The 72,089-nt window shown below is 39.1% G+C and overlaps 1 protein-coding gene across 1 annotated transcript; it reads left to right on the top strand.

The window, feature by feature from the left end:
- The first annotated feature begins 27,026 nt into the window (after nucleotides 1-27,026).
- LOC147631488 (uncharacterized) lies at nucleotides 27,027-29,193 on the top strand. The gene has a single exon (XM_086809877.1). It carries the CDS (start codon nucleotides 27,309-27,311, stop codon nucleotides 27,996-27,998), a length of 690 nt encoding a protein of 229 aa, XP_086666003.1. The 5' UTR covers nucleotides 27,027-27,308; the 3' UTR covers nucleotides 27,999-29,193.
- Nucleotides 29,194-72,089: the final 42,896 nt, after the last annotated feature.

Raw genomic sequence — 72,089 nt, 5'->3', positions numbered from 1 at the left:
AGCATTGAAATTAGTATTAATCTATTTCTTTATTTTAAAGATGTTGATTATAATCCATTTCTACACACCCTAATCAACTTAGATGAAAATCTCAAGTGCTTTTCTAGGAGATTAGGTTAGCATATTTAAGATTCCCTTTGGAAAGCCCAAATACACCACACTCACTAGCACAAGACTAACCAAGTGGAGTGCCCTCACCTTTCTCATGTCATTCAAAACTTGGATGCTTACCTGCCATCTTGGAGAAGAGGCAACCACATTTAACAAGTGGAGTGCCCTGACCTTTCTCACGTCATTTGGAACTTGGATGCTTACCTCTGCCATCTTGGAGAAGAGGCAACCACATTTAGCAAGTGGAGTGCCCTCACCTTTCTCATGTCATTTGGAACTTGGATGCTTACCTGCCCATCTTGGAGAAGAGGCAACCGCATTGTAGAAAGCCCGCACTCGAGAAGACCGCCTCCCATTGTCACCACATGAGTTGTCTATGTTGGATTCAAGAGATCTAGGAATATAGCTTCAAGACAATATTCACTTCCTCACACTCTCAGTAGCATCTATGGAAAGGACTATGGGGGAGAGAAGAAGAGACACACACCCTCTCACATACACACACACACAAGTATAGCACCAAGAGGTAAGAGAGCATAAAGCTAGAGAGCAAGAGCACAAGAGGCAAGAGCTTTAGTTCTCAATCCAACCCAAGGGAATTGCAATTCTCATTAGAGAATTGAAATTCCCTTGGGTTGGATTGAGAGCAAGAGCACAAGAGGCAAGAGCTTTAGTTCTCAATCCAACCCAAGGGAATTGCCATTCTCATTACAAGTTCACTTATATACATGTCACTTATTAGTCTTGGGCATCCAAACTTTATAGACTTTTGGGTGCCCAAGTAGATCTTAAACTTATATTTATCTAATGTAGATACAAGAATGTGGCTACATGGGATGCTGGCATTAGGTAAGGCCTAGCCATCCCTCGTGGGTTACAACTTGAAGTGATCTTGTCTTAATCCTATCTTGCTTAGATAAGCATGCATTCATGGGGTATGTCACCTTGAGTCCATAACTAATCCATAGCATGTATGACCTTGATTGCTTAGGCTTGTTTGGCTTCATTTGTTCCTTGTTGCTTGATGATGGATGATGGCTCCTTCTGATCCCATTACTTATTGTCAATGTGGCCCAAGTGTGTGGAAGTGATGTTGGGTGCACAACAGTTAACCTTAGGTTAACCTCTCTCTCTCTCTCTCTCTCTTTGTTTCTTTGAGTTAATTGAGGACTTGAGGTTGAACATTTTTCTAGAGAGAGAGAGAGATATATATGGTGAAATACTCCTATTCTTTTAAGAATATGACCATTGAATATTATATTTAGCCTTAATTAAGATTTAATTCCTCTAGGTATCAAGTTCATAACTGCACTTTGTGCATTGTAGGACCAGACACTCCACTAGGCCTTTCCCACTATATTTAGTGACTCAATGGCCTAAGCAAGAAACACTTCATGCAATATTATATTTAGCCTTAATTAAGATTTCCTCTAGGTATCAAGTTCATAACTGCACTCTGTGCATTGTAGGACCAGACACTCCACTAGGCCTTTCCCACTATATTTAGTGACTCAATGGCCTAAGAAAGAAACACTTCATGCAATATTAGACACACCTTGGCCCATGAAAAAAAAAATCAATAGAGTAAATGAGAAAGGTAGCCAAAATAATAGTAACTCATTAGTTACTACTTAATGGCATGAAGGTGTTTTCATATATGTGGAGCATTGTTACAAAGTCTCGTAGTAGTGAGTGGGAGCTACCTTGTCCCAATAGCTAGTAGATATTGGCTAATAATACTTTACATCAATCCATCCTTTTACATTAGTGGGTTGTTGCAAGATTAGGGTGTCCAGTTTTGTCCAATTTATGCTAGACTGGGACAATGCTTGTTGGAGAGTAAATTTGAGGGGGCATGGTACTTCAAATGAGATCAAACAACTAATAGAAAATACACATACATTCAAATTAACCCCCAATATAACTTAAATTATTATAAATTAGTCTAATCAATTTAAATTAATAAAAATAATGATGAAATGACAAAGAATGATATTTTCATCCTTAGAGCGATTCATTTTTTTTTCCATAGATGCACTATTCTAAGTACACTAGTCCCTATAGGTTTTAGATGATTTACATCAACAATGTAATTTTACTTATTAGATTATTAATATTTGCAGTCCTTCTTTGGAAAAGATATCATTAAAACTCCAACCATTGGATTTGCAAATTTGACTAACCACCACATTCTAATAATTTCTCACTATCTACCACTCTTTTGATCTACAAGATTGAGCATTTAAAGTGGTAGTTATTGTGGGTGCAAAAAGTGGCATATATTATAATACTTTAAAGACCTTGAAATATTTAAAGAAAATAGACAAATAGGTTTAAAGTTTCTCAAAAAATCAATTTAAGCTCTATATTATGTGAAGATCTAAGGTGCAAAGTGGGAATTACATATGAGTTTATACGTAAAAGATATTAGCATTTTATAAAATCTGTCCAAATTTAGGACAGGGTGTATACATTGACTTTGTACCTAAGGAAATGAGGACTTTCGACTATCTAATGGTTAATCAGATTATGTAACTATATTCCCAACTTTTCATGTGATGTTCCAATAAAAGAACTTGAAAGGAAATTCATTCGTTGGCTAGGAGAGATTGGCCGCTAAAGGTAAATAAATGCCTGTTTTTTTACTATTTATAGGATGCCTAAGTGGACAAAACTGGGCACCCTGATCCTGCAACCACCCTAATCTGGCCCAAAATGTGAAGAATTATGGTAGCGAGTGGGAGATACCTTGTCTAATAGCCAACAACTATTAGAGCTAATTGCTACTAGTGCTTTTTATTAGTCCAGCCTAACATTAACAATGCCTTTGAAAAGTTGCCTCACTTTGACAATAGTCCCCCCCCCACACACACACACACGCGCACACACCACACACACACACACACACACACACACACACACACAGACATAGTAAAAGATTTAATTAACATCACTATCTAGAAAAAGGATAAGGGTTTTTACATATCCAACATTATTGTAAATTGAATGGATGATATTACTTGCTAAGAAGAAACATTTGGGATCTTTAAAAGATTTCCTTAAAAAGGAGTTTATTTTTTAAAGAAAATTTAGAAAACTCTTGAATATGGGCACATTACTCATCATCTAAGCTGATGTATAAAGGCATGGCCTACAATGACTTTATTTTTTATTGACATTACTCAAATGATATTTTAAAATGACCCAGAAATAAGACATTTTTAAAAATTTTGAGACTTCTAGCAATCTAAAAAGTGGCCCAAATTTTGGGATAGGGGTACTTATATAACCATATAAAAAATCATATTTTCACAATTTTAACAAAAAATTAATGATTCATTCTTTGAGTTAATCATCATAGTTTTCTAAATATTTTACACTTGAGAAAATAGTCCATATACACAAATCATGGCACCATTGAGGTAGCTACTTTGTGGATTTTCAACTCCACTTTTATATACTATAATACCACTTGTATCCAAGAAGAATCATAGATGAAGTATCCTCTTAAGAGTGATCAATAAAATCATTACCTTATCTAAGTAAAGGCCTAAAATTAGCATGTTTTGAGTTTTTCACTTAGTATGCATCCTGATTACATGAACAAAAACCTATATTTTGTTCACCCTAGGAATTGTCTCCTTTGACTTTTAAACTAGTTGACTTTATTAGATATCCAAATTTTGTTATAGTGAGATTATAATCCCACTATATTAACCTTTTCAAGAACTAGGACTCGTGGTAGAAGTATTCTTTTCTTTTTGTCATTTCCTTGTGTGAAATTCCTCACTTTTGAGTTGTGTTTTCCAACAAAGACATTTAGATAGTTTGGTTTATACCAATGAATTAATAAGGGTTGATGCTTTATCCCCTTTATCTATTTTTGTTGTCCCAATCCAATCCAAAAGGAATGTATAGTGGCATCATCCTCTACCAATGAATCAATAAGGGAGGTTGATGCATTATTTCCTTTATCTTTTTTTTGTTGTTGTTGTTGTTATAATCACTTTGCCAATCAAAAGGAATATATAATGACATCATCCTCTACCATAGTTTTTCCACAAGATTAATAGCATTTACTCCACTATACGCATTGAGTAATTATGGGAGATATTTAGATTTTGAAGGAAAAAATATGAGCTACAACCTTAAAGTGTGGACAAAATATGAGCTACAATCTTAAAGTGTGAAGGACAAGCCATGAGTTACCATCCTTGAAGTGTGATGGACAAACCATGAGCCAAAACTGTGAAGTTAGAAATTTTTTAACATACAGGAGTAGTGTTGGATGAGGGAGAAGATGCTCTACACACTCACATAGACACACACACACACACACACACATAGTCAAATCAAGCTCGAAGAACGAGAGAGAGACCAGAAGCAAACTTGGAAAGTACTCATCTCTCGATGATGATGATAAGGAATGAATGGAGTACAAGAGTACAAATAGCCCTAGCCCTAGGGTCAATATGGCTAACACACAAGAGTGTATTCACACATGGGGAAAAAACCCTTGCCAATACAAGGTAAAAAGTGCCCATGTGTAGGGCTGTTCACACTAAGGACTTTTAGGCTAACAAACCCCCCTGAAGTGAACGTGTATAGAGCGTAGCAGAAACTGGGTAAACCCATCTGCCACATTGGCATGTGCAAGCACATAAATCAAGGCAATCTCTCCTGCATAAACTCCTTCTTGACATTATGAAATGCACCTGAATGTGCTATGTCCGTGCATAAAATTCAAGAACCCCCCGCGATTGTCAGGGAAACGATGGTAGAAGATTGCTGTCTAATACCAAGAGGAGCTACCAGTAGAGCCAACACATGCATGAATAGTTATGAATGCTGCTGTACTCAGATTCACAACCTGAAGTGATTCTATCAAAAATAGTTACCACTATGTGACATCTTAGTGTTAGATCATCATGCCCAGTGTGATTGTGAGGCAGACAAGCGTAAAGAATATTGAGTGCTTCGCTTCTTGCCAATGCCAAGTACTAGGGCAATGCTGAAATTTGCTCAACTGACACTACATGCTAAACAAACAATGGGTATTACATAGAGGAGAAGGCATCCGACAGTGCACTAATAAGGGGAAACATCAAAAGATGATATAGCAAGAGGCCCCTCTTAATTGGTATGAACTCAATACCCAAATAGTGCAAAAGCCCAATGTCTGAAATATCAAATGCATGCTGTAATGTTACGAGCATATGGACTGCTGAATTTGTTGATGGTCAGCACAAGCAATTGAAAAACTAAATGCATAGCTGGAACCCAATTATAAGCTCCCAAAGTAGCAAAAGGAGAAAATTACTCCTAAGGTACTGCAGAAGCAACAAGGGCTATATCAGCCAAACGATATGCATGTCCATAGGCAGCGCATGTTTAATTGCTGTCATCAGTAGAAAATCACAATGGCTACATACTCTTCAAGTAATGCATGACCCATGGTAGTAGAGCAATATGGGAAATTTAGGCTACTGAATTTGACTGACTATTAGCACAGAGGTCTCTTATCAATAGAAGAGGATTGATTCAAAACCAAAACAAGCTCAGTTGAGTCAGTAATAAACAGAGAATGTAGCACTATGAACAACAACAATGTATAAACTGTCAAGGTCCACTGAATGCCAATATATATGAAAAATAACCTGTGTTAATGGACAAGTTGACAAGGTGGAATCGGTAATGGACCTGGGCTGATTTTAGTAAACCTGACCAAAAATGTTGATATAACATTCTGTCGATGGGGGGCAGTAGGGCATACATCTAGCCAGACCATGAGAGTATAAAGCAACCTCTCAGTATGGCAAAATAAAGAAGATGTGTAATCCCAAATAGATTGAGGTAGAGGAACTCTGAATTATGCATAGTGATAAGGCAACCAAGTTGAAGAAAATGTAACAGTGTGAATCCATTAGCAATCATGTCAATGAGTTACAAGGGTGAGGCAACTCAAACAAGGAGCTGGTTCAACATAAGTAATATATCTCACAATAAGTAAAATATCACTACATACATGTATGTCTCCAAGACATAGCACAACTGAGGGGTCAAATGCATAAGTGGCCACATACATCACCATCAGCAATACACAACTTGTGTACCCCCTCAAATGCAATAACTATAAAGCATAGTAAGCTGAGGACTGATCATCATCAGGATCAATGTCAGGCGGCATAGCACCAATTGTTTGACAATCCTGATTCAGACTGAAGGTACCAATCAGCACTTGATAAAGGCAAAGGAGGCAATTCACTGTATGTGACTGTTAAAGCATAGAAATCATGTGCGAAATTGGCTTCCTCTGCATTGTCAACTATGGTGGCAGCAAGACCTTGGTGTGTCTTTTTCTCCTCACGCTTTTTCTGCTCCCAGTGGTCCTCTTAATGACATGACCAAGTTTTTGACAATAGTTGCATCTCTTCTTCTTAGATTTCTCCTCTTTAAAATTAGAAGAATATGAAGGGGCTGGTGCCTTACCCTTAGGTTTAGCATGAGAAGGAGCCCTAGATTTCCCTTTGCCATAGTGGGAGAGGCAGTAAAAGCCTGAGTGAAAGTAAGCATGTTGTTCCAATTCGAATGAGATTGCTCTTCCTATAATAGGAGAACTACCAACTCATCAATGGTATGCAAATATGCATTTCTCTTTGTAAGGAGATGGAGAGTAGTAGTAAATCCCTGATATAATTCAGGCAAGCCAGTGAGAACCGTGAGACAAGCAAACTGTCAGGAATGATTTCATCAATATTAATCAACTTATCTCTAAGGTCCTTGACACAAGTTGAAAATGCATCCGTAGATTCACACTCAGTCAGATTCTCTAAGTGAAGCTTTTTCTGGAGATAGACAATCGAGCTTCATTTTGCAGATATGTTATAGAGAGGCAAGTATATCCCATGCACCCTTAGAGTAAAAAAACATGAACAGATGTGAGGAATGACTTGCCATTTGCAGGAAAGAGCAATCAAGGCATGTGCCTGTGCATATTTAGCATCCCATCTAAGTTGTTTAGTTGTGGTAGACGGAACGGGTACAGGCAGTACAATTCCAATCAGATTCATTGGTTGTGATAGTGGAAACTTCTGATGTGTTAGTAGTAGATGTAGGACCAGTAGGGCTTAAGTCAGCTCTTGACACATACACCCACAAGTTCCTTACCACCAGTACATGCCTCATCATGTATGCCCACATGGGATAGTTAGTGCCATCCAACTTATCACATCAATGGACAACATGCCAAACAAATCACTAGTATTTTTAGACATTTTACATAGAAAAAAATGAGCAAACTGAAGTATATTTGACAACAAGCAATAGCTGCAAGTGACCCAAAGTACCTCAAATGTCTGCTCAATGCATATGTAAACTCACCGAATCAACAATCTGCAGGCTGCAAAGTTGTAAATGGAATTGACAGATATGGTGCAGATCGGTAGGTGTAGAAGGTTAGAATCTGACGTGTTATCAGAGCAAGTCAGTAGGTCAGAAGCTGACATGGAATCAACAAGTCAGAAGCTGAAGATAAAATTGTCAGAATTAGCCGACGGGGACCGACGCTGAACTGACTGACGGATGGGATTTGAATTGGCTGATGAAAGCTAAAATTCAAATGCCAAGTGTAGAGTACCAAAGCAGAAAGCCGATTGCTGAATGGGTAAACTTGGCCAATGCAGTAAACCCAGCCAACCGGCCAATGCTGACACAAATGAAGACTGAAAGCTGACCTTTGAATCGGAAGCTACAATCAAATGCTGAGAACGCTGATGGTGGCTGAAAGCTGAATGCTAAGCAATGAAAGCCGATTGCTGAATGCTCAAGTTAAATGGCTGAAATGCAAAAAGCTTGAAGCCAAATGGCTGAATGACTAAAAGCTTAAATCTGAAGGAGGTTGAAAACGGAATGCTGAAGTCGAATGCTTTAATGCAGAATACCTGAAGTTAAATGGTTAAATGAGGAAAGCCAAACGCTCACCCGACGACTAATCAAGTAAAGTCTACTGAAACAATTGGTGGACAAGGAAGTTTGATGCTGAAAGGTGAAAGCCGAAAGTTTAATTGTTGATGTGATAGGGCCAAAACTAACAAAAGCAACTGAATAGCTGATCAATGATCAAGTACAATTGATGCTGAAGCTAAATGCTGAATGTGCAAGTGCTGATGAATGAGGAAATCCAATGGTTGAACTGCTGACTAGGACAAGCTGACTGACATAGCTGAATTGCTGAACAAGAAGAATTGATAGACATAGAAGTCCAATGCCAAATGGAAAATTGAATTGCGTATTGGATTAAATTGATGGACATAGAAGTCTAATGTCAAAAACTGAATGTTAGTACTCAGACATGAGCAACAATAACAAAAACAATAAAACTCTATGGGTACCAAAATCCAATACCCGAAAGCTTCTGAAAGCTTGAACTAAGTGTAGTGCTAGTGTGTGGGGTTGCCTAGAATGTACGACAGCAGAAAGAAAGTTGACCAATTTATAGAGGAGGCAGGAACCCTAGATCACTGGAAAGTGATAAGTGCAAGAGCTTACCCAAGAGCTATGTGGCGGGGAAGATGAAAGGATGTACGATGGTGAAACTAAAAAAGGCCACCAATGTACACCCGATTCACCTCTTCAGAGACTAATGTGGTGAGGAGATGTAGACTTGCAGCCAAGCTAAAAAATAAGCTCTGAAAAGCACAACAGCTAATGCCAACAACAAGAAAGGCATCAAGGCCAATCAAACAAGAAGTTGGCGCAAGAATAGATGGGAACGTTGATGGTAGGAGATGTCAACCAAATGCAAATGCAAGCACTAAAATTGAGCAATGAACACCGTTCTAAGCTATTGACATTGAAATGAAGGCTTCCCCATCAACATAGGCTCTGATACCAATGTTAAATGAGGGAGAAGATACTCTGCACACACACACACACACACACATGCGCGTGCGCGCGCGCGCGCACACACACACACACACACAATGGAATTGAACTCAAAGAATGAGAGAGAGACCAGAAGTAACGATGAAAAGTACTCGATGATAATGATAACAAATTAATGGAGTACAAGATAGCCCTAGCCCGAGGGATGATGTGGCTAACACACAAGAGTGTGTTCACACAACAGGGAAAAAACCCTTACTAGTATAAGGTAAAAAGTCCTTGTGTGTGTAGGGCTATTCTGTAAGATTCCTCCCTCTAGCTAGCTTTTTAGGTGTAAAGGTATAAGAGCCTCCCCTTCTATTCTTGTAATTATTCCCCTCTCTGAAATAGAAGAAAGATCTTGTTTTACCCTGTTTTGGCCTGGAGAGAGAAAATGTCTAGAGAGATAATCCAAAATTGAGATATCTTTAAATATAAAAATCCTCCTAGTGTCTAAAATGGATTCTCGTGAAACAGAAGTTCAAAATGAACTTTCCAATGTGCATTAGGAATTAATTGAAAATGGTATAAGGGACCTTAGCCTAAGGGTCTACATTTTTAGAAATTTTTGGATTATGGTCCAATTAAGGTTCCAATGGGCCAATTGGATTAATCCAAGTGTTGGGATGAGATAAATCCAAAAGAATAAAATAAAATATCCAAATATGAGTAAATGCTTATATAAGATGAAGAGTTGACTGAGTACAAGGTTTATTAGTTAAAAATTATGAGATATTAGTAAAAAAATTGAGATATTTTAGAATAATGATGCATTTTTGACACCTTGGTAAAGGAAAGGGAGACTCTTTAGGTAGGAGCCTCTTTCACATGTGTGGAAGGGTTTTTAATTCAAAAAAATTATGATATTTTTATCTCTCCTCTCTCTTGGATCAAACCAAATAAAAAAGGGAGCCAAACTGTAGGTCCAAATCTTGTCCAAATTGAGTCAAACTCAACCTGAAAAATTCTAGAACCCAGTTGGGTGGCTTGGTTAGTGGCATCCCTCACGTATAAATAGACCCTGAGTCATTTGTAATTGAATATTGGAGCTATACTATGCCAGTATTATATTAAAATAGTCATATTTTCTATTATCCTTTAAATTTTCCTCTCTCTTGGGAGGTTGGAGCTCTCTCTCTCTACAACAACTCTTAGAGTTTCTCTTCTCCTCTTGGTGGACCAATTGATTGGTTGGGGGCTTCACTGCAATTAGAGGATCAAGCCAAACTTGGAGGTAAAATCAAATTTTATGATTTTTTTCTAATTTTCTCAATAACTTTCTTCTTTTCAACCCCTCTCAAGCTTGAGAAGCTTTCTAAATGATTGTTTTAATTCAAATCAAGCTTTCCCTTAAAGTCTTAATGCTTAATTAAGAGAAAGTTAATCTTTATGCTTATTTGTAATACTTTCTTAAGTAAATCTCTCTCTCTAAAAGAATAGCCATCTTTATGGCTAAATCCCTTGAAAAAGGATGCTTCTCAATGATAGTCTCTTAATTCAAAGCTAAACTCTAGGCGTGATAAGCTAGAGATTAAGAAAATAATATTTTTTATGATTTTGTATTAACAAAATTATGGTTATTTCTTTTAGATAATTTATAAGTAGTTAAAAACTACTTTGATTAATTCTAAATGAGAAATAGATTATCCTATCAATTTGGAAAAAGAGAAATAATGGAATTAGATTAATTTAGTGAGATAATCATAATTAAGTTTATGATTATGGTTAAAATTATAATTTAAATTCATAGTTTGATTTTAAGCATAAAAGAGGAACTACTATCATATTTTCATTACAAGCTTTTATTCTTTAGAAAAAAATTAAGAATTATCAGTAATAGTAGTGAAGCTACGGTAAAGTTTTTTAAAAATAATACATATCTTATTTTTATGCATAATGCTAAAAGAGGACTTCCTACCATATTCTAGGATTGGACATCCTATGCAAAAAGAATGATTTTCATCATATTCATGAGATTTTTTTTTGAAATTATGCATAATTAATTGATTATAAGAAAAGAGTAAATTTTGGTAAATTTATTTTTATACAAAAAGATAAATTTCCATGATATTTGAGATCCAAGTAATCAAATGGTAAAAGAGAAATTTTTGGTAAATTTATTTTTATGCAAAAAGAGAAATTTTTGATAAATTTATTTTTTATGCAAAAAGAGGAATTTCCATTATATTTGAGATCCAAGTAATTAAATGGTAAAAGAGAAATTTATGGCATAATCCAAATTATGAGTATTTATCAAAAGTGAAATTTGAGCATTATTAATTTTATTAAAAAATATGGGTAGAATTGATTTTTATAAATCCCATGAATCTTTTAGTCAAAAGAAGAATATTGAATATATTTCACTTGAGAAATTTGAGAAAGAATGTGAAAATATCCATCGAGAAAAAGTACCTTTAACTAGACCAAGCAATTGGCAGAAACTTAGAAAAGTCATATCGATCGAAAGTGAAAAACGGTACTAAATAAATGTGAATGCGATGTGAGTGGATATGCATGAGATGTGTTGTGATGTAAATGGATGTGGATGTGGATGTTATGAGATGTGATGTGATATAAATGGATGTGGATATGGATGTGATGAGATGCGGATGAGATGTGATGTGATGTAAATGACTGTGGATGTGGATGTGATGTGATGTGAATAAGATTTAATGATATGTGAAAGGATGTGATGTGATGTAAATGGATGAGAATGAGATGTGATGTGATGTAAATGGATGTAGATATGGATGTGAAATGGATGTGATGAGATACGAATAAGATGTAATGATATGTGAAAGGATGTGATGTGATGTAAATGGATGAGAATGAGATGTGAGGATATGTGAAAGGATGTGATGTGATGTAAATGGATGAGAATGAGATGTGATGTGATAGATATGCATGTGAGAGAATGTGGGATGTGAATGGGTATGATAGATGTGAAGATGAGATGTGAGTGGATGTGGTGAGATGTGAATTTGATGTAATGAGATGTGAATGGATGTGATGTGATGTGGATCTGGTTAGATATGAATGGATGAGGTATGATGTGGATAGATGAGATGTGATGTGATGTGGACTTGTGTAGATGTGAATGGATGTGAAGTGATGTAAATAGATGTGATGATATGTGGATGTGATGTGGATCTGAATGAATGTAGATGGATGTGATGTGATATGAATGGATGAGATGCAATGTGGAGAAGTTGTGATGTGATGTGATCAGGATAGATGTGGATAGATGTGATGAGATGTAATATAATGTGATTGGATAAGAATGGATGAAGGATGACGGGAATACATATGACTGGATGCGGAATAAGCAATGTGAATTGATATAGAAGAATGTGGAATGAGGAGAAATGATGTGGAAAGATGAGAGTTTGTTTAGAAACTGTATTTATGAAACCTATTTTTTAAATGATTGTTTTTTGTCAAGAATACTGGGGAATCATTTTGACCATCTTGTGAATGAGATCATGGAGATCTAAGTGATAAAGTTGCAACAACTGATGGAAAGTCAATGGAGGACGTCTTGCGTAGCAAGGTTGGCCGAGGTCTTGACTAGCCTTGGTTTGATTTAAATGGTGAGCTTCTGGTACGGTGGATGAGGGACCAAGGAAGTGGCCTATGAGTGAAGCGCTACGTGACCTACAAAGGAGCCTAGAGGGTGCTGACCATACGGTGCTTGGGCTCTAGGTCGTCGAAGATACACACGCATACATGTAGGGGAAGAAAATGGAATAAGGAGTTAGAGTCGTTTTCTAAACTCGGGTATGGATCTGGTTGATTGGCCTTGCTGGTCGTTAATGAATGAGTCCATGACACTTTTATATGGATCTGTTGGTTGATCTTGCTCATCTTTAATGGAGAGTTGTTTTCTAAACTCGGGTATGGATCTGGTTGATTGGCCTTGCTGGTCGTTAATGAATGAGTCCATGACACTTTTATATGGATCTGTTGGTTGATCTTGCTCATCTTTAATGGAGAGTCCATCTGGATTTTTCTTATATGATTATATTTTTGGGTATTATGAGCTAGGAACTATTGAAAAGGCCCCTGAGTGAACAGGTGGTGTGAGCGTTCTGGTTACCAATGATGCCATAGGTACCCAGATGAAGGAATGATTGCAAATTGGAACTCAAGCTAGATATTTTGGAGGATTATGATCAGTGATATTATGGTTTTATTAAAATATTATTTTGAAGACAACTGAATCTGTGAAACAGGCAATTTCATATTGGGTATGTAAGTGGTGTGACTATCTTGAAGTTTGCTTGAAGCACCGGCTAGGGGACTTAGGAACTCTGTTCCCTGGTACTCGGGGCAAAACATAACCAAATTCCTAAATGGACCCTATCACTACAGTGGTTAGGCGGTTGGCTATCTAACCCATGGGATTGGATAGGGTTAGGCTGGATTGATGGATCCCTAAAATGAGACTCAATTCTATTATGTTACGATAGATGAATTAAATCCCGGATAGTCCTTGTTCTATGGAAAAGAATCAATGGCTATGCCTCTTGACGAGGAAAAAAGCGTTAGTCTCTATGATCCAAGTGCAAGTCTCTTCCTTGATCTAACCATGAGACTTACGAGTTCGGTCAGATCAGTTTGGTTAGTGAAGACCTTGACTATGTTAGAATAAAATATCCTGGAGGAATCACCTATGTCTGCTGGGCGAGGGAAGTTTTTCTGGGTTCGATTTTGGAAGAAGCGAGGGATTAGTCTCTTGTCTAGATATCCATGGGCGAGGCCTCGAGTGAGAGGTTTTGCCCTGTGCAAGAAGTGCTACTTCCGCTGCTAGCACCCCAGAATTTGTTGCGTGGAGGGGGCAAGGATCTTTCATGTTCACACTAGGGACTTCTAGGCTAACAAGTAGAAAATATATGCTTATGAGAAATACACCCTCATTTTGTGGTCCAACAAATATTTATACACCTTTTTTAATTATATTTTTACTCACATACTATCAATCTTTCTATAAGTTAATATTGATTGTGCTTTCTTTGTAAAATCATGTTTTGAATATTAATTATATGAAATATTATTAGGTTTTCAAAAACTTAGTATCAAAAGCACTTAATTTCAATGCAAAGCTTCAAAAAACACTAATAAAAGGGCTCGAGTTTATTACACCAAAGCAAGGAAGAAATTAGATATAAATTATTTAATAGTGAGAAAAAGTTCAAAATAATATTGTGCCTCTAATTTACTTTATAAAGAATGAAATTAAATATAAACTCAATAATATCATGGCTCTAATTTAATTTCAAAAGAAGGAAATTCAATATCAAATTTGAGTTAAACATTTGATTTTAATATTAAACATCGACATGCAAAAATCAAAACCCTTCTTTCAAGTATTCATTGGTGCATGGTTGAAGCCTATCTTTAATATTGAACATTGACATGCAAAATCAAAACCCTCCTTTTCAAGTACTAAAAGTGGTTGATGCATGATTGAATCTTATCTTTATGGTTTTAAAAAAACCTAGCCTATGTGAAAGGAGGTGACATGGTGAAAGTAGTCTTGAATTTGGTGCCAAGTTTAGAAAGGGAAAAGAAAAAAAAATCAATACTAAAATGCATATCAGATGTGAAGAGTTGAAAGATGAATATTTTTTAATATTGAAAAAAAAGATTATTAAAACGGGAATCCGATGCCACATTGTTGATCTATTGGTTGGCATACTGATAGTAAGCATACAATGCAATATAGAGAGCTTAAGCAAGCACATTGTCATGTGCTTGAGGTGCCATGTGCCATACAGTTCAACGTTTTCCTAAAGTTTGGAGATTAAGGTTCATAGTAATGCTAATAAAGGTTATTTACACCTTGTGATCTTTTGGTGTTACACAGAAAGAGAGAGCCAAGTTCTTTATAGCCAAACTAGGTAACCACATTACTAAACATGAGAATACAACATCATGATTTCATGACAACTAATTACATAGGTGTTACTTATAAACCTCTCTGTTCTTCTAAGAGAGCACACCCATTTTTTAAATGATGGATGATTCTACTCGGGTTTGATTTGAAAATATCCTTGCTCAAGATGATTTAATCTTTCTCACTAACCCTACAGCTACTAGCATTATCCTCCTCTTGATCAATTTGACTCCTAGGCTACTAAGCAATGGTTTGTGGAGATCATCGAAAGGAAAATAAGAAGCAAAAAAAAATCTTGTATCTTTATTATAAATATATGTGAACTTCAATTTTTTTAAACTTCAAAATTGTTGAAATTTTTATATTTGATCATATATTCAAGTTGACCTCAATTTATAGACTCTGCTAAGATGCAAATATTGTAACAACACCAAATTTATTAGACGAAAAATTTAGAGATGTAGCCTATTTTATCACTTTTATAAAGTAATTTACTCATCTTGACTCTCAAACACTACAAGAGGCGGGGCCATTATCCATGCTTTTTTTGACGCTTTAGAACTAAGCTTAAAATCCCCTAAACGTCGAAATACTTGTCGAAATAGAAACGTCGAAATAAGTGCCGAAAAAAGCGTCAAAACAAGAGTCGAAAAAAGTAATTTTACCACGTATTTTTTGACGGTGTTTTCAACAACTATCTCGACTGATATTTCGACTACTATTTCAACGGTTATTTCCACCACAATTTTGATTGATATTTGGACACTGATTTTGACTGTTGTTTCGAGGCTATTTTCGACGGATGCAAGAAACTTTCGAGGCTATTTTTGACGGATGCAGGAAACTTTCAACGCTTATTTTGACGCGTGTACTCTGATGTGAAGAACGAAGCGAATTTGTTGAAAAAGTTAGAGAGAGTGCCATAACGTTTTTGACATTACAAAGTAGGTACACAATTCACACAAGTGCAAACAATGGTCAAATTATGTAAGATTTGAAATTTACATATCAATCTCTGTGACGAGAGAAGCCAAAATTTGCATACAATCTATACAAGCTCAAACAAAGATGTGAGCTGACCAAAATATGTATGTACAGGGGAAAGACATGGGCAAGGCCACTCTATGCGGAGCCCTCACTCAAGATCAAGCATTGGTCCCTGCAAAAACCATACAAGACACTTTTTTTGGTATACCAAAACAACGATCTAACATGACAAGGCAAAGCAAGTATACAAATCATAAGGTTAAGGCTTGCCACACTTACCATATCTATACAATGCGCCCCCAACTGAGGTTGGCACCTTCTCGCTCAAGCTTCTCCAAAAGAAAATATGTGTTATAGCGGCGAGCAATGTCCTCCTCTTCTCCCGTGTCGGCCGACCAACCACTTGATTCTAAAAGTACCAAAATAACAAGATAAGCATTGATACTTACAAAGTAGACATAACATCAAATGAAACATACAAGATAAATGTTGATACTTACAAAGTAGACATGGAATGCATCCCAACCGCCGCTTCCAAGATGAGAGCTTCCTACGCTCTCCATTCGGCCGCATCCTCTTGTTGCTTGTAGCGTTGGGGATTTCAAGCATGCTTTTGCCTCTCCTCATTCCAATCCTCAGTGCTCATGTACCAAGGCTTCTCACCCCCTGCCTTCACTCTCCTAGTCACATCTCCCCGCCAATGTTTCATGACATCCACCATGTGGTCCTTTATCCACCTTATGGGGACGACATCACTACCGCCGGCCGGCTTGTACTCATCCTTGATTTGATTTATGACTCTATCTTTCTTTTCTTTATCCAACTTGGCCATAAAGTTATAAAGTCATTTGCAAAGACAATGTGGCAAAGCTCGTGGATGGGGCTCTTTATCTCTTGCCCGACATTATCTGGAACCACATTGCCATTGACAATTGTGTAAATTTTTTCTCCACCGCGGCGACTGTGTGTCGAAACGCCACGAGATGATTGTTTGCGAGCGTGGAGTGCTTCTGGCGCTAGATGGGGAAGGATGCTCACGTGGGGGCGTAGACCCATCCGTGCCCCCACTTGGACAACTGCCTCCACCTCCACTACTCGAGCGTTGTGCTCTGTGAGTGGACAAGCGACCTAAGGGAGGGGTTCTAGCGGCTCTTTGTGGGGTTTCTACAGGTGAACTAGGGTTAGCGGTGGTGGTGCCTGCCGATGGTGCGGTCGAAGTGGCCGCCTCTCTCCCAAAATATTGTTGTGCCATCGCTCTTTGCTTGGGCGTGGCTTGTGCTAAAAAACCCATGAACTGGTCAGGTGACATGGCATATGGAGAGAAGGATGGAGAGTAAGCCGATGTCTCATGTGGAGTGCGAGACATGTTTCTACACACACATAACAAAGCCCACATGGACACTTTAATAAGAGCATACATATGAATCCCTCAACATTCCGATATGCATAAAGCATTATGCATAAAGCTATGCATGAGGCTTATGCATAAAGCATTATGCATAAAGCTTATGCATAAAAAGCACTATGCATAAGCCCTTATGCAACATAAAGCTTATGCTTGAGGCCTTATGCATAAAGCTATGCATGAGGCTTATGCATAAAGCATGAATGAGCATTATGCATAATGCTTATGTGCAAATCTACAAAACAAATCCCCAGTACCCAAGGGTGCAATAATAATAGAGGAAAGATAGAAAAGCACTTACCTCTTTTTTGTGATGTTGAAAGAGAGGATTAGAGGACCTACAAAACCAACAAAAGGGTGAGGAAAGGATTAGTTATGCATACATATACAAAAGCTTATGCATGAGGCCTAATACATAAAGCTTATGCATAAAGCATTATGCATGAGGCTTTTGCATAAAGCACTATGCAAGCCACACTATCCTAAACTAAACCGTATCCCGACACTATGCATTAAGCATGCACGCATAGAGCTTAATGCATGCATAGATTAAGCTCTATGCATAGAGCTTAATGCATGCATAGATAGAGCTGAATGCATGCATAGAGCTATATGCATAGAGCTTAATGCATGCATAGATAGAGCTGAATGCATGCATAGAGCTCTATGCATAGAGCTTAATGCATGCATTAAGCTCTATGCATAGAGCTTAATCTATGCATATATCTCTATGCATATATCTCTATGCATTATGAATGCATGCATAGAGCTTAATCTATGCATTAAGCTATACAAATAGAGCTTAATGCATAGATTAAGCTCTATGATTAGAGCTCTATGCATGTGCATTAAGCTCTATGCATAGAGGACCTATAAAACAAAACCCCTCTTTTTGGTAGATAAAAATAGAGGAAAGAGAGAAAGCAATTTACCTCTTTTTGGTGAAGTTGAAAGAGAGGATTAGAAGACCTACAAAACAAAACAAAAAGTTGAGAAAAGAATTAGTGATACGAAACCCTAAAAGTGTGAATAGCATGGATACACAAGGAGGTGTATCCTTCAACACATACACACCGATTTAACAACCAAGAGGAGAGGAGAGGGGAGGGGAGGGGAGGGGAGGGGAGGGAGGGAAAAGAAGGAGGTGGAGAAGAGCTTGGGAGAGAGAAAGAACCTGAAAAACAAATGAGAAAGCAAAAAAACAAGAAAATTACTCATAATTACACACACAGACATTTTACATCATATGTACATGTAACCAAGAGGAGATGGGAGTGAGGGAAAAGGAGGTATACTTGGTACCTGGTGAGGAAGCAAAACACATGCGCACGAAAAAAATCACAAAAAAAAGAGAGGTTATGTTTTACTGTAAAAACCTGCGCCGTCGATATATGCGTCGAAAGAAGCGTGGGAAAGTGCATCGAAAAGTATGTGGGAAATAGCGTGGAAATAAGAGTCGAAAAAATAAAATTCCCACGTTCTTTTCGACGGTTATTTCGACGATCTTTTTGATGCTTATTTCGACGATCGCTACTTTTCATTCAAACTCAAAATCTTTCCAGATCTTGCGCGCCCCCGACATTTCAAACTACCTATCACCGACTATCACCCTCCACAAATACTTAAGGCAGGATTCCCCTCCAAAAATAAGTATTCGTTCCCATTTTGCAAATCAATATGGAAACCATGGACAACGCCACATCCTTAAATTTTGTTGATTTAGAGGAGAAGACACTTTGCCCATGTACTCGCTGCAAATACCAAGTGGCTCGACGTCGGCGAATTTACAATGATCATACAAAAAATGGAAAATATTTTCAATGGAGCGATTGGAACATCTAATTAGTGGCAATGCATGCTTCAACAATGATGAACTAGTGGATATCCGGCCTGAACGATGGAGACCAACAAGAGTAGCCACAAACGAGGTGATCCAACAACCTGAGAAACTTGAGGCAGATTCGGAGCAAATACTAGAACATGACATGGATGACATGATAAATGCCTTACACGATGGAACAGAAGATCGAGGTTTGGAACACGAAGGGGTAGAAGAAAACACACGACGTGTGGAATACGCTTCCCAAGAAGAGAAACAGCTAAGCAAGCTTGCTCGTCTTCCACTATATCGTGGAGCTGACTATTTTGTGTAACAGCTGATTGAAACATCAAATGTTGCTAGAAGATAATGAGATGCCAGTGGACCGTAGTTGAGCAAAAGCAATGTTGCACTCGATTGGCATGGACTACAACACACACGGTGCTTGTCCAAATGATTGTATTCTTTATCGACAAGAATATAACAACGCAATACAATGTCCGCATTGTGGTACATCGCGATATAGACAAGATGTGCAAGAAGAAAGTGTACCGGCAAAAGTTTTACGACACTTTTCCATCATCCCTCAGATTAAAACAATGTTCAAGTACAAATCCATTGCAGGATTGATGACTTGGCATCGTAACACTAGGTCCACGGATGGTGTTATGTGTGTGCCCGCCACCGCAGATTCCCCTGCATGGAAGCACAAAAGAGAAGTGGGTAGCCTTTCAGGAGGAGGCTCACCATATTCGACTCAGACTAGCGATGGATGGAGTGAATCCATTTGGTCTATGAAGTTCATCATGGAGTACATGGCCTGTTTGTCTAGTTAACTATAATCTTCCACCATGGCTAGCGACGATAAAAAAAGGACATCGTTAATTGTCTTTAATAGTTCCTGGAAAGTAGAAGGTGAAGACATGGATATGTATTTAGCCCCTTTAGTTGAGGAGCTTCGTGTTCTATGGGAGGGCATTGAAGCTCATGATATTTCCAAGAGGTTTGGACAACGTGTGCTAACATTGAGAGGAATACTTATGTGGACTATGCATGATTGGCTTGACTATGGAGAGTGCTCAGGTAATACTATAGCTTGTTAACATATTATGTTAAGTCATGATCGCCATCCAAAATTACCTGCTACAATCTTTTTTGATGTTCTACAGGGCTTTCAGTGTCAGGGTATAATGGATGTCCATTATGTGAGCCGCAACTTGAGGCTTGATACTCAAAGTCTATGAAGAAGATAGTATACGAGGGCCACAAGAAGTATCTCCCAGTGGACCATCCATTGCGTGAGGGATGAGCATGTTTGGATTGGTTGGTATAGGGAAGGCTCGTATTTTCCATGGCCTCTTAAGCACCAAGAGACTTGAATAATTCGCACTGGGTGCTAATTACCAATCCAAACATGCTCCGATTATGACTAAACTTTGCATGCATGTGGGGGTGGCTCCTCCCACATGCTTGCAAAGTTTGGTTCCCATCGAGGCATGTTTGGGTACGATGGTATGGGGAAGGCCCGGATTTTCCATGGCCTCTTAAGCACCAAGAGACTTGAAAAATCCACACTGGGCGCTAATTACCAATCCAAACATACTCCGATTATGACCAAACATACTTTGATTATGACCAAACTTTGCAAGCATGTGGGGGTGGGTCCCCCCTACATGTTTGCAAAGTTTGGTCCCCATCGAAGCATGTTTGGGTATGATGGTATGGGAGAGGCCCGAATTTTCCATGGCCTCCTACGCACCAAGAGACTTGAAAAATCCACACTGGGCGCTAATTACCATTCCAAACATGCTCTGATTGTGACCAAACTTTGCAAGCATGTGGGGGTGGGTCCCCCCCACATGTTTGCAAAGTTTGGTCCCCATCGGGGCATGTTTGGGTACGATGGTATGGGGAAGGCCCGGATTTTCCATGGCCACTTAAGCACCAAGAGACTTGAAAAATCCGCATTGGGCGCTAATTACCAATCCAAACATGCTTTGATTGTGACCAAACTTTGCAAGCATGTGGGGGTGGGTTCCCCCCACATGTTTGCAAAGTTTGGTCCCCACCATCGAAGCATGTTTGGGTACGATGGTATGGGGAAGGCCCGGACTTTCCATGGCCTCTTAAGCACCAAGAGACTTGAAAAATCCGCGCATGCTAATTACCAATCCAAACATGCTCTGATTGTGACCAAACTTTGCATGCATGTGGGGGTGGGCTCCCCCCACATGCTTGCAAAGTTTGGTTCCCATCGGGGCATGTTTGGGTATGATGGTATGGGGAAGGCTCGGATTTTCCATGGCCTCTTAAGCACCAAGAGACTTGAAAAATCTGCATTGGTTGTAATTACCAATCCAAACATACTCCGATTGTGACCAAACTTTGCAAGCATGTGGGGGTGGGCCCTCCCACATGTTTGCAAAGTTTAGTCCCCATCGGAGTATGTTTGGGTATGATGGTATGGGGAAGGCCCGAATTTTCCATGGCCTCCTATGCACCAAGAGACTTGAAAAATCCGCACAGGGTGCTAATTACCAATCCAAACATGCTCTGATTGTGACCAAACTTTGCAAGCATGTGGGGGTGGGTCTCCCCCACATGTTTGCAAAGTTTGGTCCCCATCGGGACATGTTTGGGTACGATGGTATGGGGAAGGTCCGGATTTTCCATGGCCACTTAAGCACCAAGAGACTTGAAAAATCCACACTGGGCGCTAATTACCAATCCAAACATGCTCTGATTGTGACCAAACTTTGCAAGCATATGGGGGTGGGTCCCCCCCACATGTTTGCAAAGTTTGGTCCCCATCGGAGCATGTTTGGGTACGATGGTATGGGGAAGGCCTGGATTTTCCATGGTCTCTTAAGCACCAAGAGACTTGAAAAATCCGCACTGGGCGCTAATCACCAATCCAAACATGCTCCGATTGTGACCAAACTTTGCAAGCATGTGGGGGTGGGCCCCTCCCACATGTTTGCAAAGTTTGGTTCCCATCGGGGCATGTTTGGGTACGATGGTATGGGGAAGGCTCGGATTTTCCATGGCCTCTTAAGCACCAAGAGACTTGAAAAATCCTCACTGGCTGCTAATTACCAATCCAAACATACTCCGATTGTGACCAAACTTTGCAAGCATGTGGGGGTGGGTCTCTTAAACATGTTTGCAAAGTTTGGTCCCCATCGGAGCATGTTTGGATTGGTTGGTATGGGGAAGGCCCGGATTTTCCATGGCCTCTTAAGCACCAAGAGACTTGAAAAATTCGCACTGGTTGTAATTACCAATCCAAACATACTCCAATTGTGACCAAACTTTGCATGCATGTGGGGGTGGGCTCCCCCCACATGCTTGCAAAGTTTGGTTCCCATCGGGGCATGTTTGGGTACGATGGGATGGAGATTTTCAACAAACAATATGATAGCCAAAGTGTTAAAAAATTTTAAAAAAATCGAGAACATCAACTAAAATGTAATGATACTCAAAAACTCATAATGATATAAACATCAAATAAGTACATCAGAATGAAAATGAGCTACCCCAGCTAGTGTGAGGTTAGTCACTGCCCATAAATCTATGTACAATGTAAGTGAGCTAACCTAGCTAGTCTGAGTTTAGTCACTATCAACGGCAACCCAATCAAAATCTAACTGCCGGTCGACGTGCACGTCGAGGCTGCTGTGCACGTCTAGGAGGCTGTGCTGATTGCGGGGGTCGTTGAATGTCTGCAGGGAGGTCTGCCTCAAAGGTAGGATCGTGAGCTGGTGCCGGTGTACTCGGGAGCTCACGAGTCCCAAAAGTTGCTATAGCCCTCTCCCTCTCTCTACGTTGTGCTAATGCAAGACGTCTCTGTCTGTAAACCCAAAATCTATAATCAGCAATGGTACGTGTCTGCCACTCTGCTCGTGTAAGCTCCTCTGCTGTAAGGACACACTGCTCATGAGAAGCAGTACTGCTGCTAGCACCATCACCCGAGGTGCCACTAGGACCAGCACCACCACACGCTCATATGCTGTGATCTAGCTCTCGTGAAGGACTCTCTATGCATCAAACTCATGTGCACTCCACTCAATCTCTGGAGGGACCTTAGGCTCCTGATCTCTATCATCGAAGGCATCGAGTCCCAAGTCAGTAGAGCTGATGTAAAATCAATAGGCCTGCGAGTCCTAGCATCTACTCGAACGAGGCATGGGTGAAGATCATCAATGCCCAAAACTCTGTATGTCGCTAGGTCAACACGTGCACGACAAGAGGGACATGCTGAGAAGCGTACTAGCTCTTGGGTGATGCAAGACAAATGGAAAAAATATCCACATCCCAGTGCATATCCACCAGTAGTGTCAATGTCCTCGATACATAGAGCGCATCAGGCATCACGTAGGAAGGGTGGTGCATCCTGAGGGAGAGGTCGTCAAAAAATCTCTGTAATAACAGGCCGTGGATATAAAGGCAAGTAAGGCACTGTCACGTCTGAGGATCTGTGGAACTCTCGAACATGCAGCATCAACTGCTCTGCCCTATGCTGGGCAATCCGCTCCATAATCTGGTGATGCTGCGCCTTAGCTCTAGAACTCTCTACCTCGGTCTGAGCCTACGCAAAAAAGTAAAGCATAAAAATAATTGATTAGTCTCTCTCATTAGGTATTACTTAAAGAAATTTATAACTTAGGACCTTAATTATAACTCTTTTATGTGCAAGAGAAACCTACCTGCTAGATGTCAGACTCTCTCAGATGCCGTGCCTCTGTAGTAGTTACCTCTGCCGTCTGTAATGCAGCTCTAAGGCGGTCAATCTCTGCTCTCGCCTCTACCAACTCCTGAGTGAGTCTCTCAGTGGTAGGTGTGGGACCCTACATGAAACAATCAACCATGCCGCTCATGTAAAAATATAGAAAAGTACATATAAACGTGTAAATAAATGACTAAAAAAACTTAAGAAGTAATAAATATTTAAATACCTCGATATCTGTCGTTTGGTATCGATCGTGAGAACAGGCGCACCACGTGCTGGTGGATGCTCTCCGTGGTACTCCATACGTCGATGCCAACCTAGGTGCCAAGAGCCTCGACTATCGACATAGGCACAAATGAAGGATCTGTAGGAGCTACACGAAGGGCTGGTGGAGGCCGCCTACCCTGGTCATGAAGACGGCCTCGGCCAGCACCACCACCCGGCCGATGGCTAGTGTAATCCACCTCCTCCCCTAAGACAAACTCCGCATATAATTGCTTTGCGAAGTATATGGAAATCTGGCGGTTGTTCAGCATCCTCCCATATGCGGCAACATATCGACTATAGATATGTGCCGCCATACGAGGATGCGAACACCGCGAAATAGTAAGGGGCTTGCCCGCCCGAGGCCTCATCCCACGACTATCGAGGAAAAGATCTATGTAGGCTCCACAGACCAAGATCACAGACCTGACGATATGTTAGGCCATGTGACACAGGAGCAGTGCGATGGTGGGCTATCCATTCATCTACATAAACAATATCGTAAAGGCTAGACCTATTATCATCATTTCACATTATCATGCCATACCACAATAAGGAGGGATGAATATCAAATTCATGAGCCTTTGGGGTATCATAGATGGGAGAGATAAATTGACAGATGATAAGCAAGGTTTAAAATACATGGAATGAAAAGGAATTATCTTTTTTTGCATTAAGACTTTTAAAGGCACTCATACATCACATTGTAAATAAAATAGCACGGCACATGGGATAACCTAGATAAAATATTTGGTGCCAAAGTGAAGTCCTAAAAAATCTACCTTAAAGGCTTAAATTTTTGGCCTAAAAATGGAAATTGATGAAAGCTTTGAAAACCATAAAACCCACATGATAAGTATCATGTTACAACTTACAAGGCTCTGTGAACACCAATGGATGCAATGTATATTCTATTGGAAAGTATGCCAATAAAATTTCGAGCACTTAACACAACTTACCAAATCCAACTTTTGATGTTTTTTAATCATCACTTGTGGATGAGAAGTGGTTCAAAGGAGACTCTACATAAATTATTGTTTCACTAGAAAACTTAAAGATAATAACATTGTGGAAAGCTTGGAAATGTCTAAGAATTGTTGGAAAAAGAAGATTCAACCTCATAATGATGCAAGTATAGTTCAAGATAGTCAAAACACAAGGGTCCCCTTATGGAGATCATGAACACCTATTCTAGGGTGTTGATATGTAACCTTATTTTGGTGTAACATTATCCTATGGTGTTGCAGGTGGTAAAGTAGGTCTAGGTCATTAGGATTGTGGATGGGAGAACCTATGATCCCTAGCCCACATTCATCTAATCCAAGATATAGGGGTTAGGAGATGACATGATGAGGACATACATCCCCAAAGGGGAGGTGTTGAACATTGGGCTTACGTTTTGAGAGGCAGGTTGTACTCTTGGCATCATGTGGTTGAGTGGGGGAGGCACATGGTTCTTCTGATTTTGTTCATGTAGGGGAGGCAAATGTATGCATGCAACACTTTTATGGTCTCTTAGCTCAAATGTTATTTTCATAGAAGGTGAATTGTAAGGAGGGAAAAGGCAAGTCACATCAACTAGTCACATGTTTTGTGCTAGTCACATGCATTGTATAGGTGATCACATAATTTGAACTAACTTGTTACATGTGGAATGTAGAGAGAAACGTCCATCGAAGGCTATATGATCATGTACTTGAAATGGCTTTTAATTCTATGAGAGCATAACAATAGAATGCTTTTCAATGGTTTTGTTTCTAGCTTATTTTATTTTATTTTTCTTAATCTTTGTTACTAATCTTAATCACGCTTTCCCTTATTAGCTTTAATTAGCCATGACTTTACTCAATTTCTTTACTCACTAGTCAAATGGTAACAATTTCAATGTGTATAGCATGTGTGTGTGTGTGCGCGCACACATGTGCATGTGTGGTTTCTGTTTGTGTTTGTGTGTGTGTGTGTGTGTGTGTGTGTGTGTGTGTGTGTGTGTGTGTGTGTGCAAGTGCATGCATGTGTGTACTTGTGTGTGTGTGTTGGGAATTGAATACCATTATATATAACATGGCCTTTTGTCTTCTGATTGTGAAAACGAGGACATGATTGAGAGTGATGGTGGTGTAGGTAGTGATGAGGGTTCATGAATCTCCATCAAAATGGTATTTTAAATATTTGAAACTTTGAACCTTATCTTGATGATCCACAACAACACACAAAAACCAAGAGAATTGTACTTTTTTTTTTCTAATGGTGCAAACTCAATAGTCTTTTGTATTTGTAGTTGTTCATGAATTTATTGTTTTTTTTCAGTGTAGTCAAAAGGTAGTTGGATTTTCATGGTCTCTCTCAAACTCAATCTTTGCATATGCAAGGCTTTTTTTAATCATATTAATGTGAGGAACATCCCAATTTGAAAATTGCAAAGATATTGTTAATTATTTGATTAGAGAACTTGTTGATTGATTTTATCAAAACAAAATGTCCAATCAAGCAAGCTTGGTTCAAATTCCACTTTTATCTTCGTTTAAAGGCGTTCTATACTATAATTATGGGATGTGGTATCATTTTTGTTGCTTATTAAGAGAGAGTTTTCTTTTGGATTATAACGGGGAGAATATACATTTGATATTTTGATAGAGCTGGCCTAAAATAAATAATGGGGCAAAGGTTGGTGGCTTGTGTGCAATGTGTGCATTAGATCACCTGAGCTGACTGGGCCACATGCCATGAAAAGTTGGGCCAAAAGCACGCGCAGCTCCGACACTTGACAATACCATCTACTGAGCATGCCAATGACAAGCGAACTGCTTTGTCTTCCACCACACGCAGACACACCACAACTATGGATTGCTTCGTCAGCATAAATCATAAGCTTTTAAAGGCAACTAATTTACCTACAAGCGCATGATCTATCCTAGTAGTAGGAGCAAGTCTCTTGATCCTCCACAGCTTCATTTCTGTAGGCAATCTGCTCTCATAGTGCGGTATTCCGCTTCTCTAATCACGCTCTGATCAGGCTGAGCTAGGCTTAATCCACCCTTCTTATCATTATTATTTCTAAATCCGAGCTACTGCAACAGCTGCTGCAGGATTTGATTATCGCCTTTGCATGAGCCTGCTGGTTAATCATGTGTTGTTAATCTGCTCAATTTAATTATTCTGCAGCCCTAGCATCATCATGGGGAACTACCTCTCCTGCAAATCCAGCTGCAGCTGCAGCTGCGCTTCTCCAATAAGTTCTGTGAAAAAATGCGGCCCCGGCTCGACATCAGAGAGCGTGATGATCAAAGTGGTGCACTCTGTGGAAGGCCGGGTGTTGGAGTTGGTGGGCGGGGCGCCCATGAAGGTGGCCGAGCTGATGCTGGAGTTCCCCGGCCATTTCGTTGCCGAGTTTGAAAAGGCTGGCGCCCAATTAGCTGGATGCAAGCGTGCAGCTCCCTTGCTAGCAGACGATGAAACCAGGCCGGGGCACGTGTACATCCTCTTGCCCATGCACAGGTTGCACACACGTGTGGCTGCACAGGAGTTGGCTTCTTTGGCATATCTTCTCAACTCTACAGCAAGTCCTGCAGCTGCAAAGGCTACTAGATCTCAGAAGCATGGCCTCACAAGCTCAAAGGTCACACCTCTCAACACTAACTGTGTACAAGAGACTCTACCCCTAGCTAAGGATCACCCTTCTTTTTATGAGGGCAGCGCTTCTCAACACCTCAATTGCTCTCCTTTCCAAGGCGCCCTGCAGCTCCTGCAACAAGACGATGCTGCAGTAGCACTCTCCGGCCATCAGAAGCACATGATGCTCATAAGGTCCAAACCATGGATTCCCAAGCTGGAGACCATCAACGAGAGCTCACCTCTCACAGTCTAAGCCTTCATTCTATGAAGGAAAGATCTACTTTCTTGCATGTTCTACAAACAAGGTCTTCATCAAGTGTACAAATGCAGAGATCCTACCTACCTCTAGATCTATTACTAGATATTGTGGGGTTTTCTTCGCCATAGGGCATCGTAAGTCCGGCATGGGGTATTACAATGGAGCATTAGAAACCATAATGCTGCAATACTCTCTCTGCACAGGCCCTCCATGCCCAAGGAAAATCAGCCATCAGCTTGAAATGAAGAGGCAGATCGAGATACCTACAAATGAATAGGCTTCAACACACATATCAACAAATGGGCCACTCCTAAAACAAGGGAGGACAAAGTTGCTTCATTCAAATCATCTTGGTGTTTTTTCATCTTCTAAGATTGGCTGTCTAACGCCCCATCTTCTACAACATGGGTGGACAAATACCAACAATTTGTCCATTTAAATCCTGTCAACCCCTCACAAAAATCCTCTTCTACAAGTGGGTGCTTATTACAGAGAGCCATCTTCTACAACGTGGGTGGAAAAATACCAATAATTTGTCCATACAAATCCTCTCAACCCCTCACAAAAATCCTCTTCTACAAGGGGGTGCTTACTATAGAGCCTCCTACTCCAATGGGGTGTTTACATCTTCTACAAACATGGGGACCACTCTTAAGGTGCCACACAAATCTCATCAACAATTGGGTGAACTTACACATGTCATTCTACAACATGGGCGCTGGGCAATGTTCTTCATTCAAATCCCCCCTTTTCGGCTTGGGGTGCACTAGTGCCTTGTTTGTGCTCACTCATGAATATGCCATGAATTAGCGGTTTTTCTTGTCCCTCATGCAGAGAGACTTGTCTTTGTTGGTATGATAATTCACCTCATCCTACCCCTCCATCGCATGCAAAATCTACCTATGGCAAGGACTTGAACACAATGTTTCACATGCCCAAATCCAACCATTACTCTCTTACAAATTACAACTAGAGGAAATCCAAGCTAGTTCAAATCACAATCATGCTCACTTTTGTACCATAAGCAAGATAGAGAAGCCCAAGAAACTTCAAGTTAGAATCATACTTACTTGTATAAAAACATGCCCTTGTTTTTTAGGTAATCCACATTGCGAGGTGAGAACTACCTCCCTCCATGTTGTAATGTCAAAGGCAATGTCATGGGAAAAAAATGCTTTCTAAGGTTAAATGACACTCTCTCTCTAAGGCAATGTCATGGGGAAAAAATGCTTTCTAAGGTTAAAAAATGCTTTCTAAGGTTAAATGACTCTCTCTCTCTCTCTCTCTCTCTCTGGGGGGCCGGGGGTAGAATCCCAACAAACACCGCACATTGTTCACTTGATGTATGAGAGACATAGCAACAAGCTATGCTACTATTCACACACATTTTCCTCACTTATTTGAGGAAGAACACAACATTCACACCTTCCACTTGAAGAGGATGAAAAGCATTGCTTTGTCCACCTTTATTGCACAGATACTCTACCATATCAAGAGAGACTTTCTCCCTAAGTCTCCTTTGTACATACATGCTATACCCTTGTATGGGTCTCATAGGTTATTTTCAGCCTTAGCAATCTCAACATCAGATACTATATATATATATATATATATATATATATATATATATATATATCACGTGCATGCGTGCGCACGCTCGCGCATGCACACACACACACACACACACACACACACACACACACACACACACACACACACTCATCTCTATAATCTTGAAAGATAAGGCAACAAATACCTACATTTGAATTGAAGGAAACTAGATAAGGCAACAAGTACATTGATAAATATCCTTTTTCCACCACTACTACAAGATCTGACGGGTGAGTTTCGACGGTACTCACATCATTGAAATAAGTGTCAAAATCACTGTTGAAATTATCCTCTATATTTTAGTCATAAAAAACGTTGAAATACATGTCTAGTATAACATCGATATAGGCATTGAAAACAAATTTTTTGAGTTTTTTTGTTTGGTGAGATTTTTGAAAAAAGTTTAAGTGTTTTTAGTTCTCATAGACTTTATCAACCTAGTTTTTAGTTACTTTTCAAACAAATACAAAAATATGTAGCAATATTTATAAGAAATTGATATGACAATATTTGTCTACCAAAGCTTGCACTAATGATCCCAAATACAAGGATATATGTAGCAATATTAATACAACACCTTGAATTCTCTTTTCGTCCAGTTCCTATGTGCTATAAGTTGTGCCAGAGTTGCATTAACCCTTGGCTCCATCTCTTCACCTATCACTAGATTCCAAAGCCCTTTGCCTTTCAAGAAGTTTTTCATACGAGAATTCTAAATCTGCAAATAGTTCCTATCAAGTTTTCCACCAATAATTTTATTTGGACCATCACTCATCTTGTCCAAACACAATGCTTTAATAAGCACACTCAACCAATTAATGTCACCAAATGTAGTGTCAACACCACTTATACATTCATTTTTTAAATGAAAAATCATGTACATGTCCACATTGCACTCCCATATGCTCATTTATTTCATACATACATATATAGTTGCATTAGGCAGCATTAAGTAGAAGCCTAAAAATTGACTTGTTAAATTTCTGTAAGCTCCAAATCAATCTACTTTGCAATGATAAATTAGCTTCTCAAGAGTTTTTCAATACCATGTAGCAGTAGAAAATTCTTTTACCAAATGCATACATTCCAATTTGTCCATTGTAGGTTTCACAGGCTTCTTAGTGCCAGCTTTTTTTGATGAATCTGCTCGAGTAGAGATCAAGGTACCAACACACACATTGATGTAACAACAACAAGGAAGGAGAGAAAAATATAACTACAACTATAATACTCCTTGCATTATAAGACTAGTACTTTGATTCTCCACCCAACCATATCCCAAATGGTTATATAGGCCTAAGTGGTGCATGACCTTCCAACTTCAGCACCTTGACCTTTCATTAGATAAACATTGCCCTTTCATTAACAAATGCCTCTTCAGCTATCCCTAGAAGGGGGCTCCCTCTTCTGTGTCCCTTGGGCTTCCATTATACACCATTTACTTTACATTTTACTTTAATTTTAATGCCTATTAACCATTGCTTAGGTATTTCCTATTTGAAATCTCATGAACCTTATTTATATGAAAGCCTTTTACATATAAATAATCTTTCCTAGTCTCACCTTTTAGTGTTTCCAATTAGTCTCATAACATTTCTTTCCCCTTAAAACAAAACTTTCCATCCTTGAGAGAACAAACTCAAGAAACCTTTTCTTCAGTGTAGCCACTCTTTCCCAAGTTGATCCTTCTTCTAGTCTATCTTTTCACTTTACTAAACATTCTTTAAACACAAAATGTCTAGTTTTCTTTTCTTGATATTCAAGAATCTTTTTAGGCTCATGTGGAAGAATAGGTGGTTCTATAAAATCCACTATTGCTTCTTTTTCAATGACGTTGTCATTGTTTCCCATCCTACATTTATAACATGAAAGACAGGATGTACCCTCTCGAACCTTAAGGTAAAGCTACCTTGTAAGCTACGCTTTCAATTTTTTTAAGTATTGCATAAGGACCACAATACCTTGAGGTCAACTTTGGAACTTTTCCACTTTTTAAAGTTTCTAACTTTTCAGAAACTTTTACATAAACTAAATCACCTTCCTCAAAATTAAGTGGTCTTCTTTTACCTTTCTCATAGCTAATAGAAGGATCCTGTGCTCTCTTAACATTGCTTTTTGCAATGTTTAACATGTCTTTCATGTCTTTGAAAAAGTATTTTACATTATTTTTGTAACCCAACTGCTATGGGTCCTCTAGGTTGAAATTCATACATTAGCATGAATGGACTAAAATCGGTAGAGCAGAATGTTTAGCACTATTATAAGAAAATTCTAATAATGGAAGATACTCATCCCAATTGTTTTGCTTATGATTAACATATTCTCGAAGCATATCTTCTAGGACTTGGTTAACTCTTGTGTCTATCCATATCGCTTTGTGGATGTTTAGATGTACTCTTACTAAGTTTGGTGTCTAATTTTTAGAACACTTCTTTCCAAAAATGGCTTGTAAACTTTGTATTACTATATCTGTTGGCAATCCATATAATATGTATAGATGATGGATAAAAATTCTAGCCAATTCTGGTGTTTTTACTTCTTTTTTAGTTGGTGTAAATTGTACCAACTTGGTTGACCTATCCCCACTACTACCCACATTGAATCATGCCCTCTACTTGTTCAGGGTAGTCCCACTATGAAATCCATAGAAATACTTTCCCACTTACCCTCAGGTATTTGTACTAGTTGTAATATTCCACCTACTTTTAGACACTCACTTTATTGACTTGGCACTTAGGGCATTTTATAATATAGTTTTGGACGTCCTTCTTTAAACCTGCCCAATAAAACTGTATTCTAACAAGTGCATAAGTCTTAGAAATTCTCGGGTGCCCCGCACTTGGATTGTCATGACATTCTAGTAAAATATTCCCACGAATATTTTCTTCCTTAGTTACACAAATGCGACCTTTATATAACAAGTACCCATTATCGATGTCATTCTAGTAAAATATTCTCACGAGTATTTTCTTCCTTAGTTACACAAACGGCGACCTTTATATAACAAGTACCCATTATTGATGGAAAATTTTTTCCAACGATCTTTTTCACTTATTGACCCTTCTTTAAGTGATTCCTTTGAACCACTATCTTTTTTAAGTGACACCCTAAAATCACTAGCAGGTGCATTTTCTTTACTCTCTATTTGAGAGTTATCTTTTTTAAGTGAGCCAGCAACTCACTTTCTAGTTGATTAAAACTCAAATCATTTATCATGGGTGCTCTACTTAGAGCATCTGCACACGACATTAAATTAATTGGCACCATACAAATAATGATGTCACTTTTTAAGAGCATGCACAATTGCAAATAGTTCTTTTTCATAAGTCGAATAGTTACTTTGAGCTTTGTCCAATTTTTTTCCTTTCAAATACAACTGGCTTTCCCTTTTGCAATAATACTGCTCCTACAACAAAATTACTAGCATCTATTTTCAATATAAATGGTTTATTTAGATCCAATATTTGCAAAGCAAGAGAGCAGTAGCTATTGCTACTTTCAATTTTTCAAAACTAGTTTGTTGATCATGAGTCTAACTAAATTGTTTTCCTTTTCCTTTAAGATGGTTCATCATTGGAAAAACTATCTTAGCATAATTCCTTTATAAAATTTCCATGGAACCTTGCAAGTCCTAAAAAGGTTTGTAACTCATCTATATTAGATGGGGCCTTACATCTCAATATATCTTCAACTTTATTAGGATCCACATGGAATCTTTTGATGTAACCACTCATGCCAACTTTGCATGGGTGCCATGTCATCATTAGAAGAAGAAGGCATCAAAACAGTCTTATGCATATGCTTATGCATAATATTATGCATAATGCTTAAGAATATGTGATAATGCATTAAGCATATGCATTAATGCTTAATAGCTTATTCATAATGAGTGCATAATGCTTATTGCATTATGCATTATGCATAATTTATTAAGTTTATGCAATGGTTTGAGCTATGTATGCATATGTTTATGTGTAGAGCAAACACATGCTCTATGTAAGCTATATATGCATATGTGAGATATGTAATGGTTTTATGCATAAAGCTTCTGCAATGTATGTATACGTTTATGCGTTCTAGAGCATCTATGTAAGCTATGTATGCTCTATGTGAGTTATGTAATGCTTTTATTATGCATAGAGCATGCATAGAGTATACACGTACACTCTATGTAAACTATGTATGCATATGTGAGATATGTATGCTCTATGTGAGCTATGCATGCTCTATGTGAGCTATGTAATGTTTTTATGCATAAAGCTTTTTATATGTAATGTATTCTCTATGTGAGCTATGTTTTACTCTTTTATGTGGGTGTAAGCATATCAACACGCACTAAAAATGTGGTCCAAGACATTACTATAGCCAACAATGCTTGTTAGATGTATTTTAAAACGTCCCACATTATCCTTTTTGAAATTCAAATGTATTTGCAAATGTCATTCTCTCCCTTTCCAAAGCTTAAAAATAGTGTCTTTAAAATATTGGCATTGAGTTATGCCATGACGTGGACACATACCTTAGATCCATCCCTCTCCCTCTCCTGCCCCCTCTCCCCCTCTCCCTCTCTTCCCCCCACCTCAAACACACATGTCTCTATGACTCCCTCTCAACCCTCCCCCTCCAGCCCAGCCCACCCTGCCCCTTGTCTCACGCTCTCTCTCTCTCTCAGCATCTTGACAGTCTCTGAGACTCCCTTTCTCCCTTCCTCATTCTCTCCCTATTCTCTTCCTCATTCTCTCCCTTCCTCCCTTCCTCATTCTCTTCCTCATTCTCTCCCTATTCTTCCCCTCTCTCCCTCTCCACAGAGATATGGAAGACCGTGAATTGGCATCCAATCAGGCAAGTGCCATTGCAACATAGAGAATGTTGAGACATCGAGATCCACTAGTGCTATAAACGGACATTGATGACTCACCTGGGTGATAGCTTTTGCATTTATGTCACTGCTAGCATGGTTGATTGTATTATGGTTGATATGCCACCAGGTGGATGACAGGCTGTGTGTTTGGAGTACTAGAGTTATGGCATAGTTAAAGTACTAGCTTATATAGTCGGCGGGTTCACACTATAGACCGTCTACTTTGTATGTTGTTGTAGGAGAGTACTTTCCCTTTATGTATGTACTCTTATCTTTTAGTTATATGGTCGTAGAGAAGAGAAGAAGATAGAAGAAAATTCAACCATCCATGTCTCTCTTGTGTCTTGCACTTTCTCTTGTGTGTGTGTGTGTGTGTGTTTGCTTGCAAGGAACTCAAGCTCTCTCTCGCCCCCATATTCTCTTTATGGTATCAGAGTTCCGGTTCATGTGAGAGCTAAGGAGGCAAGCAAGAGGCAAGAACAAGCAAGCAAGGAAGTGGTACACGCGTAAGAGTATCATCATCTTTTTCCCTTCTTGGTTTAGGTTCAACACTCCTTTTGGTAGCTCTAGGAGCTACACATCTCCAATTGAGGAGCTGTCTTCATAGGCTTAGAGGTGCCTGTGTGGTACATAGTGCTTTGAACTAAAGTTTTACAACCATAATCATGTTTCGGTTGTTTTTCATTCTCTGTTCTGTCACTGCCTGCTGCAAAGTATTTTTGACAGTTTTGAGAAGTTCTGGTTAAGAACTATCTCTGGTTGAAATCTGGTTACTGCAGTGCAGTAGTGCATTTTGGGAGTGCAGACAATGTTTACACATGTATTGTTGACATTGGGTGTATGTACATGTCCTTTGGTCAGATTTGGTGACCTACAGGTTGTCTTGAAGTACCGGAGTAGTCACAAAAGATACTTCTGTGTTATAGGCTGCATACAAAAATTGTATGTTGCAGATTTTTGATTATTGTAGGATAACATGTTTCACGGAATTAATTAGTCTGTTAGTGAGAAACTGGACAAGAAAAACTTCCATGCCTTTTTCTTAATCCTTTACTTCATTGATGATCAGAATTTCTCCCAAAGTTGCTAACTTTTAGGCGAATTTTGGTAGTTTTATAGTCTTGTAATAAAATGCTTGCTCGGTTGTCCGTTTTTGAAAGTTTTTATATAGGTACAAAGCTCTCTTCAAGCTCTACATACTTATGTAATCATCTTTTGTATAATCTATATGGATTTAAAACTGCAATTCTCTGTGTATCTCTGTTTTTATAGACTTTTGGCCGTTATGCCTTCTTAATAATGATTAATTCCTCTTAATCTCTTATCAAAAAGCAAATCCCATGTATCTTATCCTCTTGTAAGTGATTGCTATATTCTTTTACTTTAAGATGTTCCGTACAAATCGCCCAATTCAAACGGATGAACCTTACCAACATTCCCCATATGTTTCCGTTCACATAATCCTGAGTCGGAAGATTTTCTTCCAACAAAGGATTGCCCTCTTGTTTGGAGCTGCAAGACTGGCAGAGATTCTTGCTTCTCCTGAGCCTTTCATCTTTCCTTCCATGAATTATGATCTCACCTTTGATGTGTTTATCTTCATCTTAACCTAGGGAGAGAAAGGGAGGTGAGGAGGCTGTGAGGTTTCATACAAGTGTGTTTTGATTCTAAGAAGTGACCGAAGTGACCGAAGTCAAAACCCCAACTTTGTGTCACATCTTTTGGTGGAGACGGCGGGCAGGTTTTACTTAGAATTATTCTATTTTAACCTCAAGGTCCCGTATGATTAAAGAAAAGTTATTTTGAAATAAGTAAATTTTCCTTGTTGCTACTCATATTTTGGTGCAAGATGTTTAACATTCCGGTGTTCCAAGGATCCGAAAGAGAAGAGTCGGGGAGTTATCTTCGAGAGTTTAACCAAGCATGCCGTTTGTTGATGGGTTCGTCTATGAAGGAGAGGGCAGAAATACTTCCACATTTCTTAGAGGGTGTGGCCTTAACTTGGCATGAGGCTTTGCCGCCAGAGGAGTCCAAGAATGATTGGGAAAGGTTGACCAAAGCAATGAAGGAGAGATTTGGGACAGTGGAGTCACCAAATGCTTTACTATTGAAATTGGATCAGGTTTTCCAAAAGGAAGGAGAGTCAGTTTTTACCTTTTCAGTGAGGTATGAAGCCTTGTTCATCATCAAATATCAACAAGCTACTTTACATGTTGTTGCTTCTACTTTTTCACCTTCTATGGGAGATTCAAAGAGTTCTTTAGCAATAGAGCACTTTAAGATGAGCAAGTTATCATGGCTTTGGATCCCCACTTGCATGGAAAAGTTCTTAGCAAAGATCCCACTAATTTTAAAGAGGCTCTTCGTATTGCTTTGAAGAAGGAGACCACTCTTCATATTGAGTCCACATTCCAATCTTCTCTGAGTGTGCCGACCCCACCACGAGTAGATATAGCCTCAACATCTCAGGTACAAGCTCTATCCTTGGATCATAACATTGCACAACTTATGGCAAAATTTACTAATTTGAAGTTACACTTAGTCAAACGCAAGGCCACCTAGGGTTCCACGAGTTGAGGATAAACCTAGGGATAGAAGTAGTGTCACATGCTATGTATGTCAAGAGAAGGGGCACTATCGCACTAAGTGTCCAAAATTGAGGAAAAGAGAGGATAAAAGTTTAGCACTTTTAGAGGAAACATGATCAGAAGAAGAAGAGGAAACATTGATGCCATTAATGGCAAAAAAGGGATCGTAAAACTAGGAGCCAGGAAAAAGAAGATCAAGAAGATAAATCTGAAGAAGAGGAGAAAAATAAGAAGAAGAAGAAGTCATCTAGGAGAAAAATTGGACAATCTGACTTTTCTCTTGGACAAGGATCTCTTAGTTATGACCTCTTAATAGATCTTAGGGAGAAAATGGCACAAATCATATTTGGGCAGCTTTTGGCACTCTCTCCAAAGCTCAGAAAGGAATGGGCAATGTGGGGATAGTTTTATTTGATCCAGAAGGAAAAGAGGTATGGGCCAAGGGTAGGGAATTTCCAAAGGCTATATCAAATAATGTGACTGAGTACAATGCATTAATTTGGGGATTAGAAGATTGCATAAAAGATGGAATTAAAGAGGTAGAGGTTAAAGGGATTCGCAATTGGTCATCCGACAAATGAAAGGAGAATATAAGGCAAGGAGTCCTAATCTCTAAGAATTATATAAAAGGACAATGGAGTTAAAAGAAGCTTTTGAGTTTTGTAAATTTGTGCATGCTAGCAGGAAGGATAATCAAAAGGCTGATGAATTGGCTACTAAAAGTTTAGCTTCTTTCAAAGTAGCTATTCTTGCATTAATGGATACAGGTTGGGGTGGCCTGAGCTCCAAGATGTTCAACACTATTTAGATACAAGTTACTTCCCTCCTAGATTGAATCATCAACAGAAGCAAAGGCTTATAAGGAAAGCTCATCCTTACACAATTCTAGGGGATGTTCTTTACAAGCAAGGTAAGGATAAGATTCTTAGGAGGGTAGCGAGCCTGGAAGAATCTAAAAGGATTATGGAATTATGTCATGAATGTTCAGGTCACTTTGCCTCAGCCAGCACAACTCGGAGGATCGTTAACACAGGTTATTATTGGCCTTGACTCAGCAAAGATGTCTATGAGTGGTGCAGAAGCTGTGAAGTATGCCAGGCATATGGGCATAAGCAATTGGTTCTTGGACCCTTAAACCCTATCCCAGCATATGGTCCATTTGAAAGGTGGGGATGAGAGTTTGTGGGCCCACTTCCTCGATCCTCACATGGGAAGTATTACATATTGGTGGCCACCAGATTATGCAACAAGGTGGGAAGAAGCAAAGGCCATGGTCAATAATAAAGCAGTGGTGGCTGTGGCATCCTTTCTTAGGGAATACATATGTGCCCGATTTGGGTGTCCATTAGAAATCCTTACGGATGGGGGGAGGTCTTTTAGGAATGACTTGATTGAAGCTTTGGTGTAGAAAGTAAAAATAAAGCATGCTATGTCAACTCCCTATTATCCCCAATGTAATGGTTTAGTAGAAAAAACTAATGGATTGCTTTGTGGATCTTTGTCTAAGCTAGTATGAAGAGAAAGTGGGATGTGCATTTGCCAGAGGTCCTATGGGTCTATAGGACAACTCACAAACTCTCTCTTGGTTTCACACCTTTTCAGTAAGTTTATGGAATGGAGGCTATTTTGCCAATAGAATTGGAAATCACAAGCCTTCGCACATCTTTTGCACGCTTGAATAATGAAGAAGAAACACATGCCCAACGCTTAGTACAACTGGAGACCTTGGATGAGAGGCGACTTCAGGCACTTTGAAATTTGGAGGCTGCACAACAACGGTGCAAGGCAAGGCATGACACTCTCACGAAGAAGAAGAAGAAGCCAGAACTCAAGCAAGGAAGCTTAGTCCATGAGGTATGATGGCCATGTGGAGAAACGGCTAGATAAGAAGCTTCTTCGACGCTGGGAAGGCCCCTTCAGGATAAAGCAAAAGTTCAAAAATAACACCTATCTTCTAGAGGATGCAAGTGGCCCAGGAGGTTCCCGGATGTGCCAATGAGTACCGGCTAAAGATATTTTACCCTCGAGTACCATGGCCAGCAGACCCCCAAGACAAGCATGGAGGATCTGCTGGGGGGGAAAGATGTGACATGAAAAATTGATATCACACACTTTCAAAGTCAAAAAGACTTCAATTTAATAATCAATAGAAGACTTAACCTAAGAGGACAATTGATGGTGACATCTACCCTTATGTCACTGAAGGGTTGAAGATTTTTATGTTGTAATTTGTAACAATGGAAGAGAGGGTGATTCTCCACCTATAAAAGGAACCCTCCTCTCCCTTTCAAATAAAGGAATGAAGCCTCCTCAATTGAGCATTTTGTGTCATTGCCATTCTCTTATCTTCGAACCCTTATTCAAACACTCTCTTTACATGTGAATGTCTCATTTAGCATTAGCTCCTCATGCTTAACCCAATTTTGGACCTCTTTGATGATTCATGATAAGTGGGATAAGGAGTTATTATCTTGGTGGCCTTGTGACTTCTCAAGGTAGCCCTTGCCTTATTGCTTCCCTCCTTTGGAGGTACCAATGGTTTTAGCGGTAATGAGCATGTGGAAAGACTTTGGGGACCATAGGTAAATCTTTACGATTGTCCGTTGAGCAATGTTAACCCTTACCCTCTAGCTTGAATCATGAAGGAGATGAAAGGCAAGAGGCTATGTGAAAATTGAGGTTTCATGCAAAGAGAGGGAAGTGCAGTTTTGTGGTCTAATGCCTAAATTTCAATTGGTAATTACTCATCACTCGGGTATTGGTTTCTAAAATTGATCATATGGCTAGGAATCCCTTTATATGCTCTTTCCACTCATGTAACTAATTTCTTAATCCTTTACTTCATTGATGATCAGAATTTCTCCCAAAGTTGCTAACTTTTAGTAGGCGAATTTTGGCAGTTTTATAGTCTTGTAGTAAAATGCTCATAACTTTTCGCTTGGTTGTCCATTTTTGAAAGTTTTTATATAGACGTGAAGCTTTCTTCAAGCTCTATGTACCTATGTAATCATCTTTTGTATAGTCTATATGGATTTAAAACTGCAGTTCTCTATGTATCTCTGTTTTTATAGACTTTTGGCCATTATTTCTTCTTATTAATGATTAATTCCTCTTATCAAAAAACAAATCCCATGTATCTTATCCTCTTGTAAGTGATTGTTATATTCTTTTACTTTAAGATATTCCGTCCAAATTGTCCAATTCGAATGGATGAACCTTACCAACATTCCCTGTATGTTTCCGTTCACATAATCCTGAGTCAGAAGATTTTCTTCCAACAAAGGATTACCCTCTTGTTTGGAGCTACAAGACTGGCAGAGATTCTTGCTTCTCCTGAGCCTTTCATCTTTCTTTCCATGAATTATAATCTCACCGTTGATGTGTTTATCTTCATCTTAACCTAGGGAGAGAAAGGGAGATGAGGAGGCTGTGAGGTTTCATACAAGTGTGTTTTGATTCTAAGAAGTGAACGAAGTCAAAACCCCAAGTTTGTGTCACAGTATGCTAACAATATTTTAACTTCATTTTAGTAGTATATTAACAATATGCTGGCTCGCAATATGCTACTGAGAGTAGTATGTTAATAGTATGCTAGTTAGCCGTATATGTTAACAATATGCTACTATGTTAGCAGTATGTTAATAGTATGCTGACTTCATTTTAGCAATATGTTAACAGAATTTTAGTTTCATTATAGTAGTACGCTAGTTAGCAGTATCTAAATAGTATGCTAGTTAGCAATATGCTAGCTAGCAGTATGTTAATAATATGCTAGTGAGTAGTATGTTAACAATATGCTAGTTAGCAGTATGCTAACTTCATTTTAGAAATATGTTAACAGAATGTTAGTTTCATATTTAATTCATTCCTTGGAATGAGGTCTAGTGCAGAGTCAGTCCACATCAAAATCTCCTTTTCTTTTTCATTTGTTTCTAGTTAGTAGTGTTTGACAGTTAAAGACTTGTAACAAAAAACTACTTTTAACCACCATGACCAAAAGTTAGCCCAATTCAAATAAGGTTTCGAATTACAAGAAGTTTTCCATTACAAAAAAGCTGTTGATTATTTATAGGGGTCCTACATTGGTGGCCTGGATTCCATCATAGGATGCTGATACTTGACAAAAGATTTTCTTTCCTCTTTGTTTCTCTGATCACACTCTCTCTCTTGTAACTCCGCTTATTACATTTGCCTATGCTGGGCCTCCCAATCTATTCTTTCCCTTTCCGCCCTTTCCGCTTTTGCATCGAATTTCATTTGCCGTTGATGGGTTAGCTTCTCTCCACTCTGGTTTGGCTTGAAATTTCCTTTCATTCTCTTGTCAAACAAAATGAACAAGCATTGCATTTGACATTTGATCTTCTCCTAGTTAGAATGGTTTTGCACAAGTGTACTCCTGATGATTTGTGTCTTGCAGCCCCACCACAAACATAGCCATGGCAATAGTGTTTCTTCCAAGAAATGCTTTGCTGTGTAATTTGGTGCTCCAACTTTGGAGTAATCAACCAAGTACCTTCTAGGTTTTGAAACACCTTGTATCTATTGTCCTCGGGGGGTGCACTACAAAGAAATTGTATGTATCATGTGCGTTCAAGGGGTATTTAAAAAACCCCTTTACCTGTGATTTTTTCATGAATAAAATGCTCGGGGGTCACACTACTAAGAAACCGTATGTATCACGTGTGTTCACAAGGGGTATTTGAAAAATCCCTTACCTATAAAATTTCCATGAATAAAATGACCCGTTTTTCTTTATGGACTTATGGGTTTTTTTTTTAAAATTGATTAAAAAAACCCCTTCTATAAATGTATTTCCATAAATTTACCCTAAAATTTTGAATTAAAAAACCCCTTCATTTTAACTCGTGACCTCTTTTTTTATATGGACTTATGAGTTTTAAAAAAAATTTGATTAAAAAACCCCTTTTGTATATGTATTTCTATAAATTTAACTTAAAATTTTTAATTAAAAAACCCCTTCATTTGAACTCACATGGTATACTTACATATTTTTAGGTGAACCTCCTGAGATACTGTCATCCACTATTAGAATAATTCCATGCCCAAATCTCGGGTTTAGACACCAAAATCTTGTCAGCCCTTTCAAGAACACAGGTTTACTCTAAACCTACCAATTAGTGTGTTCACAAGACTCCTATGATAAACATCTGCTAATCAAGATTTCTATGCTCCAAACACTGTTTCGAGTATGTCATGTTGAGAGTTAGCGATTGCAGTTGTGCAATGCTACATTGTTATGGGTGATGGGTGAGTTGTGGAACACCTCAACTAAGAGGGGGTGTTGAGAGATATAATCGCGGTGTTGTGTGTATGTGGGAAAGCACCCTAGAGGTGCAAGATATTGTGGTAAGATAAGAATGCCACATGTGATATTGTATGGTGTGTGAGTGTTGACCAAAAGAGTGGAAACGGAGTTGCCACATGGATGATGATGTGTAAAGTGGGATTAGGCTAGAAGGCCTATATCATTGTATGGTTCATTTGTAATATGCAATAGAGCTTGTGTCTTGAGTGTGAAATCTCTCTCTCTCTACTCATGATCAATCCCATTTTAGGATTGTTAACATCTCATTGACCTTGGTAAATCTGCTTGTGCTCCATATGTACACATGAAAAAATCTGATGTACTAATCTAAAAATCAGTGAGCATCATTTCTGCAAAACACTTAATGCCCGCCATTACTATAGGGTGCTTTACCAAGTTCTCATTATATGGAGGCAGTCATTTACCAAATTGGCTCTCTCTCTCTCTCTCTCTCTATATATATATATATATATACATACATACATACATACATACATATATATATACATACATACATATGGATTCTGTGCAGATCATGGCATCAAAAGGGAGTTACTGGCCAATACTGGATCGCCTTCGGAGAATGGAGTTGTTGAACACAAGAACAGGACTGTGGTGGAGATGGCAAGGACCATGTTGGAGCATTGTGATCTTCCTCGTCCACTTTGGGGTGAGGCTGTGGCAACGGCTGTCCATACCATTAACTGATCTCTGACGACTTCAGTACCCCACATGACTCCATTTGAGGCATAATTTGGCAGGAAACCTGATGTCTTGCACTTCCGTGTCTTTGGGAGTGACGCATATGTACATATTCCGAAGAAGCAGAGGGGGAAGCTTGACTCCAAGTCCCGCAGGCTGGTATTTGTGGGGTATAACTCTCTTTCCAAGGGACCAGGAGCTCATTAAGGTCAACTTAAAGCCCATATTTCATCTTCTAAGCACTTTGGCACCCATACTGGGTCAGACAGAAGGTGCCCAACCAAGGATGATTACCTTCCCAGAGGGGTGCATGTATTGCAAATAAGTGTCAATTCTGTGTAGACGCACAATCAAATAGTCAAGCCGCCTTTTGATTTCATGTCATTCTCTTTGAATTTGCATAGCCTTCCAGATTCACCATTTATGGCGTCTAATCATCTGGTTTACATAAGGTAAGTCTAGCAGTTGTTTTGCAAATTATTTGATCCTGTACAAAAAAAGTGATTGTTTTAACAAATCAAGAAGTATAAAAGCAAAAAACAAGAGCATTTGAATGCTATGATAAACATGCTCTAATTGATAAGACTAATAGAAAGGCTAGACAACGGGCGATTAAAATATTTTCCATTATGTACATGACATCACTATACAGTACAAGGCACATTCAACCAAAAAGGCCACAAGAGACATGTTCAACAAATCAGGGCACAATAGAAAGGTGCACCAAAACAAGGCATAATAAGAGACATGTGCTAGGAGATAATGTTCAACAAAAGAGGGCACAACAAGTTACTGCTAAATCAGGGTTCAACATAACTTTTTGCATGCACGAGAGAGAGTGACTTTTTGTGCACCTACTTGGCCTTGCTTAGTAGTGCCCTTTGGAACCTCTGTATCTTCTTCAACGAGATTTCTTGAAAGCTTCAGAAACAGAAGGTCCAGCTTCACATGCTTTCCTCTTCAATATGATCCTTTTCACAAGCCTTGCCAGAGGGCTATCTATCAGCGACATTCTTAGTTTGAAGTTCACCCCAACTCCCATAGCGAGGAGTCCCTTCACTCCCTTCACACCCATTTCTTTAACCAAAACTAGGGTGTTGAGGTTAGAAACATCAATTTTATCTTTAAATTCATCCCCTCCCATCCTCATTGTTTTTTCTTTAGCATCTAGAGACTTAACAAGCCCAAGTTGACCTTGTTTAGTTGCATCAGAGGTATCCTTGCAGTGATGTACCAGGACAAAGTTAGCACCTCTCGCTTTTCGGTATCATCGTCTCCACCTCCTACTTTAGCATCATAAGCTCCAAGAACATCCCCCTCTTCAACATCTCCCTCTGATTTCTCTCTCTCCACCACACCCTCTGTATCCTTTTCCTCCCCATCTTGTCCTTCATTGTTGGGAATTTTTCCTTTTGCACTCCCTTCCTTGCCATGATTCTTAGCTTGCAAAGGAGTCTGTAGCATTTCTATGTTTTGACATAGTGATCCATGGAGATATAGCCTCGAGCACTTGTAAACATAAAATTTGTTAACAAGATGCTAGTTAGTATACTACAGTAATAATTAACAACGTTAGCATAGATGAGTAGTAGTAAGCATTGTTAGCATACTAGAGTATTATGTAATTAGTTAACATTACAGAGTGCTAGTGAGCATACTACAATAACAATTAGCAAAGTTAGCATACAAGATTAATAGTTAGCATACTAGAGTATTATGTAACATTAGTTAGCATAACAGAGTGCTAGAGCTAGCAAATTATAAGAATAATCAAAGAAGTTAGCATACAAGAGTAGTAGTTTAGCATTGTTGACATACTAGAGTGTTATTTAACACATGCATGCTACCACAATGCTAATTAGCATATTAGATGTATACGATAGCATTTAAAAAAGATACAACAATGCTTGTCAACACATTGCATAATGGGGTGCTAGTTAGCATACTCAATAGGTGGTTAGCATAGTCTAATGCTAGTTAGCATAGAAGCTATAAAACAATAAAGCTAGTGAGCATACTACATTTGTAAGAGTTCTAGCTAGCATATCAGATGTTTAGTTAGCATAAAAAAAGAAATTACATTATGCTAGTTAGCATAATGTAGCTATGCATAATGGGGTGCTTATTAGCATACTCCATAGGTACTTAGCATAATCTAGAGCCAGTTAGCATAGAAGAAGTAAAACAATAAATCTAGTTAGCATAAAAAAAGAAATTACATTATGCTAGTTAGCATAATGTAGCTATGCATAATGGGGTGCTTATTAGCATACTCCATAGGTACTTAGCATAATCTAGAGCCAGTTAGCATAGAAGAAGTAAAACAATAAATCTAGTTAGCATACTATATTGGTAAAAGTTCTAGCTAGCATACTACAATGCTAGTTAGCATACCAGATGCCGTGTTAGCCTTAAAAATCGAAACTACAATGCTAGATAGCATAATGCAGCTATGCATAATGGGGTGCTGGTTAGCATTCTCATTAGGTAGTTAGCATAGAAGAAATAAAACAATAAAGCTAGTTAGCATACTATATTGGTAAGCGTTCTAGCTAGCATACTACATTACTAGTTAGCATAGCAGACTTCTAGTCTGCACAAAACCACAAATCTAGTTTGCATAATGCAGCTATGGATATTGGGGTGCTAATTACAAACTCGATAGCTAGTTAGCATAATAGAGAGCTAGTAAGCATAGAAGAAAAAAATAAAAAATCTAGTTAAGAATTCTAGCTAGAATACTATAGTACTAGTTAACATACTAGATGTCTAGTTAGTATAAAAGAAAGAAACTACAATGCTAGTCTACATAATGCAACTATATATGTGTACTAGGATGCCAGTTAGCATACTCATTAGCTAGTTAGTATACTAGAGAGTGTTAATATTCAAACCAAAGAGTGCTAGATATCATGTGGAAGGACTAGTTAGCATATCAGAGTGCTAGTTAGGAAACATACAATTAGCAAACACTTACCATAGTTCGATGAGATTGGAACCCTTTGTTTGGAAACCTTAAACAACTAATTAGAGGGTATCCTTTTCTCGGATCTTGTAGCCCTGCATCCAGCCCCTAGAGGGCATGTATTGCAAAGCATAGAAAGTGATACATGTTCCTACAATGTTGCATGACCATGGCAACAAGCTGATCAACCTCAAGTGACAAGCCACAACCAACGCATTTGCCCCGGCAAAAGCACACAACCCTTCTTCTACAAGTACTATGGATTCTTTCTGCATCATGCCTTCTCCCCTACAGATGGTGCAACTGTGCCCATAGCCAAATGATACAAGGAGGTGGCAATGCTTGGGTCTAGTTGGGCCTTTGCATCTGCAGCAACACCAATTGCAACTTATGTTCACATGCCTAAACTTCACTTTCCTTCCCCTCCACTTCAATCTACAAAACAAAAGGATACAACAACATGAGTTGTGCATATACTAAACATTGACTAAACATAAGGTACTACTATTATGCTTACTAGCAGTAACTTCAAGCATGGTAACATTGATGTCCTTGTCCATGTGCAGATCTTCTATCTCAGAAGCCCCAAATGTTTTAAGAGTGGATTTCATGGTGTCAATGACCACCTCGAGCTCCAATTGCCTCTTTGACACAACATTGATGTCCTTTAGTAGGGACAATAATTCCTCCTATGCTTCTTTCAGCCTCTTTCTCAGAGTCATGATAGATGGGCTTACCCTCTCACTATTGGCCTTTACTATCTTTGCACACTTCTTAGGTCCTCTCTTGGGCCTTTCTCAAGATCCCCCTCACATGAAGAACAACTGTCTTCATTCTCTCCAAGTCATAGGGTATGTAAATGATGGGTAGGGTTTTATGGAGGAGTGACCAGGGCCTACTCCCTTCTTCTTGAATAGCTCACAAGGTGTTCGATGAGAGAGGGGTGTGGCTTTTGCAGTCTTTGCTGTGGTGGTAGCCATGCCATCAGATGTTATAAAATTCTTATCACCACCCAAGTCCTCAAACAATTCCTCTTTTGGTGCTGGCAAGTCCTCATTATATGCATCCTCCATCGCTTGACATGGCTATCATAGCACCCCTTTTCTTGTAGGTCTTTTAAATGCTACACAACAAACTTTGCCCAGTTGAAAGACATGGCTGACCCAGTCTCAACAGCTGCAGGGCTAAACTCCTTCACATATCCCTTTGCAAATTCTACAGTGATATCCATGTTTGTGGGAGGGCACTTCTAGTAGATTTTGTGATGAAACAATGTTAGCTTCTCGTAGGCATCACTATGGACACTGCTACATTTGATGTGATACTGCTTGGGATCCTTGGCATGTTTGAAAACGTTGAACCACTCAGAGTCATTCAATTGCTCCCACCTCAATAGTTTAGGATCAGAACCTTCCATGGCAAGGCCATATTCTCTATTGAACTCTGCATGGTATGACATAATTTTATTTGCCTTGGATAAACCACCTTGGGAGCTTTCCACCGGCCCGCATACATGCAACATAAGAAATTAGCAAAACAGATGAAGATAGAGGGAGAGAATGAAGAGGGGAGTAGATATGGGGATGGAGAGAGAGGGATGGTTGCATTTTAAAGATGGGCATGGAGAGAGAGAGAGAGAGAGAGAGAGAGAGAGAGAGAGAGAGAGAGAGAGAGAGAGAGAGAGAGAGAGAGAGAGAAATCTTACCAGAGCCTCTAGAAGAGCTCCTTCCCTCCCCTAAAGGAGGCCTCATGAATGACTGTGGATGTGGGCCTGTCGATCAATTTCACCCTTTTTCATTATAGTGGAGAGCCTGAGTCAGATCTTTGAGGCTCTGAGTGGGAGCTTCTTTTCCCAAGTCCATGCACCTATTTGTCTCTTAGGTGCTGTGGTGGGGGAGATGTTGACTCCAAACCCATGCCTTGCTTTGGCAAGTACTTTGAGGTAGTATCCTCCACCTTCTTTCCCCTAACAGAACTTGCACGCTAACACTACTTGGGATTGGGCTTGGGCTTGGGCCCCCACCATTGTCTCCCCAACTCACCTCTTTTTGCTTGTGCCCCCCCAACTGTCTTCATGACTCCACAACTGTTCCTGAAACACCCCTTGAAAAGCTGCTTTATGCTAATCTCAAATTCGAATACAAATGCATGTAAAATCCTAAATTTTAGCACACCTTTGCATGAGTACAAGACGTCAAATCCTAAATATTAGCATACCTTTGCATGAGTACTAAACTTATGTCAAATGCATGATTACCATTTGTAATATCAAAGAAAAGAATCTATATTTGCATTGGCAATGTACACACATCATGTATTCTTTTTCATATGCTATCAAGATATGCTATTTGGTACATGATGCTAACAACCATAAAAAGCATACCAACACGTCAACATGCTTACACCCATGTAATGTTTTTATGTATATAGATGTGGCCATCATGAGGATCATCACAAAATGGACCAAGATATGATATATGGAGGGGTGTTTCCCACCACCATCCCTACCCCTCTCACTTCTACTTTGCCTACCCGTCACTCTTCCACTTTCCCTACTCCTCGTCCTTCAACTCCTTCTAGTGCTCACAACACACTCCTATCCCATCCGCGGTGCCAACTCCCCAGCATGTACCATGCTCACAACGCCACTCAGGTGGTGATAGCTCAAGGGCTTCTTAGAGCTGTTGGCGATCTAGTAGTGGGGAAGGTGGATCTGGTGGATGCTTTGCATGGTCACCTTTGCCTATGGTGATAGACGATGTGCCCGAGGAGGGTGGTATGATTTACTATACCTTGATGAGGAGGGCGGGCCTTATATGGGTGACATGAGATGAATGGTTTATTATACCTTTCGTCATTTAGCCAACCAAACCTATAAGGATGCCTTCAAACTATGGGGAGAACATAAAGATAGAGATTTCATGTATGTGGTGCAGTGCATGCATGAGTGGTTCCCAATCCCACCACACAGATGCATTTTTTCGATGAGCAGGTGAGGAATCAGATAAAAAATATCCTTAATAATAGGAGGTCTCATGCAAGGAGGTGCATGAAACATGGGAAATGAATACTCGCCGCACCATTAAGGACTAGAAGGCGGTGAAGAAGGAAGCCAAGGAGAGTACTCAACACCCTCAACAAAAGGCGACACATGCAAGTCAATTGCTAAAGTATGGTGCAACCTTTGGATCTGGAGGAAAGGTAGGCTAGCTCACACAAGTTGTAAGTTTTCTCTTTGCCATTTTTCACTAACTTTACTTCATTTGTCATTGTGAAATTCATATCTCATGCATGTTGTAATTTGTTGAAGAAAAGGGTAATAGGTCGCCCTCGAATGAATAGGTATCGTAAGCATCACACAATGAAGCCAAGACATTAGAACGTTTCGGAGGTCATTTGGAGGGCCTTTTAGAAGAGAGAGAAAATAGCTGCCAACAACCAATGAGTAAGCACGCAACGTAACATTGAAAATCAGCTATATTTATTTAAAGTATATTCTAAAAAAAATCGTATTCATCTTAAATATATAACTTTTTTGGAGAATCTGACAGAAATTGCATTGAAGACGCGTGCCCAAGTACAGATGGATAATTTTTCATCCTCGATATCTTGTCTTTACTTGTCGAGGAGGGAAATTTTAAAGTGAACTACCTTTGTATGTATTCTTATTCTCGTTTTGCTCTCTTCATTCTCCTAGCTACGCACTGCTTTCCTTCATCCTTCTACTCTAATCTTTCAGTTCTGTATATTTTCTACAAACCATCGATTCATATCATGTCGGTCATACCCTGTATCAGAGGACATTGATGAAACACTTCAAAGGCCGAGGAGACCTAGATCATTAGTGTTTTCAGTACTTATCTCCAACACAGTCAATGAACATAACCAATGGACACAAGCTCAAATAACCAAGGAAACTTGGATGCTTATGAAACCAAGAAGGCAAAAATATACAAGCAGCAAGAACATTTTCATAATGTCATGAAAGGGTAGAATCAAAGACTTCAAGATAGAGAGCGGAAGGACAACTATAAAGGAGGTGCTTGTGCAACATGTCTACATGCACCAACAAGCTTGTACTTAGCAGAGGATATCAATCATCCTTGCAACCACATAAAATAAATTGTAATCCTCTAAACCTCAAAGCAATTCATTATCATTATCAGTATTAATACAATTAATCATTGAATTATTGTTCTAATTTTCAGGTTCAATTGTTTGTGTATGCAGATGTGTATCCCTCATCATATGAAGAGTGGCAACCGATTGAGCGCATGATTGGGATCATGACTATGGTACATGTACACATTGGGCAGCTGCAGTATGAGGGGAGGACTAAAAGAAGTCTTGCTGATGCAGGTATTTTTTAAATTACCACTTTTACTATTTGCTAGACAAAGCCAATACCCATGGTGGACGCTTGGAAAAGTTGTGAGAAAACGTGATGCTCATGCTAGATCAAGTGTGTGGAGGAAAAGAACTCACAAAATACAAGAAAACTATCTTGCTTATTAAGTTGTTTATGAATACAACTAGGCCTTCCTCAATACAAAATGCCTCCTAGCTTCACCTTTAAATAGGTGAGCCTTTGGACCTTTAGTCCATTCACACTCACACCCTTCTCTTCCCCTTCTACTTAACCTTAGTCTCTTAATACCCCCCTCAATACCAACTATGAAAGAATGGAATAGGTGTTATTGGACATAGGATGCCTTTATAACATTAGGCGTACAAGGTTTGGAATATAGGTGTGATTACGTTGAGATTTAAAACAATTTCTCAGCAGAGGTAGAGGCTGATAATACAAAGTTTGCCTCTAACTCTTTGTTAGGACATTTAGAAGTGATATGTCCCGTTTATTTACACTTGTTACATTTCATTTTGTTGGGAAGTCTCTTAATAAAAGTTGCCTCTCCAAGCAGATTGGAACCACATAGATTGGCCAATTCCTGATTCATGCATTATAGAATCTATTAAGAGTAAGCTTTACAAAGACGTGCAGCGATCACTATGAGGGAGTAGTCCCACCCGGGTAGTGAAAATTGTGCTCTACCTACCAATAACTATTTTTGTGGAGCTTTTCAATGTGTGTGAGGTTAAAATTGCAAATACTATGCTCATTTGCAAAAATCTAGATTCTACATTCTTGGTAACTTTACTTGACAAGAGCTGGGACAGGAAAGTGCATGAAGAGATCCATTGCCAGATCGCATCAAAGACAGTGAATGTTAAGTATATGATAGCAACACAGACATTCATCATGTTATATTGGTATAAACGGTCTCATTACATCAAAGGAGAGCTAGTTCCAATGGATCAGGAAGCTGCCAGTTTAGAGGGCAATAACGTGGTAGATATTGAAGTACATGATGCAGACTCAACCTTGCTCTCACAGTCATTTCAGTGCACGGGAGCTATGCAATCTATAGTATCTGAGGAAAGATATCATAGACGGATGCATAAATGAAATGCGATCAGAGTTTTCTTTCTTTCACAATGGAAGAAAGGTGAAAGAGAGAAGAGAAAAGATAATTATTTGCAGAGATTTGCAGAACAAAGTAATTATCATTCATATGTAACTTCAATTACCCATGTACTTTTGATCCAAGACAATGTACTTTTTTATATTATGAACAATTTTGATTACAAGACAATGTACATAATTTTTTATATTATTAGTACTTTTTTATATTAGCAATGAAAGAAAGCTTGCAATGTATACGAGTCATCACTTTGATTTATAAGAAAGTACTTCAATTAAATGGATTGTTTTTTACATATTCTGGAACTGTGCCAGAAAAATTGTACAAGCCTTTTAAATAAGGAATAGTGTCTGTTCCAAAAACCTATCATCTACATCTCCCTCAAAAGGTAGGGGTGATACACAAGTGTGCTCTGGATTAAATATCCCCTTCTCAGGGGTATCATCTATCAACAAAGTATTATATATGTCAATAGGTAGATGGATAATGGCAAAGGGCTTAGTGTACAATGGCACTCCCTCTTTGCTTGGATGAAACATACTGGGATGCACTTCACAAGCCCTTTGATCGTAGATAAAATAAAAGTCGCTTGGCTCAAAACCTGTTTCTTCGCAAAGCACTCTGATCATAGGTGCCAAGTTCTATGAAGCCATTGAGGACCAAATGGTAGCCCGAAAAAAATAGGGCACAAACTTGACAAAATCTTCCACTCCTGGCCTCAGCATCATGTGCATATACCCTACATGAAATGATATTGAAAGGAACAGATTTCCTTTTGGAAGTAGACCATTTACGTCTAGAATTATCAGTCTCTGAATTCAGAAAACATTTTAAGAAAACATTTTAATTAGTTTGATTAAGAAATGTTACAAACCTTCACTACTTAAAAATATAGTGGGCATGTCTTTAAAGAATGTTACAAATAAATTGTCTACTGGCTCACATCAATCTTTTGAGGTGTATGTTCCACATCTCCATCTGTGTCCTTGAGCTCAACTCCCTCCTCCTCTTCCAACTTGTTGTTCTGGTCTTTCGAAACATTCTCATCCTTCTTCTCCTCCTTACCCATATTCTCCACCTCACACTTCTCTTCCCTGCCCTTCTCAACCTTGTCATCTTTCTTCTCCTCCTTATCCATATTCTCCACCTCACCCTTCTCTTCCTTGCCCTCCTCAACCTCCTCTTCTCTGCCCTCCTCTCCTCACCCTTCTCTTCTCTACCCTCCTCCTCCTTCTCTCCTTTTCCGTCCTCACCGTTCTTCTCTCGCTCAACACTCTCCTCATCCTTTCCCTGGTTGGCTAAATAGTTCCATCATCGACGAGAACCTCAACTTGAAAAGTAGGTTCGTTCTGTGGGGTCTTCTCCTCTCAGCACATTTTAAGATCATCCCCGTATCAGGGTTACTCTATAGTGCTCCACAAAGAGGTTGTCGTATCTTTCAATATATGGTGAAAGGGAAAAAAATCATCAAGTTTAGTAGTGCATAAATTTATGATTGCTGAGGGAGAAATTATCAACAAGTTTTATTACCTTGTTCCATGTAGGGTTATGTCAAGATGTCTAGTAGGTACTCTGCATGTATAATAGTTCTCCGAATAGCCATCTGTTTGATATGGCACAGATATTTCCTTGATTGCAAAATAAAAAATGCCTTCAACATAGCAAATAGGGCCAATAGTTCTGCAAGCATTCTCTTAATACAACTGTCAAGGCATACAAATTTAATAAGACACCAGAAATTACAGAAGGACTTGGTAATTTAGAGTAACATAAATGAGCAAGACTCACAGTCTCAATGCAGGGTGTGTGCCTGGTATGGAATGGAATTCATAGTCCAGACAATCTTCTTATCTACCTCCAAACACACAAGGCTCTAATGATTGCTGAAACATTAAAAATCGAAGTTAAAAACAAGACATTAAATCAATCAGAATTTTAAATAATATCAAAAAACATGTATATTTACCTTGATTCATATGGAAAAATAATTGTCACTTCTACAAGAGAATCATTGTTTTTTGACGCTTAGTTTCCACGCCTAGTCACATCGTCAATATGTGCGTCGAAATAGGAGTCGAAATATGCGTGGAAAAATGCGTCAAAACAACAGTCGAAATATGCGTGGAAAAAGTCGTTGGAATAAGCGTCGAAATAACAGTCGAAATTTTTCTTTTTAAAAAAATTGAGTTGATATATAATATTTGCTAGTTCCAATCTTGGGGTGTGTTTTAGCATTCTCTTTCTACCTCTTTGCAAGCATATGTGTCTAAGAGAGAGAGAGAGAGAGAGAGAGAGAGAGAGAGAGAGAGAGAGAGAGAGAGAGAGAGAGAGATAATCAGAGAGAGAGAGAGATAGATAAAGAGAGAGGGAGAGAGAGAGGGGAGGAGCCGAGGGAGAGAGGAAGGTATAACTTCTATGACGCTCTTTGAAGGAGAAAAAATGCTAGCTCCTCCTCCTCATCACTAAGGTACAATTAAGAAAGTGCTTTATTTTATAATGAAATTAAAGTTCATCATCAACTTGCTCGTCCTCAGCGAGATCCATGGCTTCAAATAAATCTATTTCTAGAAATACTCCATCACTATTGTCAATTGGTGGCGCTAGTTGTCTTGTAGTAGTAGAAGGTAATTCATCCATGTCGTCATCCTCTTCTAGCTCTAGCATGAGAGCTGTCGATGCATCATGATCATACTCAGCCTGAATCTCTTCTTCTTCTCGATTATCTCATGTCTGTTTCTTATTCAAGATGTATTTGCTCAATGAGTACACCTTCATCCAATCCTAATCCCATGTGATCCTCACCTACTTCCTCAAGTAGTATGTCTTCTTCTTATTCTTCTTGTTGTTCAATAGGTGCTAGTGGTGTATGCTCACCCATCACATGATCTGGGGGGAGTTCCTCAGCATCTGGCAAACAGTCAACTGCTATTTTTACCTCTTCAAATATTTGTTTTCCACGTGGATTTATTTGGATCACAAATAACCATTTATGATCTGATGGGTCTTCCACAAAGATGACTTGCTCACAGTGCTCTAGTAGCACAAATGTGTTCCTTTGGTCAGTCCATATCTTTGTGCGGTCTACTTGAAGAAATCCACACTTGTCTTTGTATACAGCTACTTGCGCCCCTTGAGTTACCAACTTGAACCATTTCACATAAAAAATAAACATATCAAACTTTTTGAATCCAACCTTGATAATATCTTGGATTGTTTCACAATAATCTAGCATGCCTACTTCAGTATTGCCATCACTTGCACTTGAACAACTTTCTTGCATGAAATTAGCCTTCACACCACAATCAAATGTTGTTCTCTTTTTATCTATTCCTTCTACTCGAAAGTGACATCCGCGTGACCAAATTTTCCCAAACTTACGATACTACAAGCACAATAAATAAGTACTTTTATTGTATAAATTCACGAAAGCACAACATAAAAGACAATGTGTAGATATCTCTAACTCACATACATGGAAATCACAACCATATGCAAGCTCCTCCTCCTCACTTATTGATTCACCATTGTGTTTAGCTTGTAGTATGGTTTGCTCGAGTCATTTATTAGAAGGATCTCTTTCGTTGATATCCAACGTACCACTGCACTAATTTTATAAATTGTTGCTCTAATGTCATCGTTGAGGCAATACTTGATGGCTATAGGAAGCACGAATTGCAAGAATTTGTGCCAATCATGACTCTTCAAGTCACTAAGCTCATCGTCCTTTGTAAATGCTCCCTTCAAGCAATGCATGAATCCTGTAGGGGTACGAAACTCACTATGCACTTCTTTACACGCTGTTGCTCATCCTTTGTCATGACCCAAGATGCTTTTGGTAGCTTCACCTTTCCATCTGCTCTATTTTGGGCCCATAAGTGGTGCATGTGTTGAACCTCTTGTAAATCTTCTCGTTGTGCCTTGCTCTCCTTTGCTCCTGTGATGGTTTTCCAAAGCACCTCGGCTATATTCTTGAAAATGTGCATTGGGTCAAGAAGATGGTTCACTAGAAGGTCATTCCAGTATGGAAGTTGATGGAAAATGGATAGACGCTTGATTCCTGGAGGTGTACAGGTTGGATCCAGCTCCCATAAGGTCCTCCAATCATTGCTCTTCCATATGCGAGGAGAGCTCCCTAGAAATCCCTCACGCAAAGGATGGTCCACTGGGAGATACTTCTTATGGCCCTTGTATACTGTCTTAGTCATAGACTTTGAGTATCGAGCCTCAAGTTGCGGCCCACATAATGGACATCCATTATACCCTGACACTGAAAGCCCTATAGAACATCAAAAAAGATTGTAGCAGGTAAGTTTGGATGACAATCATGAACTTAACATAATATGTTAAGCTACAATATTACCTGAGCACTCTCCATAGCCAAGCCAATCATGCATAGTCCACATAAGTATTCCTCTCAATGTTAGCACACGTTGTCCAAACCTCTTGGAAATATCATGAGCTTCAATGCCCTCTCTCATAGAACACGAAGCTCCTCAACTAAAGGGGCTAAATACGCATCCATATTCTTCATGTCCTTTTTTAATCGCTAGCCATGGTGGAAGATTATAGTTAACTAGACAAATAGGCCATGTACTCCATGATGAACTTCGTAGACCAAATGGATTCACTCCATCCATCGCTAGTCTGAGTTGAATATGGTGAGCCTCCTCCTGAAAGGCTACCCACTTCTCTTCAATGTGCTTCCATGCAAGGAAATCTGTGGGTACACGCATAACACCATCCGTGGACCTAGTGTTATGGTACCAAGTCATCAATCTTGCCATGGATTTGCACTTGAACATTGTTTTAATCCAAGGGATGATGGAAAAGTGTCGTAAAACTTTTGCTGGTACCCTTTCTCCTTGCACATCTTGTTTATATCTCAATGTACCACAATGTGGACACTGTACTGTATTGTTATATTCTTGTCGATAAAGAATACAATCATTTGGACAAGCATGGTGTGTGTTGTAGTCCATGCCAATCAAGTGCAACATTGCTTTTGCTTGACTACGGTCCACTGGTGTCTCATTATCTTCTGGCAATATTTGATGTTTCAATAAGCTCTTACACAAAATAAGCTGGTTAAGAAAATGCATATAAAGGCACATAATCACTAATTGCATATGATATCATCAATTATGCAAAAAGTTTTGATACGCTCGTATCAGACTATCCAAAAATCGATTGGATTGCAAGTTCAAGATGGATAGGCAAGCGCGTAAAATAGACACATGTGTCCCACGATATAGTGGAAGACGAGAAAGCTTGTGTAGCTGTTTCTCTTCTTGGGAAACGTATTCCACACGTCGTGTGTTTTCTTCTACCCCTTCGTGTTCCAAACCTCGATCTTCTGTTCCATCATATAAGGCATTAATCATGTCATCCATGTCATGTTCTAGTATTTGCTCCAAATCCGCCTCAAGTTCCTCGGGTTGTTGGATCACCTCGTTTGTGGCTACTCTTGTTGGTCTCCATGTCATGTCATCCATGTCATGTTCTAGTATTTGCTCCAAATCTGCCTCAAGTTCCTCGGGTTTTTGGATCACCTCGTTTGTGGCTACTCTTGTTGGTCTCCATTGTTCAGGCTGGATATCCACTGGTTCGTCATTGTTGAAGTGCGCATTGCCACTAATTAGATGTTCCAATTACTGCACCGAAAATATTTTCCATTTTTTTGTATGATCATTGCAAATTCATCGACGTTGATCCACTTGGTATTTGCAGAGTACATGGGCAAAGTGTCTTCTCCTCTGTAAATCAAAAAAATATGAGGGTGTGGCGTCGTCCCATGGTTTCCATATGGATTTGCAAAATGGGAACGATGCTTATTTTTGGAGGGGAATCCTCCCTTAAGTATTTGTGGAGGGTGGTAGTCAGTGATAGGTAATTTGAAATGTCGGGGGTGCACAAGATCTGGAAAGATTTTGAATTTGAATAAAAAATAGCGATCGTCAAAATAAGCGTCGAAAAGGTCGTCCAAATATCTGTCAAAAAGAGTGTGGGAATTTTATTTTTTCACTCTTATTTCCACGTACTTTTTGACGCTTTTTCCCACCCTTATTTTGATGCTTTTTTCCACACTTATTTCGACGTATATATCAACGGCGTAGGTCCTCTCTTTTTTTTAATGTTTTTTTTTCGTGCACGTGTGTTTTGCTTCCTCACTAGGTGCCTCCTCTTCCCTCACTCCCATCTCCTCTTGGTTACATGTACATGTGATGTAAAATGTCTGTGTGTGTAATTATGAGTAATTTTCTTGTTTTTTTGCTTTCTCATTTGCTTTGCAGGTTCTTTCTCTCTCCCAAGCTCTTCTCCACCTCTTTCTTTTCTCTCCCCTCCCCTCCCCTCCCCTCCACTCCCCTCTCCTCTTCTCTCCTCTCTTCTTCTCTTGGTTGTTAAATTGGTGCGTGTGTGTTGAAGGAGATAAACCTCCTTGTGTATCCATGCTATTCACACTTTTAGGGTTTTGTATTACTAATTCTTTTCTCAACTTTTTGTTTTGTTTTGTAGGTCTTCTAATCCTCTCTTTCAACTTCACCAAAAATAGGTAAATTCCTTTCTCTCTTTCCTCTCTTTTTGATTTTGTATGTATGCATTAGGTTCTTAGGGCTTTTGTATGTATGCATTAGGTTCTTAGGGCTTTTGTATGTATGCATTACTAATCCTTTCCTCACGCTTTTGTTAGTTTTGTAGGTCTTCTAATCTTCTCTTTTTCAACATCACCAAAAAGAGGTAAGTGCTTTCCTCTCTTTCCTATCTTTTTATCCTCTCTTTCCTCTATTTTTATCTAAAAAGAAGGGTTTTGTTTTGTAGGTCCTCTATGCATAGAGCTTAATGCACATGTATAGAGCTCTAATCATAGAGCTTAATCTATGCATTAAGCTCTATTCGTATAGCTTAATGCATAGATTAAGCTCTATGCAGGCATTCATAATGCATAGAGATATATGCATAGATTAAGCTCTATGCATAGAGCTTAATCTATGCATGCATGCTTAATGCATAGTGCCGGGATATGGTTTAGTTTAGGATAGCGTGGTTTGCATAGTGCTTTATGCAAAAGCCTCATGAATAATGCTTTATGCATAAGTTTTATGTATAAGGCCTCATACATAAGCGTTTGTATGTATGCATTACTAATCCTTTCCTCACCCTTTTGTTGGTTTTGTAGGTCCTCTAATCCTCTCTTTCAACATCACAAAAAAGAGGTAAGTGCTTTTCTATCTTTCCTCTCTTTCCTCTATTATTATTGCACCCTTGGGTGCTGGGGATTTGTTTTCTAGATTTGCGCATAAGCATTATGCATAATGCTTATTCATGCTTTATGCATAAGGCCTCATGCATAGCTTTATGCATAAGGCCTCATGCATAAGCTTTATGCATAATGCTTTATGCATAAGGCCTTATACATAGTGCTTTATGCATAAGCCTCATCCATAGCTTTATGCATAATGAATGTTGAGGGATAATTCATGTGTATGCTGTTATTAAAGTGTCCATGTGGGCTTTGTTATGTGTGTAGAAACATGTCTCGCTCATTGCTGACAGCATACATAGGTAAAGAAACTTGTGTGTGTGTGTGTGGGTGTGTGTTCGTGTGGGCAACCGCCCACTGTCGCGCAATGCGCGGCAGGATGTGGGTGGTCCGCCACACGAGGGATGTGTGTGTGGGTGTGTGTTCGTGCGGGCAGCCGCCCATTGTCGCAATGCGCGGCAGGATGTGGGTGGTCCGCCACACGACAGGTGTGTGTGTAAGGCCATTCTTCGGAATGGTGCTTACCCTGGGGCACTTAGTCGGTAACGCGGCTAGTCTGTGTCCTATGGTAAGTATGGCATGCTGTAGCGGTACTAGTCGGTAATGCGGCAAGCATAGTATCGTTATGGCGATGTCACCTTCCCTTCCCTTTCCTTTGTCAAATGCGGGCATATAGTCGGTAACGCGGCCAGTGTATGTTCGTATCCTATTCGTATTCCCATAGAATCGGGCGGCATTTTGTCGTTAACGCGGCAAGTTGGTGTCGTCCGCTAGTGCATAAACTGTTTTTTGCATATTGCGGCATTTGATCATTAACGCGCTCGAAAAAATGTCGTAAATTTGCTTGCATATTACAGCATATGATCGTTAACGCGGTCGAAAAAATGTCGTAAATTTGTTTGATGTGACTTGTATTGTTTTTATTGTGTTTGATCCATGCGATACTTGGTTGCTAACGCGGCATGAGTATTTCATGGATCAAAGTTTACATCATATTGTCTAAACGTTTTATTTTATAATATCGTGATTCGTAACTCGAAAAAATGAATATCTCTCTCTTCCTACCCCCCTCTCTCTCTCATGATACACTTCACAACTCTCTCTCTCTCTCTCTCTCTCTCTCTCTCATGATACACTTCACAACACGATAGATGTGTAGATAAGGATTTCTTTTTTTTTCTCTCTTAAAATATACATAATTCCTAATAATTTCTTTTTTCTCCCTCTATTTACTTAAAAATTAAAACAGTACATTATTTTCCTCTTTAGGAACTCACAAAAACATTAAAAATATCATCTAATGTTTCTTCTCTCTATCTGTCACAACTCTCTTCCTCCTCTCTCTCTCTCTCTCTCTCTCTCTCATGATACACTTCACAATTCTCTCTCTCTCTCTCTCTCTCTCTCTATCACGATAGGTGTGTAGATGAGGAGTGCTTTAGGATTACAAAACATTATTTTCCTCTCTTTAGGAACTCACAAAACTATTAAAAATGTCATCTAATGTTCCCTCTCTCTCTCTATCTGTCACACCTCTCTCTTCCTCCCCCCCTCTCTCTCTCTCTCGTTCGATAATGTATACACTTGATAAGTAATAATGCATTTGTTGCGGTTGTCTCACATTCGATAATGTATTGCATGATGTTGAGTTCAGTAATATTGTTTGATATTCCGTTTTTGTTTGATCATTGATAAGTAATGATACAATTGTTGCTGTTCTCTCACGTTTGATGATGTATTGGATGATGTTGAGTTCATTAAAATTATTTGATATTCCGTTTTTGTTTGAACATTGATAAGTAATGATACACTTATTGCTGTTCTCTCACGTTTGCTTGATGTTGATTTCAGTAATGTTTGATATTCTGTTTTTTTGTGTTTAGTGATATTTGCTAGATTTACGAAGACGACCAACATGCTTTCCCCTGAAGAGCGTAAAATCGTTCTACGAGCAATTCGCATTGAAGCAGTCATCACAGTGACACAATGTGCTGATGATGTCATCAAAAAGATCAATGAGTCTGAGATACTCATGCGAGATCTAATAGACCAGATATGGAAAAATGCACAGCATTGGCTTCGAAGCGGAGGCAACGCTGAGTTGCTTGATAGTCAGAAGATAGCAGATTTCAACCATCAACATATAACACGAACCATTTTGGGGAGCATGCGTGTAGCATGCAGTGATCTTAGAGATGCTGCCCCGCCTGAAGCTAATATGCAACGTCTACAGTTATGGGACGTTGTATGGAGCGAGCAAAGAGTCAAGAGCAAGCACATGAAGGCGCTGGATGCAGAGTCCCTCCCCAAAAGAGTGCGCATTGCCCAGGACGTCGCTGCAACATCTAGCCAGGCAGATGCAAGTGGTACAGGTGTCATTAATCGTACCATCTACAATTCTATGTGCACACACCTCATTGGCATCCCGCACGAGGCACTGTTCGAAGGGCGAACAATAGGCTCTGGTGTTTTTGGCACAGTAAAAGAGTATACAGTTAAAGGTATATCATTTTTGCCGGAGCACATTACTTTTTGCAGAAAGCACTACAAAGGAGAAGGCAGCGCCAAGTTCGAGAGCTTCCAGGCAGAGCAAGGCATGCAGGTTCTACACCCATCGATTGTCAGGTGTATTGCCACAAAAGAATCTCCTTGGATCACTATTTTTCTGTACTATAATGGCGGCTCGCTTGGTGATACTCTTCTGAAGGTTCCCTTCAGATTCAGTGAGTTCACCAGAGCAATTTTCTGTTTGGATCGAGGATGGAGACAACCCCCGCCCGATAATATTCCTTTAAGTCATCTAGAACTTTCTAAAATAAAACAAATAGTAATAACCATGCCACATATTATGCATGCCCTGGTGGAAGGCCTAGCGGCAGCACATCTGGCAGGAATTGTACATACCGACCTACATCCATTCAATGTAGTGTTGGATTTTACAAAAGAGTTGAAGCCACGCATAGGTATTATCGATTGGGGGTTACTGCTGAGAGCGCCCAAAAAATGGGTGTCTCTCAATTTTGTATTTGAAGCAGACAAGAACCTTGAGAAGGTGGCACAGGCGGTCTCCTACGCAGACAGAGAGCGCAATAAACGGCCGTGGATAGCCCCGGAGCTTTATGATCCGTTTTTGGCAGATGCATACACTCCTGCATCTGATGTTTTTGCCTTGGGATATTTATTACAAACTTTATATGACTTTTGGCAGAAAGTACAAGAGTTGTGGATGGATAATAGTTCCCATGACAAAGTTACCATGGATACTATTATGTATAGAGTCAAAAATTGGATGTTTTTGCCTAATCGCGATGAGCGAAAATCAATTTTGCAAGTAGTTGAATTTTTTAGATCACTAAATACTGACCCAACGAGGGCACAACGTCCTCTTGTAGAGCTATCGGTGTCATTCACCCCAATTTTGTAATGATACAGTATCAGGAGATTAAGTTTCAGGAATGGCACTTTGTTTCTCTCTTCAAAATTTGATGTGTCCATTGTTTGAAATATTATCTCATTGAGTCTTTGCAATATCTCTCTCCTCTTGTGGTGTTTAAGTTTATGTTTTCTCTTCAAAATTTGATGTGCGCGCATTGTTTGAAGTATTTTTGGAGTCAAATGGCTATTTCTCATTGAGTCTTTGTAATACATATCTCCTCTCGTGGTGTTAAACTTTAAGTTTTTGAGGGTAATGGTCAATTTATCTTACGTTGATCTTTACAGTTCATTAAAATCCTAAAGTCAATTATGTTCATGCAGATATGGCAGAGGCGCAAGCAAACGAGCATCAAGAGTTAGCCAAGAAGGCATATGAGCGAATGAAGGCCCTTGCACATGGCCTGACAGCCTGCGAAGCTACAAGAACAGCATGCAGGTTGTCGAAATGGACAAATCCTACTTATGCCCAATGGAAAGACATAAACAAACGCATAACCACAGAGATGATAAAGGAAATATGGCCATGTCTAGATGGCAAGATTAAGAAGGGAAGATGGAAGATTTCACGTTGCACTCACAATGATATCAAAACTAATGCCGAGCGCATTTTCTTGGAGGTGTACGGTCGTCCTCTCCATAATGCCGATGCTCCACTCTATTTTGCTAAGATGCTATATGCACAATTTATCCTAGAAACTCCAATGGACTTCGCCTCCAGAGAGGCCACTGTCAACACCCACGACATACGTGAAGAGACAGTGACATTCACAAGGGAAGAACTTGCTCTCATGGTGGAGGGCGCTGGATTGGAGTTAAATAAGGTCAAAGAAAGCTTAGGGGCACAGCTAGCAGAGAAGGAGAAAGAAGCTGAGCGATTATCTCAAGCGTCAACTCCTCCCCCGGCCAATAGAGGGATTCAAGAGCAGCTCACAAAGATCAGCCAAGATGTACAGAGCATCTCTTCACGTATTGCTCCTGTGCGCCAAGGAAACCACATCTCTCATTTTTTGATACATCCTGATCTTGTGGGAGTTTCTGCTGAGGCTACTAGTTCCTCCACCCCCCAATGTCCTGTATGTTACAAAGTATTCAATGGGTGGAGCGGCCAGTATATACTGCCTTGTGGACACTACTACCACTTAATATGTTTAGTGAGGCAAATGCAAAATACTTCCACATGTGCATTGTGCAGTGTCCCAATAAATCAAGGTATTTATACAGTGTTCGGCATGGCTAGCGAATATAAACAACCAGGACCTTTAGATGCAACTCCTAGTGCAATTCGTAATTTATTTCAAGATGAAAGCTAAGAAAGACAAATCCTACTTTTGTATTGATAATTTCTCCAAATACGATCATTTGTACAAGTACTTTTTATGAAATTAATGAAATGACTTCTTCCTCTATGTCAGTATCTTGCTCCAAAATTCTTTCACCGTTTACTCTCTCGTCTGCTAAATTAAGCTCATCTAAGTCAATGTCTAAAGTGTCTTCTATCTCAAGGGATGTGCACAACGTGCGTCCAACATCAAAGTTCTCGTCTACTACATCATCCTCACAATTGTACATCCATCTGGGCATCTTCATACTCTTCGCTTTCAATGTCTCGCAAGATCTTTTCATTGCAATACATGTAAACAAGTTTATCTGCTCGATCTGCAAGAAGTCGATTGCGAATAGTACTGTGAATATATTTGTACATGCTCCAATTTCTTTCTGAGCCTGAGTTTGAAGAGCACTGACTTAGAACCTTCATCGCAAGGTTGCGCAATAAAGCATAATGCTCACCACCATTCATCATCCACCACTTCCATGCAGGTTGCTCTTTAGCCATTTGTTGAACAAGGGAGTTGGAAAATAAACCCTCTTTCAATCGAAATGAGGTCATCTCCTTTATGCACTTTACACGATCATCAACATTATTATAGAAAGTGTTTACCACTTTATAAAAATCTTGCACCATCTCAACGTTGGACATCAAATCCATATTCCAATATTTAGGATCTAACATGTAAGCAGCACTGTGTAGTGGTGAATGCGCTCCAATCCATCTAGCATGAAAGTACTTCAATAGAACTTTTCTTTGTCTACTGGAGAATGGTACACGCCATTGCTTCTCCGCCACTGAATGCTCTAATTTCTCAGGACACTCCAAACTCCGCTAGACAGTCCACCATTGCATCCATGCTTTCTCGAGATTAGGCGCTCTTTGATCAAGACTTCGTACGATATACATAACAGGCATCATTACATGGTATGCATCCATCACACTGTTCCACCAACTTCTTCTCGTAAGCGCTGCCTTCAAGACTTTGATTTTCTCTTTCACTTTTTCAAGTTGAGTGTTCTCCCAGTCATGAAATGCCATGCATGTAAATGTTTCGCAAATTGCATCTTTATTTCTAAGAAGAGACTCAAAAGTGTAAAAGTGAGTGCAAAACCTAGTCTCCGCTGGAAGCTTTAACATAACTGACATGCGAGGTCGAAAAATATCTAACACTCTGTCTCTTGAGCATGAATCTCACAAGCTGGCGAGCAGTGTCGACGATTGAGGCAAACCATTTGGTATCGTCACTTTTATACCAATCTTTTAATACAAGATTCAAACTATGAGTATTATAGCCTACCGGAAAAACATGTGGATATTGTCGCTGTAGGATTTTGGATGCATTTTTGTAATTTTTTTGCATTGTCCATGACGACTTGGACTACATTTTTGGCACCCACTTCCTCTATCACAGAGCTAATGACTTGAGCAATGTAAGCCCCAGTTTTGATTGAACCAGCTGAATCCATGGCACGGATGAAAGTCTCACCTCTAGGTGAAATAACCATTATATTAATTAATGGTTTTCTTTGTACATTAGACCATCCATCACTTACTATACTACATCCAGAAAGCTCTATATTGCTAAGAATTAGTCTTTGTACACGTTCTTTTACTTGCGCATAACATTTCTCTAGTAGATCATTTCGCATAGCATGATACGTAGGCGATGAAAACCCTGGTCCAAACTCACCAATTTTCTTCCATGCTCTCTTCCAATGCTCACTGTCCACCATCATCATAGCACTCCCAGAAAAGTAAATCGCTTCAGCAAGGGCGAGTTGTGCATCATCGAGTCGACCTTGACGAAGGCTTTCTTGCAATGAAGTTTGATGCATGGGTATATTTCCTACGTCAAAGTTTCGCTTGCAGGAAGATGCACTGGGTAGATTACTTTCTGGTTGCACATTGCCGTTTGGGGTACAAGTAGGCGATGTAGCGGTAGGAGTGTCATGTTTTCTTGAATCTTTCTTTTGAATTTCTTCTCTTATGCGTTTGGCCACTACAGGTGCAGAGGGGTGGGTACATGACTTTTTCTTCGGTCCGCCTCTCTTAGTCGAGGCGCCCCACCTGATTTTACTGCATGGCATAGCTTACACTCCCAATCTATGAATCGATCACCAACGTTAATTGCATATTGCCACTCTATCCCAGGTGCCTTTTTTTTCCTGCTATTTGAAATTTGGACTCTATTGGAGGTATCACTGGATCCAACATTGTCCTCCATCTGAATAAATAACCTATTCAACCAAGCATATAACAATGAATACACAAATGAAAAAACAACAAAGTCACTCACGTATTACAAAACATACATTAGCAGACAAAGTACTTCGAAACTATCTTGACAAATACAAAAGATCATCACATAACACAAAACTACTTCAAACTATCTTGCAAGGTCTTACTACAAAACTACTTCGAAACTATCATGCACATTGCATCCCCAATGAAGGATGCCTTTTGTACCCAATCAAGGATACTTTACACAATCAAAGATCTATGCTTGCCCAATACTCTAGTATAGGACAATAGACCCTTGTCTACCCTAAACTATATCAAGTATCAAGAACCAATACAAGCCCCTAAGCAGGACTCTTGGCTCCATCCAACCATTCATAAAGCAGAATGAGGTAGATTACCTACGTAGCTCAAATGCAAAGCTGAATGACTCCAAATTTGTCCCTAAATCTCGGCAAGTATTAGCTACGAACCACACCCTGCCCCCAATTCAAAGAACTAAGGACAAGTGGCTCAATAGCCTTAGGAGTGCCTACTAGGAAAGGCGACAGCCCCTAAGATAAGGACGTTCTTCCCAAGAGGACACCCTGCCCCCAATTCAAAGAACTAAGGACAAGTGGCTCAATAGCCTTAGGAGTGTCTACTAGGAAAGACGACAGCCCCTAAGATAAGGACGTTCTTCCCAAGAGGACACTTCTAGCAACTCGAGAGCTCTACAAGTACTTTGAGGAGAGATATCACGCCCCCAAAACAAGGACTATCTCCCCAAAATTTCCACGATGGGTGTCGGGCAGTGTTTATATACAGAACATAAGACCGTCGGGTTTCTTGGTTTTCTCGGCGGGCCCGCCGGGATATTTGATTTCCCGACGGGCCCGCCGGGATATTTGATTTCCCGACGGGCCCGCCGGGAAAGCTAAAAGCCCGGAGGTGTTATGGGACTAGTGGGTTCTGGCAGGTCATTGCTCAGGTCATGTGAATATACAATGTGATCACAAGTTTTAATATGTTAACAATAGGTTTTGTTCACGTGATCACGATTTTGTGAAGACGTTAATGAAATCCCTGGCACCGAGGATTGGAATGAGGAGAGGCAAAAGCATGCTCGAAATCCCCAATGCTACAAGCAACAAGAGGATGCGACCAAAGTCTAAATGGAGAGCGTAGGAAGCTCTCACCTTGGAAGCGGCAGTTGGGACGCATTCCATGTCTACTTTGTAAGTATCAACATTTATCTTGTATGTTTCATTTGATGTTATGTCTACTTTGTAAGTATCAATGCTTATCTTATTGTTTTGGTACTTTTAGAATCAAGTGGTTGGTCAGCTGACAATGGGAGGAAGAGGAGGACATTGCTCGCCGCCATAACACATACTTTCTTTTGGATAAGTTTGAGCGAGAAGGCGCCAACCTCAATTGGGGGCGCATTATAGATATGGTAAGTGCGGCAAGCCTTAACCTTATGATTTGTGTACTTGCTTTGCCTTGTCATGTTAGATCGTTATTTTGGTATACCAAAAAAAGTGTCTTGTATGGTTTTTGCACAGACCAATGCCTGATCCTGAGTGAGGGCTCTGTATAGAGTGGCCTTGCCCATGTCTTTCCCCTTGTACATACACATTTTGGTTAGATCACATCTTTGTTTGAGCTTGTATAGATTGTATGCAAATTTTGGCTTATCTCGTCAGAGCTTGATATGTAAATTTTAATTTTGGCTTATCTCGTCAGAGCTTGATATGTAAATTTCACATCTTGCAATATAATTTGGCCATTGTTTGCACTTGTGTGAATTGTGTACCTACTTTGTAATGTCGAAAACGTTATGGCACTCTCTAACTTTTTCAACAAATTGGCTTCGTTCTTCACATCAGAGTACAGTTGCCTTTGGTACTCTATAAATTTGGCATAATGGTGCATCTAGCTACAAGACTGCAGCTCGATGCACCATTATGCCGAAAAAAATTTAATACCTGCATGCGTCAAAATAAACGTCGAAAGTTTCCTGCATCCGTCGAAAATAGCGTTGAAAGTTTTGTGCATCCGTCGAAAATAGCATTGAAAGTTTCCTGCATCCGTCGAAAAATAGCATCTAAATGATAGTCGAAATAAGTATCGAAATACCAGTCAAAATAACCATCTAAATAGTAGTCAAAATGTCAGTCGCGAAAGTAGCGTCGAAAAATGCGTGGTAAAATTACTTTTTTCGACTCTTGTTTTGACGCTTATTTCGGCCCCTATTTTGACGTTTCTATTTCGACACTTTTTTCGACGAGTACTTGGACGTTTAGGGTATTTTAAGCTTAGTTCTAAAGCGTCAAAAAAAGCATGAATAATGGCCCCACCTCTTGTAGTGTGTGTGTTGACTTCCTTGAAGTTGCAGTAGGTAAACCATCTTCTTATGTTATCCGATGGAGTACTTTTGATCCTTAGCAGAGGAGCCAATTGAGAATTAAGAATAAAAACTTTAGTCTGGGACTCTGCAGGCAGGGATCTTATACTTTTGATCCTTAGCAGAGGAGCCAGTTAAGAATTAAGAATAAAAACTTTAGTCTGGGACTCTGCAGCAACAGGGATCTTACACTTTACCAAATTGCCAAATAAAAAAATAAACATTAACACCAGAAATTATCAAACTTGAAGCAAACAAATACATTAGACTCAGATGAAGAAGAACTTACTTTAGACAAACATACAAAATAGAGTCAGATATCTGATCTCTCTCTTGTTTCAGTATATTTAGGTCCACCAAGTCAAGACTAAGTTGTCTCTCCCCATCGCCTAGGGCTACGAAGACATATATACCATTCTAAAATTTTAACAATTCATGTAAATTAACAGCATCTAATTCTGCAGTTTCCTCCTGGTACAACTTGTCCCTTGAAAGCTCAACCTCTGTAGGCTTCTCCATGGCCTTTGAATTCTTCTGCTTCAGTGCTTTCCTGCTGTAACCTTGCCTCCTGTTCAGCTCTGGCTCTTGTATTAACTTCATGTGTAACCTCTGTGATCTTTATGTCATCGCTTTGCTTCCTAACATGGGGTATCATAAGAATATCTCTCATTTTACGATCAATTATTTTGGCAGGAAACATAAGCTTCTCGAATCTCCATCTAACTCTCTTGAGAGTCTCCGAATCTTTAACCATGATGGTGATTCTGTGTATATATATATATATATACATATATATATATATATATATATGCACATATACATATACTTATATACATATACATATACATATATATATGTATATATATATACATATACATATATATATATATATATATATATATATATATATATATTTATATACATATATATATGTATACATATATATATATACAGATATATATACACATATATATGTATACATATATATATACATATTTATATACATATATATATATATGTGTGTGTGTGTGTGTGTGTATACCTATGCTTGCGCCTTCATAGCCATTTGATGCGAATATGAAAATCTAAGAGGTTTGTAAATGGGATATCGTGTCTTTCCACTATCATGACCAAATTCTCGTGTGTGTGTGTGTGTGTGGGTGTGTGTGTCTATATACACATACACAACTATATTCGCAGTAGAATCGTATAGAAATATGGTGCATATAAGTGCATAGATACGCCTCTACAAGATTTTGCATGTGCACGTAAACTATATTCAAGTTTGCTTTTGATAGTCAAAAGACACGATATTTTGATTTCAAAGCTCTTATTTTTGTATCTTTGCGTCGAATGGCTACTTGTATTTTCTCTCTCTCTCTCTCTCTCTCTCTCACACACACACACACACACACACACACACACACACGCACGCACGCACGCACACACACACACACACATAGATCGAACTTGTGGGAGAGGGTGGATCTATAAAATCAAACACTTGTGGTTATAGTGGCTACACTAGTTTTTTCCCCTCCTTTGATCAATTAGGTAAATTTGCATCAAAAAAGGGCTATCTAAGAGCTTTCTCTCTCTTCTTTATAGCTAAGAGAGAGTCAAAAGATAATATTAAAATATCGGCTCTCTCTCTCTCTCTCTCTCTCTCTCTCTATTTTGTACACTCTGGGACCATGTTTTACTAATATTATAATAGATTCATCAAATATTTTATTGTTATTATGTGCCCTGACCAAGTCAACCCATGAAATCTACCTTCTCATGCTACCACTATTGTAACTATCTTAAATGTGCCAGATTTGAACAATTTATGTAATCTACCTTCTGATTTGTTACTGGCATTCTAAATGTGTCAGATTTGAACAATTTTTGTTTGTTTGAGAAATTCTTTACACATTCTTTGATTGTAAGGTTTATTTCCAATATTCTTATGTTTTTTTTTGGTGTTTTGAAATACTTGGTCTTCGTAGTATGAATTTCTAGTTTCCTTCCTTTCTTCAGGTAGCTCTCTCTCTCTCTCTCTCTCTCTCTCTCTCTCTCTCTCTCTCTCTCTCCCTCTATTCTCACACTAATGGGGTGATAGATTTGCAAATATTAGGACGAGAAAAAAGGATTAAAGATGAAGTGTGTGTTCATTTTTTGGTATCACACAATTGGAACTAAAAAACCATTTTACTCTTCATTAATCTTTCCTGTCACACTACAAGTTGAGGGAAGAATAATCTATAGAGTTCAATATTCTTTTTTAAATTTTTTTTAATAGATTTGAATGTTATGCTTATTTAAAGTATTTAATAAAATATTTTGTTTAACAATATTATGTGATATTAATGCTTTTATCAATGTTTTAAGATAAACTTTATATATTTAAAGATTATTGGTTTTGATTAAATTTTGAAATCAAGAGAAAATTCAGAAAATGTCATGAACCATAGAGCTTGATTTCCACATGTACATAGGGACCCATGGGTAAAAGGAGGAAGTGACTATAAATAGGGCTTGGGATACTTTGGTAGGATCTTTTGACACTTTACTAATTTTGGTCATCTTGTACCTTTGGGCTCCATCAATGGAGATTTGGCCTTCCATGGTCAATTTCATGGCTAACATGAAAGCCATCCTCTTGGTGAGAGGTTAAACACACTTAGGCTATTTAATGTGTATCTTCTCTTGCTACATGCACTTATAGATTTTCTCTCTTTTGTATATTCATGTGATGAGCCATTTGATAACTAATCTCATGATTAATGGATTCTAGATTCTTGCTTTGACGTGTTTGATTTCGTATTTCACTCTAGATCCATTTCATTTGGTATTAGAGCCTTGATTTTGATCCATTATCAAGGTTTTGGACATGAGATTAGTCATTTTCTTGATAATTTTTTCAATTTTCTCTCGATTTCTTGGAGTTTTGGCTTAATCTTGCTTAATTTCTACTTAATATTTGGAGATTAGTGGAGGGGAGGCATCATTTCATGTGATTTCATATGATTTCATGGAGATTTAGCTCAATTGGACCTAATTTGGGTACCCTGGACCAATTATTTGGGGCAGGGTACAAAAACTGGGAAAAATTTAAATTAATCACTTGTTAATCTCTCTATTAATCATGTTTATCTTTTTGTGCTTCTTTTCCAAGCTTTCCATAGCCATTACTTCTCATCTTTCCCCCGTTTTGCTCCCATTTGCTAGGGCTGTTGTTGATCTTGAGGAGAGGAACACATAGAGTACCAATTTACATGCATTTTTCTAAAAATTTTTGAAAATTTCTTTCCCTTTTCTTTCCCTTTGCTCCAAACCCTAATCTCTCTCACATAGCTTAACATTGTCCATCTCCACTCACTCTAAATGGCTGCAAGTGTATTCTATGGCTAATGAAGGCTAGACTTGGAGTTGAGTTTGCTTCTTTTGACTCATGAGGATGGGCGTAGGTGCGTCGTTTTCCCACGCAGCCTCACGGCTCATAATCACAAGGAGATGGTCACATACATCAAGCATAAGCCAAGGTTTATGAAGTGTGGTTGTTAGCTATGAAGTTTGGCATCTTTTTGGTGGATTTTGGGGAGTTCTTCATTGCTATTGGAGAGGGAGAAGAGGAGGTTTGAGCAGCCCTCAGAAATTGCAAAAATCTTTAAGATTTGGTTCCATTGGAGGCTCTATCAAGCAACAATCCAACCATTGAAGCTTTCGGAATACCATTGGTGAGTTGCTATGGCTATTTTCTCAAGCAATGGTGATTAATCCTCATGCTATGGACAAATTGGGGTTATTCATGAATGGAAACCCTAATTTACAGAATTTTAACATTCCTACATAACTCATGATCCATTGGAAAGTGATTACATGCTCTTATTGCTCACATCTTTCTTTAATCATAC

Source organism: Cibotium barometz, chromosome 15 (genome assembly GCF_041138505.1).
Source record: "Cibotium barometz isolate CiBa-2024 chromosome 15, ASM4113850v1, whole genome shotgun sequence".
Classification (NCBI taxonomy): domain Eukaryota; kingdom Viridiplantae; phylum Streptophyta; class Polypodiopsida; order Cyatheales; family Cibotiaceae; genus Cibotium; species Cibotium barometz.
This window is presented reverse-complemented; position numbering and strand designations above follow the sequence as displayed.

What these genes read in the sequence shown, in the direction of transcription:
- LOC147631488 (XM_086809877.1), top strand. Translation starts at nt 27,309, where the DNA reads ATGGGGAACTACCTCTCCTGCAAATCCAGCTGCAGCTGCAGCTGCGCT.